Genomic DNA, 72089 nt, shown 5'->3' with positions numbered 1-72089 from the left:
TGAGGCCAAGGGAGCAAGGAGAAGGCTTAAAGGTGGGTGATCCACCGTTGAAATCTTGATCTTTAGGGCCCACTTGTTGTGCGACCCATTTTGATGTATGTATCAATGGAGGGCCCATAGTGGCGGGGTTCCTCCTCTCTATCTCGCCGTATATTTCTCTCTCTCTCTTTCGTTGTGATGGTGTGGATCCCACCAATGTGTTATATCTACCCCATCCATCTACATCAGACGGTGTGGCCCACCCTATTGCAGGTGATGATCCACACCATCCACTATTTGGATGGGCCCAATGCATCTTTATATATATATGTTATATTTTATAATATATATATATATATATATATAATATAATATAATATGTATTATATATATATAATATAATATATATATTATATGTATATATTTGCTTGGCCACGTTCATGTGGGACCCACCACAATGCATGTGTTTATCCACACCGTCCAGCGTCACTGGACGTTGGACAGTGACGGGCGAGCCTGTCATGGAGTGTGTATACTGGCATGGGTGTGTACTTAAAAAAAAGAAGAAGAAGTGGTGGGCCTCTCATGCAAGCCCCACCTTGATGTATAAGTCAAATCCAAGCCGTTCATCCTCTTCCTCAGATCATTTTAGGCGTTGAGCCGGAAGTTGAGATCAATCTGATAATCATACGGGCCATACCATGGGAAACAGTAATGTGTACCGTTAAAACCCGCTTTGATGTTTTTATTCGCCAAAAATATGCTACATATCAGGCTTGTTTGGATGGTCTTGAGATATGGAAGCCAATGAACGGGGTGAATTTTTCTGATGAGGGCCCCACCTGTGAAAAACCGTGAGAAAACGGTATTTAAAAAAAAATAAAATAAAATTTTTGCAGCAGCAGCGCTGCTGCTGTCAGAAGACGCAGGCAGCGCGCCTGCGGCTGCTTGGGCGGGCGGACGGCCTGGCAGGGCCCTCGCGGCCCAACTGTGGGCCCCACCTTGATGCGTTTCGCCCATCAGCACCGTGCATTTGATGGGTCCCCACGGACCAGCCGTCCATCCCAAAAATCAGCCTTATACGGAACTCATGTGGGCCACACCATTTAAAATCATGTGAAGACATGCCAAAACATATAAAATCACTTGGTGGGGCCTACCTGAGTTTTGGATGTTGCTGAAATTTGGTCTGGACCGTCAGCCAGGTGGGACAATATAATGGGTGGGCTGAATTTGTGAACCACGTTTCGGTGGACCCCACATCCACCCCCAGGTCCAGGTGACCTTATAAACAGGTTGGATGTCAAAAAAAATAAAATGTCACGGTGGGCTCCCTGTCCACATGACCTCATCAACAGGTTAGATGAAAAATAAACATTACGGTGGGCCCCTCCCTGACCACGTGGCCCTATGAACGGTTGGGTGCAAATAAACATTCCAGTGGGCCCTTGGTCCACACGACCCTATCAACAGGTTGTATGGAAAATAAACATTTCAGTGGGCCCATTTTGGACGGAAAGTAAATATTATAGTGGGCCCTATCCAGGCCCACGTGACCTTATGAATAGATTGGATGATAAATAAATATTACAGTGGGCCCTACCCTGGTCCACATGACTTATGAACAGTTGGTTGGAAAATAAACATTATGTTGGGCCCTAGGTTGCTTGGAAAATAAACACTACTGTGGGCCCCGGTCTGAATGACCTTATCAATGGGTTGGATGGAAAATAAACATTATGGTAGGCCCCACACGGGACCCACTTATGTATGTATTGTAAACCATACCCTCCATTAGAGTGGGCTCCATCATGATGCATGTGTTTCATCCAACTGTCCAACTATTTTGGAGATAATTTAAAGCCCATTGTTGAGGCCCACCTTGATTTGTATAGGGCCCATATTATAAGGCCCATTGTGAAGTATGTAAGAATCGTGTGTTAAGGCCCAGCTTGATGTATTTGTGGTCTGCCCCCCTCTAAGGCCTACTTGAGATAAATGAACTCATGGTTTGAGGCCCATTTGGAGTATTTGGGCCCTTGGGTCGAGGCCCAACAAGATCTATATAAGACCCATTACAACTTGATTCTACCATGGTTCATGTGTTGACTATTGTAGCGGGCTATGCCTTGGGAACAATGTTAGTTTGACGTCTACATTAAATGGATAATGTTGGTTAAATGTCCGCATTATAACTCTCCCTAAGGCCCACTAATAGGCCCATACTTGTAGAAGTAGGCTGTCTAGGCCCATCCCCGTAATATGCAGAGCCCATCTCTTTATATATGTTTAGCATAGATCCATGATTCATGATCATACGCATCATATGTATGCCTGATATGAGAAGTGACTGATCATAGCATATGCCTTCGGGCAGATCGTTATAGGCTCCCTGATAGGCGGAGTCGCCCCACATGAGCGCTCGGTACGCGCAGAATTGTTGCATGTTTGGTAGGGTGGTTCATACACTTGTATTTGTGTGATCATGATTATTATATGTCCTAGCAACATTAGGACCATAGCCTCCACAGATTCATCGTGGGTGGCTGGGTTGGATACCGAAAATGTTTGGTTCTAGCATACGGGCGCCATAGATGTCCTTGGGTGAAAATTTCTAAACGCGATGGTACCAGAGGATGACTCCAATGTCGAGACCAAGTGGATATATGAGCGCACGAGGGCCGAATACAAGGAGGCTGCGTCTCTTACTGTGTCATGGTCGGTTGGAAAGGGGTGTGGCCTTACTCGCCCGAGGGTAGGGGGCAGTACTAGGCTGAGTTTGACCAGCTCGTGAATGGGTCCGCTATTGACGTGCCGGATAGGTATTAGTAGACTATTAGCCAGGCGTATAATGAGGTTTCTTACGCTCATTTGAACTGTGCGGCCTGGAGAGCGGCAGTGCCTCTTGGAGTGTACTAAACCCCGGTGATTATCCAGAATGAGAACTGTATTGATACATGTTGAGGATTGGCATGCTTGAGTTGCATCTCGCATCGCATGATCGTGTTATGGCCGATGACATTCATATCTTGCACCGCATAGCCTTGGTACAGCTGATTGCATTCATGTACTCATCACCATGATTTCGTATTACTCTAACCTGCACACACTTACACCACCCTCTAAGCTTTCTATAAGCTTATGCACGATTGATGCGTGCAGGTGACGCCAGGACGTAGCCATAACATGGTAGCAGCAGGAGCGTGCAGACGAGCTTTGGAGTTTCTATCTTTTGCATTATCCTGTATTTCTCCTTTCAAGCACATTGTACTCAAAAGTTTTTGATCATAGTGGATTTTGTGATAGTGTTCTTGTGGTTATTGTTCGTGGGTTATGCTTTTGGTTATGCTCATTATGAATCAGACTGATGATTATAAATCCTCCTTTTACTATCCCAAGATCGAAACCTGGTGAATGGGTGCCGGGAGCCGAGAATGGGGTTCTACGGAGACTGTCGGCGCCGGATTCGGCGATCGGGAATTTTGTGAGCCCGGTTTCCAAGTTCGGGGTGTGACACAGGCGATGGAGCCCATTGTGATGTGTATTAAGCTCTTGAGTGAGGCCTATGATGTTGTATATCAGGCCCTTTGTGAGGCCATGGGTCTAATATATGTTAGGCTTTATGTGGGCCACTCCTTGGGGGTAATGTTGGTTAAATGTCCACATTGTTGAGGCCGATTGTCGATGCCGATTGTCGGTGCCAGTTATTGATACCGATTATGAGTGTGTGACAGCATAACATCACAATACATGCCCATACGCATCATCTGCATGTTTGTTATGAGATGTGGTTGACCATTGCATATGACATTAGGCATGTTGTTATGAGACTCCCTGATAGGCAGAGATTATCTCGCATGAGTACACGGTATACGCAGGATTGATGCATGACTGGATGGTATGACTCATGCATCTTGCATTGTGTGTTGTGATACTGTACGCCCTAGCGACATCAGGGTCGTAGCCTCCACAGGTATTTCGTGGATGACCAGATAGGACACCGAAAATCTATTCTACATGGGGTGTTATAGATATCCCTGGGTGAAAGTCCTTAAACACTCTTGGTTCTAGAGGTTGCTCCAACGTCTAAACCGAGTGAATGTATGAGCAAATGGGGGCCGTATACCGTTAGGCCGCGTCTCCCACTGTGTCATGATCAATTGGAAGGGGGTACGACCTTACCCATCCAAGAGGAGGGGGCAATGTTAGGCTGAGTCTGACCAGTTCAAGGAATGGGTCCGCTATTGACGAGCCGGGCCTGATATTGGCAGGTGGATAGTGAGGTCTCTTCCACTCACCTTGTTGCGCACGATGGGGCGACAACCTGGTTTGGAGTGTAATAGACCCCGGTGATTTTCTAGAGAGGAACCGTACTAATATGTGGACTTATTGAGTAGGAGTTGCATACTCATGCATTCATTTCATTCACTATCCACTCGGGCTGGTGGTACGCAACTAATTGTTGTGTACCTTCGCATGGCCAAGATTTCGGTTGGGCGTGTGACTAACCTGAGATCAGGAGTTTATCATATTGAGTCTGGCTATCCAAATTTAAGTATAGGACTGATTTGGATAGAAGTCCATTGTGATGGATCTCGTAGCTTACGATACTACGTATTATTATCCCGACTTCACACTCCAGCTTGGTCATTTCATTCGCATCGTATATTGCATTGCATCATCAGCACATAGTATTTGGCTTATTGTCTTCGCATTGCATAACTGATCCACATTGCTTCCTCAGTAAATGATATTGGCTATTATATTTTTGCATTGCATATCTTGAATAAGGCTGATGGTATTTATGGATCTATCAATATGTTTTCGTATTATTTTGATATTGTATGATTTATGGGCCTGTCAGTATTTCCGCTTACTCTGATTACGTTGATATTGCTTACTTGACACTTATCTTGTGCACACACTTTCACCACCTATTAAGCTTTCTAACGCAGGGATGAACGTGATGAGGACGATCATCGTCTTCCTCAAGGATAACTACTCCGAATCCACGGAGCTTCTCTGGACTCCTCACAGAGACTTCTCGAATCCACAAGGAAAGAAAGCAAGAAAATAGAAATAAATTCTAATAAAATTCGAAATAAATTAATTGATGAATAAAAATGAGTTCACAACCCTTTAAATAGGGGTACCAAGCAATGGGAAAGAAATCTGAATCAAACTACAACTCAAACTCCTAGAATCCGTGACTTACTATAAATAGTAAACTTACTATTTATAGACAGTCGTGATGTCTACTAGTGCGCAAGGTTTTTGGCCAAAAATAGTAAGTGTCCTATTTGGCTTCACCAAACCGTTCTCCTAATTATTCTAAGCTCTTTTCACGTTGGGCGCAACTCCTAAAGCCCGACGGATGAAGAGTTATAATCAAATTAAAACTTACTATTTATAGTAAAAATGAAATTAAAATAGGGAAACGACCGTCGATCTAGGGATTTTTCACAATTCTGGGCTGCGCAACCCTGCGTAGCGGGTTGGTTGGCTTTAGTAGCTCGTTTTACCCCAAAATCATATATTTTACGTCAGATAACCCATTCCAGATTGCAAGATACGTCCGATTTAAGGTCCGATTGTCTGGATCACTTCTGTCATCGACCGGGCCTTTTCCGATCCATCTTGGCCATGTAACTGTCCGCGACCCACTCTACATCACTTTCTATAAGCTTATGCACGATAGATGCATGCAGGTGGCGTTAGGTTGCAGTAGCATTGAGCTTGGAGTGTGCAGCAAACTTGTGAAGCTTTGATTTTTAACATATGTATTTCCCTTTCAGCACTGTATTCAACTATTTATATTAGTGGATATGTGATGACGATGTTGCCTTTAGGATTTGGATATACTTGTGGTTATGCTTATTACGAGATAAATGTACATCGAAAAATCCTCCTTGTAGGATCCCAGGATCGGAATCTGGCGTATAGGTACTAAGAGCCGAGAATGGGGTACTACGGAGGCTGTCGGCACCGGATTCGACGATCGGGGTTTTTGTGAGTCCGATTTCTGGGTTTGGGGCGTGACAGAAGTGACCGTGAAGTGAAGGGAATTGACCGTGGAATACATGGAAATGACCGTGAAATGAAACGGAATTGCCGGAAATGACCGTGAAATGCATGGAAATGACCGTGAAGTGAAGCGAGTTAACTGTGAAATGGATGGAAATGACCGTGAAGTGAAGGGAATTGACCGTGAAATGCATAGAAATGATCGCGAAATGAAACGGAATTGCCGGAAATGATTGTGAAATACATGGAAATGACCATGAAGTGAAGCGAATTGTAACATCTTGGATTTTCACTGTTTTGGATTTCAGAAAATCCTTAAAAATTTTTTAATGTAATTAACTTATATTATCACTTACTGACCATTGACACTCAATGCTAGTTTATACACGGGTGATACCAATAAAGAACCGCACAAGTCCAATTAATCAACCGTAGGAAGCCAACGAATCCGCCCGATCACTTGAACATCAAGTTTAGTCCCATGATTTAATCACGTAGGGCCCAAATCTAACCGACCCATCGCTAACTAATCAAGATAATCATAACTAAATTAAATATCTAATAGAAGCCGAGTCAGATAAGGCCCGAATCTTGACTAATAGATTAAATCAACCTCGTTACTCTTTTAGCCTAAAACCGACGGTTTAGAGTAAACATGACCAAATCTCCACTTTCACTACTTATAAATAGGTCACACTATGAACATAATTAATCTAAACCCTAATCATTGCCTACGAGAAATCTCAATACCCAATTCATTCCAGAAATGCCCCGATTTTTCGAACAAGCTCTAGACCGCTCGTTGTTGGGCCACTAGTTCCAAAACTATAGAATAATGTCTGTCTTACTGGGCTTGACGTCCACCGTGGGAGTCGAATCTGGGTACTGTCCAGAATCACTCAACTTGAGCCAAAGGACGAATGCATGAGAAGTGTAAATACCTTAAAGGAAGAGGCTGAAACTTAAGTGAATTGGGTCGTCCACTCTTATACAAAGTTGAGGATTTCGGATCGTCGGTTTATAACCAAACTTCATACGTGGAGTAAGAATATTTTTCTGCTTATATCCGTATAGCCGCGACCTTGATCGACCATCGGTGACCGTTGAACAAACTTCTAATCATATTTGTCGATCAACGCATCCAAATGGCAGGATGAATATGTCCCTACGTAGATCATCATTAGGGCTAACTATTATATGGTGTATATCAATATGTACACCCCGCAGTGGGCCCTAGAGGCTAGAAAAATCCTCCCATAGGGCTAATATAGTAAAAACTCAATCCTTAGGGCCATTTACACCAAATCTGGCACTATATAAATGTCACGTCCCAAACTTGGAAAACGGGCTTACAAAATTTTCGATCGCCGAATCTGGTGCCGACATCTTCCTTAGTGCCTCATTCTCGGATCCTGGCACTCACGTGCCCAATTCCGATCCTGGGATCCTACAAGGAGGATTTTCAGTATGATTTTTTTTTTGTAATCGAGCATAACCAAGTCACAAGAACAACATCATCACCACATATCTACTAATATAATCATTTGAGTACAATACTGAAAATGAAATACATGCGCATAATAAAATCTCCAGAAGCTCTGCCACACGCTCTTACCCCAGCTCGACTGCGTCTTATCGTCACCTGCACGCATCTATCGTGCATAAGCTTATAAAAGCTTAGAGGGTGGTGTAAGTGTGTGCGCAAGGCAAGCGTCAACTGTACAATATCAGAGTAATGCAGAAATATGTGGTAAGTCCATGAATGCTATCAGCTGTACCAAAGTTATGTGATACAAGACATGAATGCTATCGGCCATACCAAGGCCATGCGATGCGAGGCTTATGTAGCCAAATATCATATGCGAGATGCAAAGCAAGCATGTCAGTCCTCATCAAGTACACATATCAGTACAGTTCCTCTTTGAATATCACTGGGGTCTAATACACTTCACACTGACCGCCTCCTCCCTACCTACACAGCCAAATAAGTGGAAGAGACCACACTATCCGCCTGACCAGTAGTCTGTCAATACCTACCCAACTCGTTGATAGCGGACTCATTTACGAGCTGATCAAACTCAGCCTAGCTTATAGCCCCCTCACTCGGGCGGATAAAGCCACACCCCCTTCCAATCGATCATGACACAGTGGGAGACGCGGCCTATTGGTATTCGGCACTCGGGCGCTCGTGTATCTACTCGGTGTAGACGTTGGAGCATCTCCTGGTACCAAAAAGTTTATGAGATTTTTAGCAAAGGACATCCTAAATGCCCATAATGCTAGAGTCAATATTTTCGGTATCTAATACGACCATCCACGATGTACCCGTGGAGGCCACGACCCTGATGTCGTTAGGGCGTGCAGTGATCACGACACACAATGCGAAATGCATGAGTCACACCGTCAGTCATGCAGCAATCCTGCGCGTACCGCGCGATCATGTGGGTCACTCCGTCTTATAAGGAGTCCCGTAAATATCTCAGCCCAACGGCTTATGCAATGATCAAACATTCCTCATATCAAGTATACATATGATGCGTATGGGCATGAATCATTGAGTTATACTAAGCATATTATAAAGTGATGAGTTATTAACAAGTATGGGCCTATCAATAGGCCCTAAAGAGAGTTACAATGCGGACATTTAACCAACATAGTACTTACAATGTAGACATCAAACCATCATTGCTTTCAAGGTATAACCCGCCATAAAGGTCAACACATAAACCACGGTGGAATCACATTCAATGGGCCTTATGTACATCCCATTGGGCCTTGACCCACGGGCCTCCAATACATAAAACGGGCCCCATAACTTGAGCCTCATATATATCAAGGTGGGCCTCAGCGGATGGGCCATAACTACATCAAGATGGGCCTAATCATATGGGCCTCATATATATACCAAGTGGGCCTCAACAACGGCCATAAATAAATCAAGATGGGCCTAATCATAAATCCCAAAAATCATATTGGAGGATCATTTGGACCATACCACAAATGGCAACGAAGATAATAATTTTCACGGTCAAATAAACCACAGGGCCGACTATAAAGCTTATTTGCCAATCAATCCAATCATAGGGTCATAAAGACCAGGATCAAAAGGGAAAACAAATTCCCCATTGATCCAGAACTTCCGTGACCCAAATGGGTTTCAATGATAGACGTTCAAATCCCACTATTTCTTTACAGTGTAGCCCACCTGATCAAAGGGTTGGTCACATCATGGTGTGGCCCGCCGTGGTGTATTTGAGATCCAACCTATTCATAAGTTAAGATGGAGATAGATGAAGTGAAAACAAAAAAATAAGCTTGATCAGCAACTTATGTGGCCCCTAAGGAATTTGAACGAGTGGATGTCACTGTCCATATGGTGGGGTCCACGTCCAGTGATGGACGATTAGGATATAACACATACTACATGGGGTGGCCCACCGTCTAGCCCTCTGGACGGTGTGGACCAGCACATACATCACGGTGGGGCTTGACCGGTGCAGCACCCGTGTTAGGGGGGCCAGGTATAGATAAAACACATACATCATTATGGGTCCAACGTGGGCCCACCTTAATGTTTATATGCCATCCAACCCGTTGATAAGGTCACACTGACCTGGATGAAAGGAAAAACAAATTTCATACTGATTCCAAAACTTTTGTGATCTAAAAAAGGGTTTCAATGGCAGCCGTTCAATCACACTGCTTCCTGCCATGTGGGCCACCTGAGTTCCGGATAGGGCTGATTTTAGGGGTGACCCACAGCCAGAAGGGGGCCCACCTAATGTAAGGTGTGGATGTACATTACACATCATGGTGGGGCCCACGGCTAGGACTGTGGTCCCTGGCCCGTCCGCCTGACGCAGCAGTGTCCTACTGTAGCGTCAGCAGCAGGCGCTACACCTATTCATTTTTTTAAAAAAAGCGTTTTTCTATGGTTTTCCACAGGTGAGGTCTGCATCAGAAGAATCCACCCCGTCCATTGGTACCCATAACTCAAGGCAAGCCAAATAAGCCCAATATTCGCTATATGTTGGTGTATCAAAACATCAGGGTGAATTTCAATGGTAGAAAACATTGTTTGCTATGCTATGGCCCACCAGAAATTCGGATCAGCTTCATTTTTCGACTCAACACCTAAAATGATCTAAGGAATGGAATGAACGGCTTGGATTAAAAACATACATCAAAGTGGGGCCTGCATGAGTGACCCGCCCAAAAGCTTGTGAATCAAGCTAATACTTGTGTTTTAAATTGACGTCCAGCGTCCCTGAACGCTAGACGGTTTGTGCAAACCACGTACACAAGGTGGGCCCTGCTCAAGTGGGCCACTAAATGATGGATGGTGTGGAGACAACGCATATATAAAGTGAGCCACACTTACAAATGGCTTGGATTAAATACATGCTTCATGGTGGGGTCCATCTGAGTGGGCCACATGGCCATATTATTACATATAAATAAAAAAAGGAAAGAAAGAGGGAGAGAGAGAGAGAAGAGGGACACGTGTAATGGAGGGCTCCGCCATTATGAGCCCTCCCTTGCATTCAATCATACATCAAGTGGGTCCCAATACATGTGGGCCCACCAAATCAAAGATCAACGGTGGAGATTCCTTCTCCACCTAAAATGGACGGTCTAGATGACCTCTTTTCATACAAGGAAAATAAACATCATGATGGGGTCATGGAGAATGGCCCTATCATGGAATGATAATGAAAATTAAGGTGGGACATTGGCCACGTCAAGGGTCCAAAGTGAGATCCATACCATCAATTGGTAGGCCTCACTTGGCTCATCATAAAAATATGAAAATCTAGCCTATAGAAGTACCCACCGTTCGATCTTCTTGGTCCGATGGAAAGCCGAAATCCTTGTGTCTCACTTTGATGGTGGAAGATGAGAAATGAATGGGTATGATGAAGGAATTTGGGATGGGAAAGTGGACTACATAACCCACTTTCTCTCCTTAGAAATGCATGGACGTCCACCACTTCTTTTGGTTGCTAGGAATTTGTGTTTTGAGAAAGAGAGAGAGAGAGAAGGGATGGTTGTAAGAGTGATGGATGTGAGGTGAGTGATGGGGTACTTGACATGTATGGGTGTGTAAGAGAGAGGGTGAGAAAGAGTTGACTTTAGGGTTACTTGACTGGAGAAAGAAAGCATGGGTTACTCTTGTACTTGACATGAGGTAATTGATTGATTGATTTGAGTGATTGATTGATGGGAGATGATGTAGAGATTCTCTTGAGATTGCAAAAGTGCGGCGTTTTCTACGAAATAAACACCGGCCTACATCTCCATGCCAGGGTATCGGATCAGTATGCAAGACGCGGTGTTGGAACTGCGGCAACGGTGCGGTCGCAATGGTACAAGTCTTGGATTAAGCCGACTCAAATCTACAGGATACGACTTAGGGTCGCATGCAAATGTCGATCATAGGTCGCACGTTGCCGTAATTCGACGGGAAGGATCGCGGAAGTCGACGGAACAGTACGGGCTAGGATACGACGAAACAGTATGGGCTCGCAACATGTTTGTTAACTATGTCTGCTCATGCCTGTATGGAACCTGAAACACCCTTCAACCACTGAAGCCCATTAATAACCATCTGAAATCGATCCATGACTTGAGAGCTGGGCATGGTGGAATGAGACACCATGTTTGAGCTGTCGGCCTATACTGGGGTGACGAGCCTCTCTGTAGTGACCGCGAGCCATCCCTCTTCTCAGCACTCCCTATGTGCTTGAATCGGGGATAGGGAACTAGATGGGATCAAGGATCGCGGGGTCCTGGCCTCGCACGTTGAGGGGTCTTGGCCTCGCAACTAGTTGAGGGCAATGATACATGGGGTATACCAGTTTTTTCAATCTTCTGGATGAACGAAATTAACTAAATACTCGGCTAACATTATTCACGCATCGCATTAGCTAAGATTTGGTGACTTGGCAGTTGAGATCGCAATGAGGAAGTGTTAGTCATGCGCGATCATTAGACGAAGTCACTCAAGGGAGTGTTGTTGTGAGGTCATGCATCATATCATAATACATGTACATGCATTAACAAGACTAGTTTGAGATCAGTGAATGTATGTATTTCATTGAATTCATCATATAATTGCTGCTTGTTGTAATTTAAGGCTAATAGTAACCACTGAGTTAGCTACTCACTCCCACTTTAGGACGATGTTTTAAAATACCAACCAGACCCTTTACTAGATGAAGGTGAGGCGGAGCTCGACGAGTCGAGCGAGGTAAACATGGATGGGGTTGAAGAGCTTCCCTACTTCCAGACTTTTGGCGGATCCTTTTAGTTTGAGTTCGGGCTACCGCAAGGTATGGATCAGGGCTCTAGTCACTTTGGGTAATGTGTGGGTGGGACTAGTTCCCTATTTAGATAACTTGAGATTTGTGGTTTAGATACTTTTATATTTAGTAACACTCGATACTGCTTTATGATTTAATTACGCTGTATGCCTTGTTAAACTCTCTATTGTTTATAAGATCATCCAAATGTAATTACAATTTGAAGCCCATTAGGGCACCTATGGCACCTGAGAATTTGGGAGCCGAGTCCCTTCACGGTCCTTGAAAACCCGGGGTGTTACACGAATTGATTGTGAAATGCATGGAAATGACTGTGAAGTGAAACGGAATTGTCCAAAATGACTGTGAAATGCATGGAAATGATCGTGAAGGGAAGCGAATTGACCGTGAAATGCATGGAAATGACCGTGAAATGAAGGGAATTGACCTTGAAATGCATGAAAATGACTGTGAAATGAAACAGATTCGCTAGAATTGACCGTGAAATGCATGGAAATGACCGTGAATTAAAGGGAATTGACCGTGAAATGCATGGAAATGACCATGAAGTGAAGGGAATTGACCGTGAAATGCATGGAAATGACCGTAAAATAAAACAAAATTGCCGGAAATGACCGTGAAGTGAAGGAAATTGACCGTGAAATGCACGGAAATGACCGTGAAGTGAAGGGAATTGACTGTGAAATGCATGGAAATGATCGTGAAGTGAAGCGAATTGACCGTGAAATGCATGGAAATGACGGTGAAGTAAAGGGAATTGACTATGAAATGCATGGAAATGATCGTGAAATGAAACGGAATCAACCGTGAAATGCATGGAAATGACTGTGACGTGGAGCGAATTGACCATGAAATGCATGGAATTGATCGTGAAATGAAGGGAGTTGACCGTGAAATACATAGAATTAACCGTGAAGTGAAGTGGAATTGCTAGAATTGACCGTGAAATGCATGAAAATGACCATGAAGTGAAGGGAATTGACTGTGAAATGCATGGAATTGATCGTGAAATGAAGGGATTGACCATGAAATGAAGGGAATTGACCGTGAAATACATAGAATTGACCGTGAAGTGAAGCGGAATCGCCGGAATTAACCATGAAATGCATGGAAATACCGTGAAGTGAAGGGAATTGACTGTGAAATGCATGGAATTGACCGTGAAGTGAAGGGAATTGATCGTGAAGTGAAGCGGAATCACCGAGATTAACCATGAAATGCATGGAATTGATCGTGAATTAAATGAAATGAATGAAATTGACCGCAAAGTGAATGAAATGGATTTTTGACCATTGACCTAATGGAAACTTGGAAAATAAACAGGTTGGTTGGCTAAAGTAGCTTCTCCTACCCCAAAATGATATAGGGTACATCAAGTAACTAATTATGGTTTAGAAGATATTCTTGTTAAATGAATAAAGGAGAGAGAAAAATCTTATATGCTTATATATACATATTTATATAAATATGTAGTAGAGAAAAATGTAGGTAGAATAAAGTTATCCATGTAAAAAAAAAAACAACAGGGTGCACAGGTGCATGTGGGGCCCACCAAAATCATAAACATTGAGTGTGGGGCATACGATGGGACTCACCCAAAATTTAAAAAAAAACCGGGCGGCACTACCGCATAGGCGTTCAGAGGTCGGCGGTACAGCCGCTCGGATTAAAATTTACATAGTAGCTACGGCTATGGCTACGGCTATAATCCGTAGCAATCGGACACCCAGTCTTCACGCACCAGCCAATCCATTGAAGTAAAAAGCAGGGGCATTTTCAACATTTGGCAAGTCGTCCGTGCAGCTGGGGCTTATTCTGAGGAGGGCAAAAGGAGTGAGCTTCAGCGGGTAAATGGGCCATAAATGGGTCGTACAGTGGTAAATTTCTCTAAAATAAGCTGCCAGTACATACATAAGGTGAGCCCCGCGGTTATGGCCTCACCCACTAGGCTGTTAGCCCTGGTCGGCTGATCCGCACGCCGTACTGGAATACCATACATCGAGACTTTAGCCATTGGGTCGGGTTCTTTTTCGGTAATCCAGACCGTTTAAATGATGGGCCCCACCTTGGATAGAGGATATGCAATAAACTATCAGATTGAAATATTTCAGCTATTTGATGAATCAAAGTCTAATGAGACCGTCCATAATCATAGAAAAAGAGTTTAGTGATCTAAAGATCAAAATATGCCAATATAATAGTTTCTAAATTGTATATATAATCCATCCAATATGAGGCCCATCATATAAACGGTTTAGATCATTACAAAATGATATCAGATACAAATGCTAAAGTCCCAGCGCAATACAATAGGATGTATTCCAACAAGCCACCATATAATTCCTAGTCCACATATATTAAAGTTCTGTTCACCTTCCCCACTGAATAAAAAATATCTCGTGATCGAGGCTGTTGCTTTGGTGGGCCACCAGATAGACTATATGCTGAAAGAAAAGGGGGATTAGATCGTCGTAGTAACCGATGGATGAGATGAAAATGAGTTTTCAAAACAGATGAACGGCTTGGATATAAGGAAAATAAATCACAGTGGGCCCCACGGTCAGGGATCCCACCAACTACACCTGCACACTTGTTTTTTGAAGTAGGATTGTTGGTTTTATATTTTTTATTTTTCATTTTTAACCGATGGATGAGATGAAAATGAGTTTTCAAAACAGATGAACAGCTTGGATCTAAGGAAAATAAATCACAGTGGGCCCCACGGTCAGGGATCCCACCAACTACAGCTGCACACTTGTTTTCTGAAGTAGGATTGTTGGTTTTATATTTTTTAATTTTCATTTTTAACCGATGGATGAGATGAAAATGAGTTTTCAAAACCGATGAACAGCTTGGATATAAGGAAAATAAATCACAGTGGGCCCCACGGTCAGGGATCCCACCAACCACACCTGCACACTTGTTTTTTGAAGTAGGATTGTTGGTTTTATATTTTTTAATTTTCATTTTTAACCGATGGATGAGATGAAAATGATTTTTCAAAACCGATGAACAGCTTGGATATAAGGCAAATAAATCACAGTGGGCCCCACGGTCAGGGATCCCACCAACCACACCTCCACACTTGTTTTTTGAAGTAGGATTGTTGGTTTTTTATTTTTTATTTTTCATTTTTAACCGTCCAATATATAACCACCCATCCTGTAGTCCGAAAATTAAAAAGACAAGTATAATTTACGGTTCATGACACATCTAAACTGGGACCCATAGTTTGGTTAGCTAAGTTTGAATTAGATGCATATTGCATACCTAACTTCTAACTAGTTTCTAAGTGCCCGCGTATCATCCATAACGCTCTGGCGGAGTATCAAAGCTTTTCTTCTTCGTTTGTAATGGTAATGGCATTATCAGCCATATAAAAGGGATGGCTATTATACGGTCCACATTCACCCTGCCCACCTGATTTTTTGAGTTAGGATGCGGACAGCTTTGCATTATGCACACGTGGCATATCTACCCGGGCACCGTAGATGGTTGGAGGTGCGGATTCCGTACTGCACCTGCCTGGACGGACTCGATCCAGATAGGTGCTCTGTGGGGCCCACCTTGATGTTGGGTTTTATCCAAGCCGTCCATTATTTTTTCAGATCATTTTAGGGTACGAGATCAAAAAAATGAGGCACATCTGAGTCTCAAGTGGACCACACGGTCGGGATTGAACGCCCACCATTAAAAACTTACTGGGAGCTGCATAAGTTTTTATCGAGCTGATATTTGTGTTTTCTCTTCGTCCAGGTTTATGTGACCTCATGAACAGGTTGGATGGCAAATAAACAATAGGGTGGGCCCTAGAAAGGTTTCAACGGTGGCATCATTATCACCATTGCTTCCAGTGGTGTGGTCCACTTGAGCCTTGGATTTTCCTCATTTTTGGGCTCATGCCCTATGATGATCTTTCAAAATGGATGAACGGCATGGATAAAACCCATATATCACAGTGGGCCTCACAGAGCCCCTGCCTGGACCTGATCAATGTCCCATGCTTGGTAGAGAAAAATGATAGTATGCTACTCTTTTCTTCTCTTCTTCTTCTGCGAACGCGGATTTCCGTTCAAAACCTAGGTGGGGCCCACCGTGATGTTTTTGAGAAATCTACCCCGTTCATCCTTTTTCTGAGTTCATTTTAGGACTACCAACAAAAAATGAGTAGCATCCAAAGACTCAAGTGGGCCGCACTAAACGAAAAGGTTGGTAGGGAAATTCTTGCCATTCCCTGGGGTCGACAGTGATGTTTACTTTCCATCCATACGGCTCATAACATCATTCCTACTGAGATGAACTGAAAACACCAATATTAACCTGATTCAAAACTTCTGTGGCCCCACGAATATTTCAACTGTATACGTTCAATCCTCACGTTTTCGGCCCACTTGAGTATTGGATCCGGTTCTTTTTTCGTCCCATATTCTAAAATGATCTCAAAAAACGGATGGACGGGGTGGATTTCTCACAAACATCACGGTGGACCCCACCTAGGTTCCGAGTGCAGGAACTTTCTGCGAAAGGCTTTCCCAGGAAATCCGCGTCCTGCAAATGGACAGTTCTGTCGTGGTGTGGTTGCACATTCAACCAGATATTCCACCGGCCCATCGCTAGATTTTCCTATCTAGAGATTTTATTTTTTATTTTTAGGCAGGCCCATCATACGTGTGGAATAAACGTACCAACGGTCCGGATTAGAGAAGCATGGTCCCATTAGTAAAAAAAATGAAAAAACATGTGTAGACTTTGAAAGATGAATTACAGTACAGATGCTTTGGACAGTATATCAGGCTTCAGTAATACAGACCACTGTTCTGTTCAATCTCATCACAGATGGACCATGAATTAAAAATCTACGGCATATGAAGACCCTATTCAACAATGTTTGGACCCTTTTCTGCTAAATGTGGACCGTTGCTGATTTTCACTTAACCAGTAACTAGTTATTTGTAGGCCACAAATCCAAAGGCTAAGATTGTTACAGGAGCATGGGAGACGTGCTTGATTGGTACACATCGCTTGATTACCATCTGGATTAGAACCTAAGAACAAGACGATGGCATGCCATGACCATTAAAATGAAAACGCCCATTGTCGACAAGGAGCCTATCTTAGGTGATTATTCACTCAACGAACTCGAACATATCTAGATATTTAATCTCGTACTTGTATGCCAACTTCACACAACTGATTTGCATAGGGGAATAGATGGAAGTGAAAAAAAATCTCTCTTTGGCCTTACTAGGCTGCCTTGCATGAAAAACCAAATTCGAAAATGTCTAGTGGGCATGGGATTATGTGCAGAGCACACTATCTGGCCCACAATAAGGTCAATAGTACTAACAACAATAACATTAATAACAGCCGCAACAACAGCATCCCAGATGGAATACGCGATACCAGAACCAAAATCAGCAAAGCCGATGTAGCCTAGGAGTTTAGGCGATTCACTCCCTGGGTCCAATCTTATAGTGACATACTAGCCATGCTCATCCCAAAAGCAATTTCTTGCCCCACTATAGCCTAGACCCCTGTCAAACCCATTCCCTTCGAAGTACAAAGAAAATGAGTATCTCGCATTCCATCAAGCCAGGAGTCACATGGTGGTACCCTATTTCTCTTCGAAACAGTCAATACTACATATTGATAATTTCATACTAATTAATTATTTTTAACACAACCTCCATCGATTGCCACATAAACATTTCACCAACTGAGCTCAAGGGGGGTACGATTTTCCTTTACTGCTCTTCATTCATCGTAAGTCTCCATACCCAACAAACATATTACATCAAGTCTTTACATCCTTCTTTTTGCATGACTAATCCAAAGTTGGCATCCCACCTCTTTCAATCTAGCCTATTCTTTAAATGCACCCATGAAAACAATGAAGATTTATAAATATTTCATATACTCATTCAAATATATATTCTAGAAAAAAAAAATTACTAATACAAATATACAATTATCATTTAAAATGTATAAATGATTACTTAGTAATACTATAATGCTTTACTGCTCAAATGCTCAAATGCACTCCAATTGTGTCCTGCAGGATGCAGGGGCACACTTGGGGTGGGCAGCCCGTGTGAGGCAAGTGGCTCGTGTGAGGCGGGCCCCACCCATATGAAGCGGGTGGCTCGTGTGAGTCATAACTCATGGGATGTGGAGCCTGAGCTATGAGATAAATGGATTAACTCTCCCACTCCGATACTAATTTGATGCAAGACAATTAACCACTTGCTATAAAAGCTCGAACTGATAGAGCATGATGAATCAATCCCTTTATCTCATAGCACATGCCCCACATCCTATGGGTTAAGACCTCGACCAAACCCCCCTCGTGGGCCCCACTTTACATGGGTTCCGCTTTACACAAGCCACCCATTTCACACAAGTGGGGCCCGCTTCACACGGGCCGCCCACCCCGAGTGTGCCCCTACATCCCATGGGTCACCCCACTCGAGCCCAGTGTGAAAATACCCTTGCATTAATTTACAATAGCAGCATTACATGTAAGACTCTTTCTAAAAATCATCAACTTTTCACGAGGACTTCCACCATAAACCTCTATACTTTTCTTTTTTTCCCCGGAAAGACACCATAGAGCTCTACTGAAATAAGCAAAGTGGAATCATATCAATTTACATGCATGTTATACACTAACAATGTACCATAACTAGTTGAATATTTAGAACTTACCATATAAAATTTTCTGCTTTGCTTTCCTTCTAATCTTTGACATGGCTCCTCCAACTAATAATCCTTCCGCATTCTTAATCATGTCCATCGGTCAGTCTTAACCTCTTCTCCAGAAATTCGACCCATTCTTTCATTTCCAAGTAGGCACATACCATCTTAATGGAAGCACAAGTTTAAAAAGATAAAAGAAAAAAGAAGTAAAAAAAGCCACCCAGTTATCCTCCAAGTAGGCACATACCATACCATTTTCTTCCTTTGCTTGGCCATCACTTCATCCACATAGCCCATGACCGTCCTTCCATCCAAATCAAATATATAGCCATGGGTGGCCTTCCATCCAAATCCACTTGTACTACAACTCATGAAATACTTGATGAACGCCCAAAAAATATGCATCTGACAGCATGATATTGTGATATTTTAACTGTTCTGATTTCTTTGCAGTATGTATTTGTCATTCTTCAGATCCAAACACTTTCAATTTCGATTGTGCATCATCCAAGAAACAGAGCATGTAACAGCAGAGCTGCAGATCATGTCAATTCTTTCCTCCTAGTGTGCATCTGCATGAGATTTAAAATCAAAGAATGCTTGCTGATATACACAATTATCACCCAGAGCTGTACATGAGCGGAACCAAGTCAAGCTTGGCCTACCTCGGCTCAGCCAACGGGCTACCCCAGCTCAAACTCAGCTTGCTCGGTCCTCGAGCCTGACTGGCCAGCTTGGCTCGGCTCGGTCAGCAGCTCGGGCCAGCTCAAGCCCAATCTTTTGAGCCAAGTTCGAGTTCGAGCCTACAACCTGGGTTCGAGTTTAGGTTTTAGGGTTTTTAATACACACACACACACACACGAAATATTTATATTAAGTAAACCCGATCCGAGTCGAATCGATTCGAACTGAGTCAAGTTCCGAGCGGAGTCAAGTCTAACTTGGACTCGGCTCAAAATTTTTTCGAGCTCAACTCAACTCGAACCCAGTTTCGGGCCTAGTTGAGCGAGTTAACCGAGCTAACTCGGTTCATGTACAGCTCTAATCACCCTTGCCTTTACAACCATGTCGGAGTGAATAGGTAGCATTTCAGTAGCTTTGAAAATAGGATCCAAAAAATGGCATGCACATGTTGAACAATATATTTATTATCTTCTTCATCAAAATTTTCCTGCATCTTCTGCATCTGCAGCTGCACTATCAGTCACCACCTCGACTACACCCATGTCTGCAACTGAATCAAGAAGAAGAAATAAGTTACCTGCATTCTTAAATACTAAGGGGTTGTTTGGTTGTTGGGGAATTCATTCCGTGGATTTTCCGTTCCTAGAGAGCTCCAGAGCAGGCATTAAAAGTTTGTTTGGTGGATATGCTGAAATGAAAGTCTAAAATTCTGTTTTCATTCTCCAGGTTCTCCATTTCCCATGGAATTCCTGGGGAATATAAAAACCAACCCAAAAGTGTGAACCAAACTTGTTTAAAAACCAGTGAATCACGAAGCCTGAGATATGTAAAAACAGCAACCAAAGAACCTCCTAAGTATCCACAGATCTCATATCCTTTTTTTATCATGCACCAATCATTTCTTCAATGGAAAGCTTCTCACAAGATTGAATGTCGATGCATTAGCATAGAAAATCCTAGCCTGAAATGCCTTCTCCCCATCATAATTCTTCCAACACAGTCAGCATCTGTTTTGGTTTCTTAACTGCTTTCATCTTCTCACAAGATCATGGTAACTTCCCGCTTCCCTTTCAAGATGGTGCCCGTGTTATCTTTGGGGTTACTATCTGTTGGGGGACCGCGGAAGCACACAGAGATGAATCAAGCAAAGTACTCTAATCGCAACAACCAAGTCTAATCACAAACAAACCGAATTTAACGTGGAAAAATCCTTTTGGTAAAAAACTACGGCACAAAGTGATAGATATCACTATGAAAGCAGAAATTACAAGAGAGAGAAAATACCCAATTCGAAGAAGCCTCGAATCTCTCCTTGAAAGCCCTTGAAAACCATTCCTTTCTTCTTGAGCACCCATATTGAGTAAGCTGCAGGTAACAAAGAAGACGGCCAAAACAGGCAGTAGGAAAGAACAGTAGCACATCATCCTATTATCCATGAAAACTATTTTTCCTGGAATATTTCTCAACATCGAACTTAGGATTAGAAACCATTGATACTCTGTTTTCATATTCAACCTATCCCTGATACCACTTGTTAGGGGACCGCGGAAGCACACAGAAGTGAATCAAGCAAAGTACTTCAATCACAACAACACTATCTCAGTTAAAGTTTTATGACTCAAGACCAACTTGGTCGGTCCTGAGTCAAGTACCGAACAGGATCGGAGTCAATTGCGTCAGAGTTGACTCAGACAAGTTGCATCTAACTAGGATGAGTAAGAAATCCATGATCTTGGTAATGAAATTTGGGCATCACTGCCTCATAACAAGTTTCATCTCTTTGATTTTTTTATTCTCCTTTTTTCCTACTCAAACACCCTTTTTCGTATACAATATCCAGACATTTTTGTGCATGCTGACACATTCGGATTTCTGTCCAGGCAAGATGATTTTTGACTAGGCAAACACCTCCATAATATCCATTCCCCTAAAGCTTCCCATGTTACATCGACATGTTTAGTCTTAGCCCCGCCCATCTTCCAATCAAGTACCAACCAAGAAAAGAAAAGAATACCACAATGCAATATGGTTAATGGAAGAGAAAAAGGAAAATCCAAAGCCAATTGATTAAAGTTCATAGAAAATCTTGCCAAGATCATTTGTTCCATTGTGGATAAAGAATCCCACCACAAAGGAAGTTGAAACCTTCATCTTCAAACTTTAAAGAATAAAATTTAATAAAATTAATAACAATAGAACTTCTCAAGCTACCTCAAAAGAACCAAAGCTTCCCCAAAAGGATGTTTGTTTCTCTCCTTGAATGTAGAAACACTCCATGAAAGTTAGAAATAAAATTCAGATCCACAGCTATAAAACTTTCTTTGAATCTTCCTCTTGAAGGTTTTAAAAAACCCCTAAAATCCATACCACTCACTCAAAAGTCAGGAGAATAAAATATGGCCTTCAGTCTAAAAGACCTTTAAACAGTCTTTCAATCATCATCATCACATAAGCCTTATCCCAACTAATTAGGGCCAGCTACACAAATCCTATTACACCATCATACTCTATCACAAACCAGATCCTAGGTTAAACTGTAAGTCTCATGTCTTCTCTCACTACCTCCACCCATGTCCTTTTGGGCCATTCCCTTGCCCTTTTGGAGCCTTCAACTTGAACCCACTCACTCTTTAACTAGTGCAATTCTTGCTTTCTGTTGCACATAGCCAAACCATCTAAGTCTACTTCCCCTCTTCTTATTACCTATTGGTGCAACTTTTAGATTCCCACGAATGGATTCATTCCTGACCTTTTGAGCCTTCAACTTGAACCAACCCATGCCTAACTAGTGCAATCATTGGTTGTTGTTGCACATGGCCAAACCATCTATGTCTACTTCCCCTCACCCTGTGCCAAACCATCTATGTCTACTTTCCCTCACCCTGTGACGCAAGACAACTAACCACTTGCTTTAAAAGCTTGAACTGATAGAGCATGGCAAATCCATCCCTTTATCTCATAGCCCAGGCCCCACATCCTACGGGTTAGGTCCTGGGTTGAACCCCGCCCCACATCACATGGGTTCTGCCTCACATGGGCCGCCCACCTCAAGTGTGCCCCTGCATCCCACAGGCCACCCCACTTGAGCCTGGTGTGAAAATGCCCCTGCATTACCCTGTCTTGGCACTCATCCATCTCAACATCCTCATTTGAACTATGCTCATCCTATGAGCACATTGTTCTCTAATTGCCCAACATTTTGTCCCATGAAGCATGGCTAGTCTTATAGCTATCATACAAAATTTCCCCTTCAATTTCATTGGTATGTGACAATCAAATAAAACTCCAAAGGCACATCTCACTTCTTCCAACCAGCTTGAATTCTATGAGCGACATCCTTCACAAGCTCTCCACTCTCATGGATTATTGACCCAAGATATTGGAAATTGAAGAAGTACAATTTTTAAAAAAGCCGCAGACCACATTCATCATCTCTATCTGCTCAACTTCAATTGAATTGTGTGATTCATGATTTGAATCATGCTACTTGAATCCAACGAGAAATTATAGGTTCGCAATGCACCATAACATGGAGTACATACTGATGCACCAGTTGGAGCACGTGGGGCCAAACATTTCATCGGATTGTTCCTATCATCAATGTGGGATACATCTCTAGAGTTGAAAGATACCCAACCCTTTAATCAGTGGCCTAAAAATAGACGGTTAAGAATGTAGTGAAACAACAACCCACCAAAAAGGCCACCTTTTAGTTAAATAATAAAAAAGCCACATATTGACAATTCGAATCAATTTCTGCATGGTTTGACTCAAATCATCTGATGTGATTTGAATTATACATTGTACAATTGATTGCATCTAATAAGATTCAGGTGGCACCATTTTGAATAGTGCATTGGGCAATTGATTGCAATTAATACGATTATTCAGGTGGTACCAAGCATCTGATATGGAAGGAAATGGACATTTAATGCTTGTGCTAGATGCTATAGAGGAATTCAATGTTCTCACAAAATGATGATTGGTATATTTAAATTTTGAAGCTAACACTATGTATCAGCTTGGTGTTGCAACAGGCATCCTAGCACAAGTCTAGCCCTATATATCAGCTGGTGTTGCGACAGGCATCCTAGCCTAAGGCTAGCTCCATCCTCTACAGCCTCTACATTTCCTTTCGCCAGTCTATGTAAACTGTTGAAGTATACAAAAGGATGATGTAAAAAAAGGGTAGGGAGGTGCAATTGACTTTAGACAAAGAACTTGCAACCTTTACAACTCTTTATCGTTGCCTTACTAGTCCTTAGAGCCTCTCCCCATGGCTCCTGCCCTCCCATTTTGGTTTTCTTATTATCCTTCCCTCTCCGTCCTCATCCCAGCCCAAGTCCTCCTTCCCACCCTTTATGGGTTGTGTTATAGTATGTTACAAGAAAAATGACGCAGGGCAACTAACCACTTGCTCGAAAAGCTCAAATTGATAGAGCGTGGTGAATCAATCTCTTAATTTCATAGCCCAAGCCCCACATCCCATGGTTTAGGTCCTCGGCCGAACACCCCTCCTGGTCCCCACTTCACATGGGCTTTGCCTCACACGAGCGAACCGCCTCACACGGGCCGCCCACCCTGAGTGTGCCTCTGCATCTTACAGGCCATCCCACTCGAGGCTGGATGCCCCTGCATTAATAAAAATAATTGCAGGTTATACAATGATATGAGCTTCTAGGAGAAGTCGTTATCTCTACGGATGGAGAAAGCCAATGTAAAGAGTGAAAAAATTGCTTTCTGTACTTCAAAAAGAAGAAGAAGAAGAAGAAAAGAAAAGTGCAGAAGCTAATTACATCTTAGAAGACCTTTCATGAAAGAGTTCCTATGCATCTAGATCTCTAGACCTAGATTTCAAGGATGATATTTCCATTGTCTAAACACCCAAGGAGGCATAGAAAGGGTTTATGGAGAAACTTACCCTTGCTATAACACAGAAATTTGAAAGGAACTTTGATAATGCATTATACATCACTAAAAGTGTTTTTCTTTTTCTTCTTCTTCTTCTTCTTCTTCTTCTTTTTTAATGAGTTTTTGATAAGCTAGGACTGAGCTAGAGATCTCAGTGTTGAAACACAGCCTGTCTACCACCGAGTACGGCCTCAATCCCATCCTCCAAAGAGACATAGGGAAGAATTCACAATTAGTTGGGCTGCAGTGAAGAGGAAGGGGATGATTGAAGGGAATGAGAGGTTGAGAACACCCTAAGTAGACACAACCAACTTCGAGAACATGTGAAATAAATATCAACAATAGCTCCCCTGCAAATCCATGTTTATCCATAATCGAGTTGTCACACATGTTAAGGAGAAATCTAGATGGTGCTTTTTCTGGACCAAATGGTTTGGAGGGCTCTAACAAGGCAGGCATCTAGGTGACAGGACTAATACCAATTTTCCAAAGAACAGTTTTCCAAGCTTCTTATGGTAGAAGAAGATTTTTTTTAAAAAAAAGTGATTTGTCTTGTGGACTTCATCACAAGACCCAGAACAGTGGAGATTAGTTTTCTTGTAAAGGAGATGGAGATTCTGTATCCGGCATGCATGCATGCATCCTTTAATCATGTTTTGATTCTTGAGGGAAGCTGCTATGACTTCGCTGGACAAGAAAGGTGGATCAAGATCAAGATCCACTTTTATGTACTAGACTCACCCTCTACCATGATATAACACTTGAACTCTTTTCATTGTATAAATAATTCCTGTGATGATTTACCAAATCAGTTAATGGGCTGCACATAAAACAAAAGAGTTTCAAACTCTAAGGGAGTTCTACCGTACATACGTTACTAATGAAGTATATTATAAACAAAATTTGCACTCACGCACGCACACATATAAAGAACTCCATTTATAAAATATATCTAGATACAAAGATATACAGATTTATCAATCCTGCAGTCCGAAGTCCAAACATAGACCTATTTTGGCTTCCGGAGAACTGACTTATTCTGTTTCAAATCCCCATGAATATTTCTTGATGGAGTCTCTTCGTACATGAATATGGTTAACAGAAACAGATTTCTGCAACAAAAGATTAACCATAACTTAAACATGACAAGTAAGTGCTTGATTATTGATATATGAAAACTAAAGGGCACCTAAAAGCCATGTCTTTGGATACATCTTCTCTTTTTTTTTCCCAGAAAGGTTCTTGGGATACATTGTAGGGATCCCAGTGCAGATTCAGCTAAATTATACATCTGTAAGGGGGGAAAAGGGTATTCTCTTAATAAGATCTATATAAATCAGCCACCAGCTAGCTTCAATAGAACTAGATTCAACAGACAAAGCAAACTACTTCAATTGATGAGCTGTAAGAATGCTGAAAGTGGAAAAGGAGACAATGAGGAACATGAGCTATCTAAGGATAAATACTGCTTAGGTGATAATCAAAACAAAGATAGCGATCAATAGATCTCCATAGCTAGTGCCTGTCAGCAACACAATTTGCTATCCCTGAAAGCAGTAAATCCACACCTCCTCAATCTGAGAAACTCCTTGTCAAACTAGTGAATCTTCTCCTGAAGGTATCAACTAACCACTGACCCAACAGATGATATTAGAAAGCTCAACCTCCCCAATATAAATAAAAAATCCCAAATGGTGCACCTTGGGCCAGAGCTTCTGCCTCATCTAAAATTATCTTGGCAAGGATGTTGCAGTAACCACATCACCTAACTGACCATGAAAAAGACCTCTTCAACCATTGAGATAATTTTCTTTTATGGGTAATCTACAAATTTTATTACAGCAAAGAGGAGAATAAGAAAATACAAATAGAGCACAAGAGTAACCCACTACAGATACTCAGCTAAGAAGGAAAAAACAGCCGGATCCAAGATAGATATAAACAGCAGCCAATCCCAAAAAAACACAAAAGCAGCAGGATGAATCCAGACCACAGTTCTAGCTTCAATGATATTCCTTTATTGTGGAATGGCAAAACAGGATTCATGCAGCTGACCCCAATTAGTTGGGACAAGGCTTAGATGAAGATGATGATGACTGATGAGTCCTAATGCCAGTGATATGAAGGCAAGAGCTAGTGGTTCCCATCTTGGCAAGAAGGTCAGCCTCTTCATACTCCTCTCTAGAAATTAATTTAATTGACCAGATTGCCCCTACTGACATCCCAAACTTCCCCCAACTCAGCAAGCCTCCATGGGCAGGATTCAGTGGTAGCCTTGGAGAAAACATTGTTGAGAGCACAAGAATCGCCATGAAAAGGTGTCATCCATTGCTCGCAAGCAAAAGAAGTTTGGAGCTGTTTCCTTGGCCTCTTTGATACTCCTTGGGTCATGCCAAAGTCGGTTGGAGAGTTGTTTTTGCCGTGGCATGGATTTCGGCTACAAAGGAAGGTTAGAGCAATTTGGAGGTTGACCTAATTGGCTTCTTTATGGTCTGGGGGAAAAGGTTCGGAAGTTGCTTCCGAAATGAGTCCATCAAGGCAGAAGAAGTCGTCTCCAAAATCAAGCTTCTTGTGGTGGAATGGGCTTCTTGTATCAAATCTTACTCACAACTCAAATCGGGTAATTCTCAAAGAGCTTGAAGGGAAATCCTTGGAAGATTGTAATTTCTCCTTTTTGCTTCGGTTGTAATTGATTCTTCTGCCATCTCAATGCTCTCTTAATAAAATGTCCGTTACTCTTGAAAAAAAGAAAAAAATATATATATTTAGGGAAAAAACGAACATTTAACATCCAATAGATTCTATATGGAACGTATAATACAATACATAATATACCCACACCCACATTTAGCCCAACCATGTAAGATGACCCATCCCAAAAATCAGAGGAGTCTATGTTGAATGGGAACTGTTCCACTTGTCTTTTCATAGAGGTGTGGTCCACCTGATGCATTAACCAGCCTGATTCTTTGCCAGGGCATATACACAGTAAGGCAACCTGATGCATGGCTCAGAAATCCTCTAGGCGTGCCTAATTAACTGTAACGTCCTGGATTTTTCAATACTCGAGTATTAGATGTACTCGGGTGTCACTAGGAATTTTTCTGATTAATTAGGTAAACATATGTGCACGCACCCAAATTAAAACTCAAAACGCTTAGAAAGTATGTGTGGAACCTCATTTCTGAAAATTCAAACTCAATTAAACTCAGGCCATGGATCACCAAATCCACTGTCCATCAGGTACGTGATGCTAGTTTGACGGTTTATCATCTAAACACCCAGCTCAGGCCATGGATCACCAGATCCACTGTTCGTCGGACACACCACTTTTTAGAATTGGAGGTTTGAAATGAATCCTACCTTTCAATTTCAAAACCCTTTAGCACCAAATTCCATGAATCTTACACTATCCCTTTCGATTTGATTTAGGAGTTGGCTTTTCCCTAAAACTGTAAAACCCTAGGTACCCGAAGATTGATAAATTTCTCTACTAAGGAGCGGACTACTCTTCTAAGTTTCATTTTATCAATCCTTGATGGTGTTAGATAATGATTTTTTGTTGTCTATAAGATTTCATATGCTATTTGTGCTTGAATTGCTTTATAATTACAACCCTAATGTTACCTGTAATTGGTAGGCAACATGTTTGATGAAATGCTTAATCAATATGAAATTCCTACTGTTAGAACCATTTTAGGCCATTTGATAAGCGTTATTGATGGACATTGGTTTGTATTAATACACAATGGATTGTAATGGTTCATATATGTGTTCTATTGATATACCCTAGTGGGGTATTAATCTGAGTTATTGATATACCCTGGTGGGGTATTAATATGAGTTATTGATATATGTGGGACTCTATTGATATACCGGGTGGGGTATGAATATGTGATTATTGATATATACGTGGGATTGTGTCAATATACATTGGATTGTGCTGATTCGTATAGGTATTAAATTGATATACTCTGTTGTGATATTAAATTGTTTTGTGATTATTATCGTGTATTGTTAAGCTAAATTGTTATTGTGATGGGTCAAGTCCTGCAAATCGTGTAAGTGAATAGTCTGCTTTGGGTCGGCTATCCCAAACTTAAACGGTCGACCAAAGTCAAACATGGACGATCGACAATAGTTGGAACTACATGAGATGCTTTGCACCCAATGCTGGTCTTGCCCAGAGTTCTTCATAGTCAATCGGATCAGTCCAATGCAGAGGACCCAATCATTCTTAGGGCCTGTTGGGAGCGTGGATTTGGAACCCCCAGGATTTGAAACCCCTTAGATTTGAAATCCTCCCAGTGTGTTTGGCACCTTGGAGTGTGAATCAACTTTAATCCAAAAGTAGCTATGCATGGTATATTTACAGGGGTTTGAATTTACTTACCAAATCAACTTTAATATCTCTAATTAGTGAGATATGTAATTTTTGACACAATGGTTGTGATAAGCCCGCTGAAATATATACTTTGCCAGAAAATGATGAAATTCCAAGTCTCGGATGGGCCACAAGCACAAGATCGTGCTTGAGTGACTAACCAACGATTTGTAATCGTTGATTTACATGGACAATGTTTGGACGGTGCTGGAAAATGTTTGGACAGTGCTAATTTACATGGACAATGTTTGGACGATGCTGATCATCATTAGTGGGTCATGTGCCCAACAAAATGGAAGTATAGTGACACACATGTTACACCTGCAACTATTGAAATGATTACCAAACAACTAGGGGATTTGAAACCCCCCTCAAATCCCCTTGAATCCACAGTGTCAAACGACCCCTTATGCTTAGTAATTATATAACATTCGAAGAAATCTGGGATACCATTGTTACTAGTGAATTTATTCTATTCATTACCGTTAGTGCGTTACGATCCTACAAAGACTAATGAGTCGGACATGGTGGTATGGGACACTGTCTCCTAACTGTTGGCCTATACTGGGGTGACGAGCCTCCCCATAATGTCCTTTGAGCACCAATGGAGATAACGTGCTAAATCGCATTAGGATATTTGGTTGTTGGTGAAATCGGTGACGGCCTACCATGCTATTATAAGAATTTGGTGACAAGCCCTTTTCGCCTTGATATGTGTTGGTTGGTTAGCCCTTACCTTAATTGTGATTGTCCTTAGGTGATGAGTCATTATCACTATTTGATTGTGTAATTTCAAACCATTAGATGACGAATTCTAAATTGGATCAAAGGACACTGGTGAGGAGCCGATACATGCCACAACGAGCCACATAATCTTGTTTAGCAACTCGTGATATAATTGCAGTATCCTGGCTTCGCCAAATTACTATTTAAATTTGGATTAACAAATACTCGGCTAATCATGCATATCATGGCACTTGTGGGTAATGTTGGTGAAGAGCCACATTACATTTGGATAGGCACTTTGTAGATGATTGTGGGTGCCTAGTTGCTTGAGGGTTGCGCCAATGCTGCCGTCTTATAGATACTTAGATGGAATTAGGTGCCTAGTTGCCCGAGGGTTGCGCTAGTGCTACCGTCTTATGGATACTTGGATGATTGTGGGTGCCTGTGGGTTACGTCAGTGCTACCGTTCAAGCTCCTTATGTTATTCCCGGGACACGCTTTGTATAACATGGAATACATGCATCTAATCAACTAGCTTAGAAAATTGATTGTTTTGTTGTATTAAGATTACTTACTCTTGATTATATTGATAATATGTGTAACTTAAAAAATGGTACCAATGAATTAGCTACTCGCTCCCACCTAGAACGGTGTTTTAAAACACCAACCAAATGATATTATTGATGTAGGTACCACCGGGATCTCAAAAGGGCAGGCTTAGACCGGCGTGTACCACTGTCACGATGTTTTTGGAGCATTGGGCGAAAATAAAAAACTATACACTTTTTTTTTTCCATTTTGGACATGTATATATTGGAGTTCCCGGCTGAGTGGATTCCATTGACTGGATGTATGTATTTATGTTTTGGAGATTTTTTGGATTACACTTATATTTGGACTCTTATGCACTGTTTAGTTTAGCTCTTATGATTGTTTTGATGCCTTTGTAACCGTGTTGAGAAATCGCGCTAGCGCAAAGCAAAAGTTCATACCCGGAATATCGGGGATTGAGTGTGTGCTCGACCCCTAAAATTCGGGGCGTGACATTAACACTATGTCAAGATGTGATTGTGCTCTTAGCAAAGCTCAAAATATAACTACTAAAACATATAGCATTCAAGTTACATTGAATCAGCGAAATTCCAAGTATTCTATACTTATGCTTGTAAAACTTAACCTTTTGACTCCATCCACATCATAGCTCAACCTGCACATCTATCGAAATTACCATTCGTACCTCGTCTCATGAAGAGTGTCAGTAGTTGAAACCTTTAGCTCCTCCTTCAGTCATGAGAGCTGTAAAAACAAATTGGAAGGAAAGCATACTATGGTTTGCTGTCCTCGGCAACAGCAGCAGCAGCACTCTCTTCCTTCCCCAAAGCAACCACAGCTTTCTTCAGAATGGCCTCTACTGGCTGGTGAGAGTTCTCCACTGCCTTGGAGATTGCTGTCCATCTCTCACCATGCTTAGGCTCTGCAGAAACACATCTCTTCAAGACATCCTTCTGCTGCTCCTCACTCCCGTGCTGGAGCTCAAACTTGTAGTACCAAGCCCAGAAATCCCCAATGTCTGGAGCAAGAGCCACCGCCCTGTTAAACCAGCTCCTCGCCTTGTCCACCTTCCGGTCATGCCAGAAAAGTCTTGCCACAGCAGCAACGACATGCGGATCATGATCGCTCCGCTTGAGTGCATCCATGCTCTTGGTTTTCCGTTGGGGACGTGGGACCATCTCGATAGATGCTGCCCACAGAATCCCGCTCGTAGGGCACTCCTGCAACGCCTTTGCCATCAATATATCAGCTTCTTTCTTGTTCCCATGCCTTGATTCAGCCCGAACTGCGGCTAGCCAGAGTTCTGGGTTTTGAGGGTTCTTCTTTCGGGCCATGGTGAGGATTGCTCGAGCTTTACTCAGCCCGTTCATCTTCTCCTCCAATTTTGCAAGTGATAGCCAAAGGGGAATGCAGGCCGGGCAATGCTTCAGACCAGATTCATATGCTTCTTTAGCTTTCTCTAAGTGATCCAGCCGGTCCTCTAGCTGCCCAAGCATCAGCCAGAGCTTGAAAAATGAAGGGAAGCGCTTCAGCCCCTCCTCAAGCAATCTCCTCTCTTCCGGGGTGTTCCCCAACTCTCTCTCAACGCTTGTTGATTTCATCCACACCCTCTCCGTGCCCCCCCTCTCACGGGCTTTTGCAAGAAGCATCCGCGCTCTCTCAGGCTCGTGGTTCTCGAATTCAAGCTTGAATGCAGCGAGCCAAATCTCCTCTGAATTGGGTATAGCGGCATATGCTTCCTGCAAGATCGCACGGGCCGCCGGCACATCCCCTGCAAGCCATTTCTCTTTTGCGCCCATCAGCCAAAGGACCTCAGCCTGCGGCCTGTAAGTGACAGCCTTCCGTAGCAATGCATCGAGTGACTCTCGGGTTCCATGGCTCTTCTCAAGCTGCGCCGCCTTGAGCCATATGCTCTTCTTGGTTAGGAACACAGTAAGCGCATGAGCATAGATAGCTCTGGCAGTCTCGATTGAACCTCTCTTCTTGCACTCCTCTGCATCAGCGACCCATGTCCTCTTCCTATCTTCTTCTTCCACCCCAATGCCAATAGTGTTGCGGATAATCGCCTGGCACGTCGCGACAGACCCAGCCCTCTCAGCAGCCTCTGCCTCTTTCATCCAAGCTTCTCTATCAATCGTCAATCCTTCCCTCTGTAAGGACCGAATACCCCTCTCAATTATCTTCCCAACCATTGATGTATTACCATTTGCCTCCTCGAGCTTGGCAGCCGTAATCCAAATCGCAGGCTCCTTTGATAGCTTCTCCCTCGCTCTGTTAAGGACACGCTTCGCCTGATCGTACGTCTCCAGCCTTGCAAGCGCGAGCCACAGCTCAACATGCAATGGGCAGCACTCCACAGCCCGAGAAAGCAGCAGCCTTGCATCCTCCTCATTTGCCAGCTCCACAACTGCCTTCCAAAGCCTCACAGAATCTGGTATATGCTCAAGCCCTTTCCTCAACACCCGGCTCTTGTTCACATCATCATGCTCAAGCTTGGCAGCCTGCATCCACAGCTTCACCGAGTTGGGTATTGCCTTCACACCCTGTGCAATCACAGCCTTAGCCTCTTCTGGATTTGATAGCCGGCATGCCTCCAACCACACGTCCTCATTCTTCGGGCACTCCTCACACCCCTTCTGTATCAGCTGCCGGGCTGCCTGGATCTTACCTGCAACCTCCTCCAGCCGGGCTGCCGCAATCCAACCTGGTGGGTGTTTCGGGTTTGTCTGCGTGACTGATTTAAGCAGCAACCTCGCCTTCTTAATATCCGAAATCTCCGCATCGCTTGTGATCTTCATGCTCTTAAGATCAGTCAGGTATCCCTTCGGATCAACAACTGTCAGCCCAGAAACTGAATCCGACAATCGATCAAGCTTCAATGACAAAACAGTGCCTCTCCCTTCACCAACAGCCGTTAGATCTGTAACAGGCGTCTGGGCCCATGGAGTCTCAGTCCCACCAGCAGCCCGGCTCTTGGGATCCAATGCTGTGACATGCTCCTGTTCCTGGCGGGCCTTCTCCAGCAATGTGTCTGGAACAGGAACGAAGCTCTCGAACCGCTTCTTCTTGTTCCGCAGCGAATTGACACCGATCTCTGGAATGCTATCCCACTCATCTGCCGACAGTGTGTACAACTTGCGCTTCAAATCTGCAAACTGCTCTGTAATCTTGGGGTTCGAAGCACGGTACTTCTCAATCTCCTGTTTTAGCCGTGCTTCCCGACGGTCCTTGCGTCTCGAATCCATTCTCTTGTCAATGCTCTCCCACACTGCATCTGCTTCCCTATCGTCCTCATCGTACTCAGCTGAAGCAAAGAGGCCGACGTCATTGCCTTCAAACTCATCAAATTTCTGGTTTTCATCATAGCCCTTTTCATCGGGTTCATCATCCTCTTCGTTGTCGTCAGCACCGCCAGGCCCGCCCCTGCCGCGGCCACGGCCAGCAGGGGCGGCAGCACCACCGATGGTGGTTGCGGAGCGGTCTGGGAGATCAGGGGCAGCGCGGGCAGGGCCGATGTCGGAACGAGTGGTGAAGCCGGTGGCACCTCGGCCGAGGCCGGCAACGTAGTTGGGAGGGGGTTTGGTGTTGAGGAATTCGAGGCGGGGGGGTTTGGAAACAGGGGCCTGCATGCCGCCGAGGAGGGGGATGTGGAGAGTGAGGGTAGAATTGGTATTTACGCCGAGGGCGGCAATAGCGGTGGAATCGTTGTGGGAGAAAAGGGGTTTGGAGGAGAAGAAGAAGCGTTGGAGGGGGATTGGGATGTTGAAATGGTTTTGGATGGAGAGTTTGAGGGAGAAAAGGGATGTGGTTTTGGGGGGGAGATCAACGAATAGGGTTTCGTTGTGGAAGGATCTTATGAAAACCATCTTGCTTTCGTTATGGTTGTTGTTGATTTCGTTGTGGTTGTTGTTGTATGCGGAATTGAAAGAGGAAGAAAGAGGGGATTTTCAAGGGTACCTGTGGCGGTGTGGATGGGCGTCTAGAGGAAGAGCGAGAGACGAGAATAATCATACCGTATACGCGGCCTGCGTACGCGGGTTTTTTTATATATAGTCTGACTAGTGGAGCCCACGTACGGTGATCTGGCTCATTGGCCAGTTCGGTTCCACCTTCGATGTACTATGATCCGAAATTCTTCTCCACAGTGCGGTTTTTGATATTTCGAGTTCGTGGCCTACGGAGTGAGAAGTGGATTGGCTGGTGTGTTGATGTCACCAAGTTCTATAGCGTATGTGGTATATCCAAAAACCGTTTGTTCATTTGGCGAGATCTTCACGATGATTCTTCCTCTAAAGTAAAGCACACTGTAAAAAGCAGCGGGGGATTGAATATCTACAGTTGAAACCCTTATAAGGTTGTATGAGTTTTGGATCAATATGATATTTGTTTTTCCTCTTCATCCAAGTATGCCTAAACTAATGAACAGATTCGATGAAAAATAAATGGTTAGGTAGGCCGTATGAATATTTTAACAATGAAAATCATAATGGCCGCTACTCAGGGTGGAGTACATTTAAGCTTTAGATATTATTTATTCATGGGCCCATGCTCTAAAATGATCTTGGGAATAAACGGTGTGAATATAATAAAACATTATTTTGGGGCCATGTAACTTTGATCTCCTTTCTGTACAGTTGGTACAACACGAAGCTCCAGTAACATCAGCACTCGTGACACACGTACCCACACCGGTTAGATCAATGGTGTACCACACCACACACCTGGCTTTTTTGTGGCTTTTTATTTTATTTTTATTTTTTATTTTTAACATTAGCTTGTTAGTACAAGCATGTCAGTTCACGCTGTTAATTAGACCTGTGTCCAAATCCGTGTCATGATTTAATATTAAACATTCACAACTACACTTAATCAATCTCATTACAATAACAACGTTCATCAAATATAACCTTTAACTATTACAGCCTAAACTCACTTCTAAATTCTTATTATACATTTTTTTTTCCATCGGTACAAATAAAAGATAAGTAAATTGATGATTGGATCTTCACTCCACTTTGCCCTTGACTAAACTCTGATGCCCTGAAACACTGTTATTTTGGGTATGAGCACAACCGCTCGTGGGATCTTATCCAACCAAATCTGAAATTTCTAGATTTATATTAAACAAATAAATAATAAAATTACTTTCTTGAAATTCAAAACATGAATCAAAATATTGAATATTAAATATGACATGAATGCGATGTTGGAATCATAAAGACGTATTGAATAAAACACTATAATGAATTCAATAATAAAATTAAATAATCATCACATCTTACAACACCGTACTTAGGTGTATGGTTACGTTACATTAACGCCACACACCGGTACCTCATGGTGAGGGACCCTTTTAAACGTTAGCTGGTCAAACTATTACTCTAGTTGTACCTCTGATGTATATCCGTGCACACAATTGTACTCATACACCGTATATAAAGGAGACTCTAAAGTATCTAACGGGTTTAGATCTTTCACTCAAGGGATATGATTGCCCTACTTGCTAGCTTTAGGGTCTTTCACCCAAGGGACACGATTGCCCTACTTGCTGGCTTTAGGGTCTTTCACCCAAGGGACATGATTGCCCTACTTGATAATACCACATCATTTTCTCATTTTTCTTTCTTTTCCATAATTCCATAATCGGTAGAGATGAATGCATGTCATGAATTATTCCAAAATCAGTAGCGAAATAATTTAATTATTTGAATCCCGATACAATAGTGCAAGTTCCATACAAATGTGCAGAAATTCGATGCCGTAAAAATTCAATTTCTGAAATTTACTGAAACATCAAGCTATTTTCTTTGCCCTTTTTTTTAAAAAAAATCAAAATTTAGAATCAAATTAATTAATATTATTTTAAACCAATTAATTTAAATCAATTACTTTAATACAGATTTAAGGTCTAAATCCTAACACCAAATTTCATAAATAAAAGTTAGATTAAAATCTAACTTTACAAGTTAATCAGATTCAGTACATGTTAAAATTTAGAAAAGTAGATATTAGGTATAAAGGAATTTGACAATATTAATTTGAAGTCATTATGTCAAATAAATAAATATTCTAAAATACATAAAATCAGAAAGTTTATAAATGGAGGAGAATCACCCACCGGATATTTGGACCGTCGATTTCTGGACTAAACCATTCGCCTACGACCTACTTAGCGTCGCATGCTGGACCTGACCCACTCTTACGCTCTCAACGAGTTTCTCCCACTGACACAACACATAGCATTAACTTGTTGTCTACACTCGCTGGATGCGTGAGAAGTTGAGTTTTAGGACACCATCTACCAAAAGAAAATAACACCTAAGTGTATTTAATGAATGGTTTGGATTTCAGGTTAGTCTATTTAATCATGGCTGTTTCCAATTAAGGTTTTCTACTGTTCGTGTTGTTGGGCTGATATGGTATATAATATGAATCACTGTTTTACAATCGAAAATATCAACAATATAAATTTTTATTTCAAATTAATAATTCTAGATATCATTTTGTTAAAACTTTAATAATTCAAATACTTAAATAAAATATTATTTTTACTATTATTTAATTTAGGAATTACAATGAAATAATGTACAATAAATTTTATTTAAATTCTAACTTTAACATAAAAATATTTATTATTTTTATTCACTAAATTCTCAAAGTAAAATTTTTATTTTATTTATCACATAATTTAACAAATACACACACACACACATATTGAAATAACTTGATTATTTTATAACAAATTTTAATTTCTTTTTGATAATTCATTGAGAATGTATATTTAGGTTTAATCGATAAATTATTTAAATTTTAATTTAAACAAAAATTTTGAACTATAAGGAAAACATTTTTTTGTTTAAGTTAAAAATCTAATATTATATTTTATTAAAATTTTAATTTAATAAAGTTTTAAATATACATTAATCACTAGAATTCCAAAATATAGAAATCTAATCAATTTAGTTTCATTTCCAAAATTTTAAAAATTTTCTTAAACTTAAGTTCATTTAAATTTAATTTAATTAACTCTTCAAATTTTAGAATTAAAATTTGGATTTTAATCTTTACAGAACAAAAATTATCACACTGATTTCTATAATATAACATTAATAATGTAATTAAATTATTATTTGATAATTTAATTTTTTTTTTTTTATTATTATTCTTATCTAACTATTTAAATCTAAATTCATAATTTTATTATTATTTATTTTTAAATCTAAATTGAATTAGGTTAAGGAAGATATTAATTTGGACTTTGGATACTATTATTATTATATAAATTATTTGTTACAACATTATGTCAGTATGATTAACCTTGTTTTATAATTAACTATCTAAATTAATAAATTTACTTTTATTTGATACATTTAATATAATTATTATATTACTTTTATGTTAAATTGTTAATATCATCATTTACATATATTTTTTTAAAAAATAATAAATTATATTTATTACAACTTTTATATATTATCAAATAAAAATTTTCTATTTTGTTACTTATAATATAATCATATAAATAATATTAAATACTTATGTATTAATTATGTAATATAATGTTATCTTACACATGTTTACTTTAATTATGTTATATATTTTGTCATTATTTTTTTTTTGTAACCTACAATTATATTGTATTACTACTATATTATTATGAAACATAATATTTATATTTTACTATACCTTAATGATCTTATAAACCTTTTTATTTTATTTTATTTTATTATATATCATATTAATACTGATTACATATTACAATTATATAATTTATAATTTGTTATTATTATTATATATTTTTATTTTATTTTCATAATCATATTTGCTTATATATACTTATCAATCTTACATCACTTATATTCACAATTCTGCATAATGAATCATCAATACTTTAAATAATTAATTATATATTCTGTTTGTACTGTAAAATATTGTAGGATATTATAATTTATTTGAAATTTAATTTAATAAATTTTTTTCTTAACAAAACAGTTAAGAATTAATAAAATAATCTTAAATAAACTATTTATTTTATTTTATTTATATATAAATTATTTCAGTATTAAATATTTTTAAAAAAATAAAATAGAAATTCCTAAATGAGTAGATTCCCTACATAAAAAAATTTCAACTGACAATAATATTTCTACGAAATTTAGATTAAATAAACATAATAATAACTGAAAGTGATAAATTTCAGGTTGAGATCACCTACCTTAAAGTCTGATGATCCGGCCCCGCTTTAATCTCTCTCTCTCTTGATTTACAGAGCTCTTTCTCTCCTTCACTCAATTTTTTTTTAATTGATTGATTCCTTCGATTCTTTCTCTTTTTTTTTTCTTTTTATAAATGGATGCGTAATGGAATGGAGGAGTGAGAATTATGGGACGGTTTCATTTAGTGGGAGGTTCGGCGGCCATTACCGTACAAAAAGGAAGGAAAGTGGAGAAAGTGGTTTAGTCGTGCAGAAGATATAACTTTTAATTTTTTATTTTATTTTTATTTTTTAAGATATGGTGGGTCCCACTAACAATAATTTAAATCTACTCTGTCCATCATCTCGGCTTGGCCAAGAGAAGATATAAGGCAAAAAAATGAGGCTGATCCGAAACTCAGGTAAGCCACAAACAAGCGGACGGTGGGGTTGGTTCCCATAAAAAATGGGTTATTCTCGATTTTTATTTTATTTTTTAACAACAATCTAGTGGTTAAGATCAGATGAATCTCAGTGCACAGTCAATAGTTGATGTTAGTTAGATTTGGATTAGTTAATAATTAAACACGTGGTCTTAAGTATATGAGTTGAGAGAATACAGTATAAATAAACTTATATATATTCTACCAAAATCATGTAATCATTAATGACATTAATTAATAGTTCACACTAAGCAAAATGATCACACATCAACGGTCACAATTTACATGAGCCGATAAATGCATGTGTGCATGGGTGCGTGGATGTATGCATGGGTCTATGTGTGTATACTCCAATGAAGGCAATTGTACATACATATATGTGTACGCATGTGCACCAAAATCCTTGTTAGTACAAGCATGTCAGTTCACGCTGCACTGTTAGCCACCCCATCTAAGGAATTGGTACAGGACCTCAGCGTTGAAACATGGTATATTTTGCTCAGCCTACCACTTTAGCTATGGATTGAGTGTGGCTTTTGTGTGTATGTGTCATGTGAGCGATTCTCCGATGATGTTTTTATTATATCTACACTTTGCGTCCATTTGGCCCTATCATTTTAGAGCTCGAATTAAAGTAAACCAAAGCTCAAGCAGATAACCATAAATAGCGGTGGAGAGAATGATTCTTTGCATACTGAGTTACTCAGGAGGCTTTTACCGTACTGTGTAAACTCAGTTGGGCTTATTATGAATGTATGTTGGCTATCCACGCGGTCCATCCGTTTTTCTAAGTCATTTTAGTAGTTGAGTACCCAAAGGTCAACTGACCACACGGAAGGAAACAGTGGGAATAATGATTCCACCGTTGAAACCTTGCTAGGGCCATGGTGATGTTTATTTGTCATCTGACCTGTTCATAAGATCTAACAGACATAGATGAAGGGAAAACACAAATATCAGCTTGATCCAAAAATTCTGTGGGCCCAAGAAATTTTCAATGGTAGAATTTAAATTTACACTGCTTCCCGTGGTGAGGTCCACTTGAGATTTGGACATATTTCAATTTTGCGCTCAAGCTATAAAATTATCTTTTAAAATAGATGAACGGAGTAGATAAAATATGTAAATCACAGTAGACCCCACGGAATTTACTCAGTGCGCTCGTCTTATCATACTGAGTTACTCAGTCCTCAATCCGCTTCCATGATTCTCGCCGGCACAACATTTGTACGGCCCATCGTAATGCTTATTTTCCATTCAATCCGTTCATGAGGTCGCATAGACCAGGAAAAACAAATATTATATTGATCCAAAACTTTATGTAACCCTTGGGAGGCATTTAATGGTAGACAATCAATCTCCCACTACGTTTTGCAATGTAGCCCACTTGATCTTTGGATCTATTTTATTTTTTCTACTCAAGCTTTATTACAAGCTGGGCGGTTTATATATAACACATACCTCAAGATGGGACCCACAAAACTAAGTGATGTCAAACACAACAGTTAGTTTTGTGATGTGTGGTACACAGCCAATCCATTTCCCAGACTGGAGGCCACTGTGCTAAGTCACAGTTTCACTAATTGGGAGGTGTACCACACACCAACGACCTGGTTGGTGTGTTATAGTCACTAACTTCCATGGTCCGTATCATGAGGTATGAGTTATATATACACCGTCCGTCCACTTAAGCTCGTTGTAAGGCTTGAGGCCAAAATTAAGACAGATCAAAAGAATAAGTGAGAGCGGGGGATTGAATAGCCTGCCATTGAAATCTTTTTGGGTTAATGAAATTTTGAATTAATATGATATTTGTTTTTACTCTTCATCCCGTCTGTGTGACCTTATGAACATATTGGATGGAAAATAAACATTATTGTAAGCCTTATAAATGTTTTAATGGTAGAATCGTTGTCCCACTGCTATTTGTGGTGTGGTCCATTTGAGCTTTGAATATAACTCATTTTTTTATCAACATCCAAAATGATCTCACTAAATGGATTAACTGTGTGGATATTATAAATATTAAATACATCATTGTGAGACCCATGTAACTTTGATCTCCTTTGAACAACCCGGAGTTCGAGGAGTATTTGCATGATACGTACCCACACACCAGCTAGGTTGGTGATGTGTAGTACACCAGCCAATCAGCTTCGGATGAATAATCGGAACCTCTGATTGTGAAAACTTGTTTATTGAAGTAGGACCGTTGGCTTTTTATTGTTTCATTTTTAACTGTCCAGTATTTACCCTCCCATCATCCTCTAGTCTGATAGATTCTCCGTGGGGCCCACCGTATTGGGTTTTATCCATGCCATCCATCATTTTGCCAGATCATTTTAGGGTATTAACTCAAAAAAATGAAGCTGATCCAAGGCTGAAGTAGACTACACAGTCGGGATTGAACGCTCACCGTTAAATAACTTCTTTGGAGACGCAGAAGTTTTGATCAAGCTGATATTTGTGTTTTCTCTTTGTCCAGGTTTGTGCGACCTCATGAACAGGTTAGATGGCAAATAAGCATTAGTGTAGGCCCTAGAAAGATTTCAACGGTGGCATCATTATCACCACTGCTTCCAATGGGGTGGTCCACTTGAGCCTTGGATCTGCCTCATTTTTGGTCTAATGTCCAATGATGATCTGCCGACATGGATGAACGGCATGGATAAAATCCATATATCACGGTGGGCCTCACAGAGCCCCTGCCGGGACCTGATAAATGTCCGATGCTTGGAAGAGAAAAATGCTAGCATGCTACTCTTTCTTCTCTTTGCTTTTGCCCCCCACACACGGAATGGCCCACATCTCCTTCGACGATTTAACGTGGCTTGCAAATGGACAGTTCTGTCGTGGTGTGGTTCCACATTCAACCAGATATTCCACCGGCCCATCGCTGGATTTTCCTATCTGGAGATTTTTTTAAAAAAAAAAAATTTAGGCAGGCCCATCTGCCGTGTGTAATAAACCTGCCAACGGTCCGGATTAGAGAGACATGGTCCCATTATTATTATTTATTTAAAAAAAAAAAAATTTGAAAACCATGTGTACGCTTTGAAAGATGAAGTACAGTACAGATGCTTTGGACAGTGTATACAAGGCTTTTAATTCTGGGAAGCACACCAGCCTTCGGGAATCCAGATCACCGTTCTGTTGCATCTAATCAACGATGGACCATGAACCAAAAATCTACTGCATATGAATATCCTATCTAAATGTGGACCGTTGCTGAATTTCACTTCACCATCTTTTTTCTTTTTTTTTTTAAAGCAACGAGATTATATTAAAAAACGGAAGGGAACAAGGGGGGCTGCTGAGATTGCAGAGCCAAAACCACAAAAGCAGCACCACAAGCCTAAAAAGATGAAGTTAAAATCTGAAAGAAGCACATTAGAAGCCCATTCTATTAGAAGTTTTTTTGCTCTGGATCCCACTATTTGAGCCGAAGCTTGCCCATTGTTGAACATCTGTCGTTTCTCTCCTTCCAGACCGACCACCAGATAGCCATGATTGCCATTTTCCAAACCTTAGACCTGATTTTTCCAAGTTTGAAGCCATGCCAGTAAGCCAAAAAAGAGGAGGCAAAAGCTGGTACGCAGCCGCCACCGTTGAAGCTTGAAAAAAAATCCTGCCGGATCTGAGAGATGAACAGGCAGTGCAAGAGGAGGTGATCGACGGATTCATCACAGCCTATTCAACATAGACAAATGTTGGCGAGCTGCATACCTTTCTTCATGAAGTTGTCCAAGGTAAGGATCCGATTCCTAGAGGCCAGCCAAGCAAAGCAGATATATTTTGGAGGAACGGGATATTTCCAGATAAACGGAGAAGCCAATGATGCAGGGGGGAGGAGGAGAGAAGAACAGCGTACAGGGACTTCACCGAGAAGTGGGAGGATTTTTCTTTGGGCCACAAATCCAAAGGCTCAGATTGTTCCATCAATGAGAATTTTCAGGCATTGGTCCATCCATGGTAGAATGCATCATAATAACGATCTTTTTATTACCAGGGGGACCCACCTGAGCGCTTCACACATATCTTGCATGAGACCGCAGTACAAAAATAAAAAATTGCCCACAATAAATAACCATTTTACCCTTTTTCACCATGGATCTTACACTTATACACATTTACCCTTTTTCCTTGTTGTTGGATCATCCCAAGCATAACTGTTGAGCCTCCATCCTCAACTCATATATATCTTAAAAATTCCTTTTGAAACTCCTCACTGTATTAAGCCATTTGGGTGTAGAAAAAGAATACTAGTGACCGTTGCAACTCTATCAGATACCATTCAGTGCTGGCCTCAGCCCCAGCCCTGACATCTTCTATTTTGCCTTAATAAGGGTTCATTGCCTTTGGAAGACTAAATTAGATGAAACAAGGAAGCTGCAGGTCATCGAGAAACTCCCAAATGCCGACTCGGTCGGGGTCAGGGTTGGTGTCCTCCCAACTGTCCTCCCGGTGTTGTTAGTCCCAGAGCTGGTGGTTGGAACTTCTCACTAACATTTCTTTTGAACCATCTTGTGTTATTCGAGCTAGTTTTTTTCGCACTTTTATGAACAGCGTTCTAATATTGTGGTCTGAGTTCATAGCCACATTGGACGGTAGAGATTTTAACTCCCTGCCAATTTTAACTGAGATCGACTCTTTTGAATGCAATTCGGGCCTATTAATAAGAAGATTGATCATCCTTGGTTGGCCTGCACTCAATGGTGGGACATCCAGAAAATCCTCGATATCACATAACCAACGGTATCCCATGTGTACAGAGAAGCAAACCAGGAGGTGGACAAAACCTTCCTCATCCACAGATTAAAGCATATCTATATACCTAATGGGGATACCGCTCTGGCCCAGAAAAGAACAGGTCAGATTGAGAAAGTTCTTTATCTCACTGACAAGAACTTGTTTGGATGTACTTCCTCAAAAGGGTTTCAAGCTTTTTTGGTTCACTTGGCAACAACTTCGGCATTTTAGTGCCTACTTTGTCAAGCTGGAGATGAAACAGGGTTTGCAAAGTGCACCCAAACACAGCATCGAGTGTCGTTTGGATCAAAACAGCACTTGGGTGCCCCTCCAGAGGGTGTGTCCAAACGGGTCCTAAGTGCGTTGCCAGTTTCGCTTGTGGTTAGGGGTTTGAATCCCACTCCCACCAACTCTATTTTTTAATAAAAATTTCCTCCTGAGTGACTTGGTTCAAGTCATGCCGAGTCATGTTGATCTGACTGAGCCATCAAGTAGATTCGATGAGTCTATCCGAGTTCAGGCTAATTCAGGCCAACCGTTTCCCAGCAACTCAGCTCAAAATCGTGCCAAGTCAAGTTGACTTGGACAAGTTTCGAGTAGAGTCAGGGTTTTGGAACCGTGCTTTATTCAAGAGGCAATTGTAACATAGGGATACTTCACAAAAATCCATGATATGCAAATGCATCATTCTGACACCAATACAAATCTAATCGATTTAGGCCATGAAATCAAAAGATGAAACACGTACCCACCAGAATCCAAGATGATGGAAATCTTCTGGTGATCCATTTTCGTCATCATTCTTTCGCAACGGCCTCTTGAGCCTCAGGAAAGTAATCCTGCCTGAAAGAGAGAAAACAATAGAAAAAGCATAAACATTGCTTCCTGCATCCATTTGAAAATGATTATGAAAAACAAAAATGATTAAGAAAAAAAAAAGCGCATGAAAGCATGTCTTGAATCTCATCGATGGGGACATAAGTAAAACCTTTTCTAACGATAATGCAATCTTATTGAGAGATGCTCCAATGTTATAAGAGCTCTGTAAGTTATAATGCTCCTACTTGTATCGGTTTACTTGGACACTCCAATCAATCTATTGGAACTATCCATTCAGTCCAGAACACATTTAACGGGCTACCATGCAAAAATCAGGCTTAGATGATCCAACCCATCCTAGATTTGGCCTTATTTTCTATTGTTATCCTTTTTCCAAGCCATGGGTGGGGTGCTGCCATTGCCTTGAAAAAAAATATGATTCCTTTCAATTATAAGCAATCCATGATGGTCCTCAACAAACAGCTGGATCAAATTTTTTATTGGACCTAATTGTTTGTGGAAATAATCTTGACTGTCCATATTCAAGGACATTGCTCAAATGGTTAACATGTATCTGATAGGTGTGACATGTGCATGGTAGCCTAAGGAAATATGTGTTGGACCTAATGAACAGTCTGGATCAATGGATTGGACTGGCCAAGTGTCCCAATGCAACTAGGAGAACTATTACTTGTAGTGCTCTGAGTGCATTGGAGCATTTCTCAATCTTATTAAACCCAAACCAGAAAAGATACAAGAAAGGAATAAGAGCAGGAAATAGACAGTGAGGGATCGGGAATCAGGATAAAGGGCAGCATGGGCAGCATGGCATAAACAGTAATAAGCAACTATTTCGTTAAATAAGCAAACAAAATGATGCAGTCCAGAGTCCAAAAGCACGCCAAACAACTATCCAGCAAAGCAGATTGTGGTAGTTCGAGCTTCGAGGAGGTGGCATTGGTCATGTGGTCTCCACAGACGTCTACCGCAGAAGGCACACCATTGTGCCTGATGCGTAATGGTGCTCAGCGTTACGGCATATGGACCCATTTATTTCATATATTTTTTCCCACTTTTTAACCTCTTTCCCCCTAAAAAAGCAACTGCAGTTGGGAGTTAGATTTGACCACATTGTTGCCTCACAACAACATCAAAAGAGGGGATTCGAGTGTGAATAGAAGCCCGGAGTGATTTTGGTCCATCTTGGGGAAAATCAAAAAAATCAGTAAACCAGCTCTTTTATTTCCTTCTTTGGTGATAGATTCAAACATAATAGGCCTCAATCTGGTCATGCTGCTCTTTTCCGGCTTCTTGAGTCTTTATGGTTTTGGGGGCTTTTGGCCTTTCTGTCGTCTCTGGTCAACTATTGCTGTATTGTATTTTTTGCTTTTTGGTTGTTTTGTTCTTAGGTTAGTTTTCTGGTTGTTGTTTTTGTTGTCTAATTTTCTTTTTTGCTTTGTTGTTCTGTGGCTCTTAGGTTAGTTTCCCTTCCTGTTATCCTTTTCTTGTTTTCCATTGGCCTTGGGCTTGCAACTTTATATATATATATATATTAAAAGGCCTCAATCTACCAAATCATGCTTGATTTGTGTTCATTTGGGGCCTATTTCCTTGATTTTCACAAAACAAGGCTCTGAAAAAGATGAATATTAACTGTTTACTTCCTCTAATTTCTTGAGGAAAATTGTTGATCTAGCTCAGAAACATTTGTGGATGAATCCCACAAAAGAAATCGTGTATATAGATTAGAGATATGCATTAGAACATTACATTTGTGGGAAGAAACATTTGTAGGATGAAATCCCACGGGAGAAATGGTGAATCCGACAAAGAAACATTTGTGGGATGTGTCATATTAGAATGTTAGGGGCAACCAGCTAATTACTACTAAGCTCATGAAAATTTATTTGTAAACATTTGTTTAGGGCTAGTTACCAATCATGCATACTCAGGAACACCATTATAGCTTATTCATTGCCGGCAAGACATGTATAAGGCTAAGGAGAATTAATTTGCGGGGTTTTCCCATGTATTAGCAAGTTGGAGATGAGATGGAGACGGTTCTCTCCATGTGTTTCTTCTCATGTTTGCAAGGCGAAACATGAAGATGAAATAATCCAAACCAAATATCTAGGAAAAGGCTGGTATGACGACGAGGACGACGATGACGACAGCGATGTCTACTGCTTCTTAATAAACATAAATGTTACACGCACATCTTTCTGTTACATAAGCTGAAATTTTATTTTTATTTTTTTTAATTTTTTTAAAGTTGAAAAGACAACAATTAATTTCTAACTGCATTACATTACAGAATCGATATTCAAAAACTCGCACTTGGAGATTATAGTTTATTTTCTAATATTGGCAATAAAATGGTATAAATTTGTATTATGTTTTACCAAAACTAGAAAGGAAGCATGCACTAGCATTGATATAGAAAGAAAAAAAAAATGAAGCATATAGTGGGTGGGACGATGTTGGCACACAAGTGCGTCAATGTGAGCCTCTGCCATGGCTGGTTCTAGAGCCAGGGTAAAAGAGGAAGGCTGATGCTAGGTGGGCAGCTGGTCATAAAACTTCTGCCAAATTACATTTAAAGGCCGACCCAAATTTCAAGTAGAAAGGCTACCGTGTTTGGTAGATGCATAAAAATCAGTTCATCTCATTTTAGTTAATAGTAGTTATGCATTAGATCAAGATCTTTAATGCATAACGAGTCCATGTTAACAGTAATTATGTATTACAAATCGAGATCTCTAATACGTTGTTACCATCAGTGTTCGAAATATCGGTATCGTGTTACGTATCGCATTCTTGGGATATAGATACGTATCAGTTATTGCATGGGATATATCGGTTGTATCGTGTAATGTATCGCTATTGTTGGAAACATAGGGAAACATTGTGAAATTGGTTGAATTTTTCAATGAAACTTCGGTGATTGTTCAAAAAGACATCAATACACACTTATAAATCAAAACATTCAAAAAAAAGTATACATAATAGCTTTTCTTTATATGGAGTCCTAATCTATGCGTTGTCTAACTGAATTGATGCAAGTATATTCAACGTCTATTCATGTAACTTATAAATGTAAGAAGACGTGTGAAAACATTAGCAATACATTCAAAAGCAAAAGAAGAATCACTAGATTAGGTTACATGCATGTTTGATTTGATGTTTGGATACAAATTGCAAACTATTTGCAAGAAATTGGGAAATTTTGATTTTGATTTTTTTTCTTTCTTTCAATTTTCCGCAACTGTGCTCATTTCCTCCGAATCTCAAAATCGAAGCTCTCAATCCATGATTTTTCATACAAAACATGAAAAATCATGGATTCGTAACAATTTGACACTAATTTAACATGATTTACAAAAAATAAAAGGATCGAGATTCGAAAATGCTCACCAGATCAAACATGTGGGATATATCGCACTACTTGTGCGTTTCATATCGCACTGCTGGGATACAAGATATATCGGTCAATATCGTCGATATTGAAAACATTAGTTATCATTAACTAAAATGAGGTGAACTCATTTTTAGGCATCTACCAAACAGGGCCTAACAGGACCTACGATGATGAACAGAAGGAAGCATGTAGAAAAAACTAGATGGAAATAGTTGTTCCCATTTTGCATACGGAATGGATTAGTAAGTCATGCAGATGCAATCGTTTTGGTTATAATAATAATAAAACATTATTTGGACATAACACTGCTAGTGGCCTATTAAAGCAGTAACACAAGCTTTTCCTACACTCCAGACCAAAGATTAATAATGCCTTTGCCACCAGTCTTTCCACATAAAGCAAATAAATATTAAAACCAAACCGTAGCATACCGAATTTTACGCGTAAGCTGATAAATGCCAGTCCCTGCCATTGCAACATTTACACTGAAAAGGTTCCAGTTCTTCTGCACCTCGACATGATACGACCAAGAAATTAGAATCTAAGCTGGACAACATTACAGACTCCAAAATAATGCAAAATAACAAATGAAACAATTATTATTTTTTTTCTTCTTTTTTTCTTTTAGAGATAACCAAAAAAAAAATGCTTTTCCTTTCAAACTCAAAGGGTACTCAATAACGTAAACATTCGAGAAAGGAATCACATCCGAAGTAAATTATTTTTGTCGTAGACTAATGCTTCTAAGGTAAATGGCTGAACCAAGTTGGGTTCCACCACAACACACTCACAGTCTTCCCAAAACATCATTTGAGTTAGCAAAACTCTAATTAATCAATGATTTACTCTAGAGCCCAATCAGATAATCCCAAATAACTCAAGGCAACCAGATGCTTTATCAACCCAATCAATGGTTATAAAATTTCAGGCCAGACATGAAGAACAAGGAACAACAATTGGGTTGGAAATGGAAGATGGATCCTGTATAGTGTGGTTTACATTATGCATTCTCAACTTTACCATATTGTAGATATTTCTGAATCATGGGCTCTTGTTTCTTTTATTATTTTTCTCTTTTGCCCTTGGTTCCAAGGATATTTTATGTAATTTGGGACATCACTTAATATAAATAAGAAAGGGGATGGACTCTAGCTTAGTTAAGAGTTTTTTCTCTCCCCAAGGTTTTTCTCTTTGACATGGCATCAGAGCAAAAAAAGCACCTAGGATTTTCTTCTCGTCCTCCCTTCTTGACCTCCCTTTCTCCTCTCTTTTTGTTCTTCATTTCTTTCTTTTTCTTAGATTTTTCTTACGGTTTGAAAGCCGTTGCAGCCTAATTCGCAAATGAAAGTGACTGAGGAAGGATCTTGCGGCAATTTTTTATTTTCTTTAAAAGTTGTTGGACAATCAATTTTGATCAGGTTTTTAAGGCCTTTTTCTTCCAGTTTATTCTTTTCTAGAAATTGGCCTGTGGCAGCTAGGGTTTGCTCGATATTTTCGTTTGAACAGTTTTTTGGGTTCTGTGTCTCAATTTACAATGATTCTTTTGTAGCCGACAATCAGGTATTTGAGGTTTGCTTTTATTTTTTAAGATCATCAAGATTTGTTGATATCTGGTGAATTTAGCCGTATGATCCCATTCCTCTCTTTGGTGGTTTAATTTGAAGCTACAAGGATTGGTGCCCTTTCGAATTTTTTACGACTTTTCTTAGACTCCCCAATCAATAGTCAGTTATAAAAAGTTATGATTATTATTATTATTAAAAATTTTAATTTTTAAATTTTTTTTTTTATTATTATTTTTGTTTTGGGGGGGGGGGGAGAGATTTTCCAGTATAACCACCTGATTTTTAGGCTATTCCCGAATAAACGCATGCTTTCAAAATATTTAAAGCAAAACGCTCAAATTTTGCAAATATGGAGAAAAAACAGCCTCTTTTACCCTGCCTAACAGTCAACAACGGAATTGTGCCATTAACTTGTCTAAATGACGAATTTGCTACTAAACCTTTACTTTGTTACTGTTGTACTCAGTGCAAGGGGCAAGTGTGCGGAGGATTCTACCGGACCTACTTTTTATGTATGTGTTTGATCGACGCTGTCCATCTATTTTGTGATCTCATTTTAAGCAATGAGCCAGATCTGAAGCATAGGTAGACCCTGCCACAGGAAACGCTGGTGATGGAATGCCTACTAATAAAAACATGTTGGGGCCATGAAAGTTCGGATCAATTTGATTTTGTGTCTTCCTGTTGTCCATGTCTCCATGGCCTTACCAACAGGTTGGATGGCCCTGATAAACATCAGGTTGGTATAAAAACATGAGACGCAGCTTGCGTATTGGATCTGGGGATCCACCAAGGTGGGTGGGATCCCTGACTGTGGGGCCCACCTTGATGTATATGACTTATATCCATGCCATCCAGCTGTTTTGAAAACTCATTTTAGGGCATGATCCCAAAAATGAACCATATCCAAATCTCAGGTGGAGCATAGGACACGAAACAATGGTAATAAACCATTAAAAAATTCTATGTGAACAAAAGTTTTGGATCAAGCTGATATTTGTGTGGTCTCTTCATCCAGGTCTTAGTGACCTTAGCAACAGGTTGGATGGAAAATAAACAATTTGGTGGCCTGCATGAAGTTTTAATCATGAGGATTCAATAACGACTGTGTTTTTTGTGGTGTGGTCCACATAAGATTTGGATCTGCTTCATTTTTTGGATCATTCCCCAAAATGAGGTGTCAAAGTAGATGGATGGTGTGGATGTAAAGCACATACATCATAGTGGCCCACAGTTATTGATCCACCGACCTGGTGGATCCAGGGATCATAAAAACCGCACCTCGGATTGCGGGATGTGGATTTCCCACCAAAGCCTTTTTGAGGAACTTCCTGTGCTGGATGCTTGGTGGGACCCACCGTGATGTTTGTGGGAAATCCACCCTGTCCATCCGTTTTGTGAGCTCATTTTAGGACACGAAACTAAAAATGAGGCGGATCCAAAACTCAAGTAGGCCACACAAGAAGAAAAATTGGGGAAAGAAATGCCTACAGTTGAAACCTTCCTAGGCTCCACCATAATGTTGTCATGCCATCCAAACCATTTGTAAGGTCGTTCCCACTGGGATGAAGTGAAAACACAAAATTAGCCCAATACAAAACTTTTGTGGCCATACGAATGTTTCTACGATGGTCATTGAATCCCCACTGTTTCCTCTCATGCAGCATATTTGAGTTTTGGATCTGCCTCATTTTTGGTTTCGTGTCCTAAAATGAGCTCACAAAAAGGATGAACCGGTGGATTTCCACAAACATCACGATAGGCCCCACCTAGCATTCTAGTGCAAAAAGTTCCTATGAAAGCCTATGGCATGAAATCCGCATTCCGGATTGCATATGAAACTACCAGAAGTGGAAGCGGGTTGCATGGTGTGCCACACACCACCGACCTGACATTACCAAGTTATGTGGACCCCATTACAATGTATGTGTTATATGAAAACCATCCATCCATGTTGCGAGATCATTTTGGTAAATGGGACCAAAAAGCAGTGGGGAGTGAACGCCGACCACACCTACCCAAAGAGGTGGATCCAAACCTCAAGTGGACCACACCACAAAAAGCAATGGGGAGTAAACACCTACCCTTGAAAACTTCTTGGAGGCCACAGAAGTCTTAGATCAAACAGGTATTTGTTTTTTTTTCCATTCATCTGGGACTTCTTGACCTTATAAAGAGATTAGATGGCAAATAAACATCATAGTGGGCCCTAGGAAGGTTTAACGGTAGGCATCATCGTCCATACTGCTTTTTGTAGTGTGGTCCCCTTGAGGTTTCTATCAGGCTCATTTTTAGGGGTGTCCTAAAATAATCTTGCAAAATGATTGAATGGCCTGGATATAACACATACATCAATGTAGGGGCACATAACTTGGTAAACTCAACACACCACGGTGGTCGGTGGTGTGTGGTACACCACGCAATCTGCTTCCTCCAGTAGCCACGTCGCCAGTGGGCGGTGCTATGAGTGCCCCTCCATGATGTATATTTTTATCCACACCATCCATCCTTTTCAAGATCATTTTAGGGCATGAGCCAAGATCAAAGTCTCTGTTGGAACACACCGCAGGAAAACAATGGCAATTGGTGGGTAGTTTTGTCATTTTAAAAAATACAATTCATAAACTAGAGGGTATATAACAGCAAGCGGTTGAATGTCTAACGGTGCAAACCGTAGGTGTTTTACTTTAATTTTTTTGAAGGCATGCAGTTATTTGGAATAGCCTAAAAGGTAAGCGGCTATATGGGAAAATCCTTTTATTTTTTGTATTGATTGGTGTGAAGTCTTGATATTTTAGTACTCTTTTAATCGTTTAAGATAAGATATGGATTCATCATCACCTATGGTTGAGAAATCTGTCATGATAACAGGAATTAGTGACATTTGCATGTCGCTATCATAAAAGCCAAATACAGTGTACTTCTTTTCTTACAGAACATTTTGTTTCTTACCATTCTGTCTCCAATTCACAAGTCCTTTATTTATGCTCTTGAATGTTCTTCCTCCACAGTTCCGCTATTCCTAAAAATCTTAAAGAGACTCTTAATTCTCCCCTATGTCGAGAAGCTATGAAGGAGGAGATGGCAGCTCTTGAGCATAATCATATATGCGAGAAGATTGATTTATCAATTGAGAAGAATCCAGTGGCTTGTTATAGGATATATGCTCTTAAGTACAATCCTGAGGGTAGCATGGCTCAATATGAAGCTCGTCTTGTGGCTAAAGGATTTACACAAACATATAGTGAGGATTATTCCAAGACTTTTTCTTTTGTTGCTAAGATGAATTCGGTATGGTAATAATTTTTCTTGCTACTGATTTGAATTGGTCGTTGCACCAATTAGATGTTAAGAATGTCTTTTTGAATGGTAATTTAACCGAGGAGATTCATATGCTTCGTCCTAGTTATGCTATTAATAAAAATTGAAGGAAAGAAAGGTATCTTGTCCTAATAAAGCTATATATGGTTCAAAGCAAGCTCCTCAAGCCTGGTTTGAGAAGCTTAGTCGGGCTCTAATCCGTATTGGATTTACTCGCATTCACTTGTGAGTGTAATGTAGATGATATCATTATTACAGTTGATGGTGTTGGTGGAATTTCTGAGTTAAAACTCTATTTGAACAAGGTTTTCGAATCAAAGTTTTAGGACCGCTAAAATACATTCTTATAATTGAAGTCTCTCATTCTAAGAAAGGCATCGTTTTCTCTCAACGAAAATATGCCCTTGATTTCTTAACTTCAATTGGTTTTTTTTATCAAATCGATTGATTCACCATTAGAGATTAATAGAAAGCATTAGGCTGATGATGGGGAACTTCTTGATGATCCTCGCATGTAACAGCATTTGGTTGGTCGGTTGATATATTTGATCGTTACTCGCCTAGATCTATCTCATGCAGTTAGTTTGATAACCAGTTCATACATGCTTCTTAGTCCAATCACCTCGAGGTAGTTCGTCGCATCTTACACTACATTAAGTCTTCTCCGGAAAGTAACATCTTGTTTAGCTGTGAAATAATATTAATAATGAAGGCTGTTCTGATGCAAATTGGACAGGCCCATCAGATGATCAATTCCCTACAACAAGATATTATACTTTTTACAGAGGTAATCTCGTTACCTAAAAGGGTAAAAAGTAGACAGTTGTGCACAATCCAGTGTTGAGGCTGAATACTGAGCCATAGCAAATACCATATGTAGAATTCTGTGGTCAAAAATTTTTGTTATTGAATTGGAATTTTCAGTGAAGACTCTTGCGCTTATGTATAGTAACAATCAAACTACAATTCTTATTGCTTCTAATCCTTTTTTTTAGGAGAGGACGGGACACCTTGAAGTTGTTGTCACTTTATTCGTGGGAAGGTTGTTGTTGTCACTTTATTCGTGGGAAGGTTGTTGTTGTCAATAGTTCTACTCCCTTTGTTTTGCCTACTGCTCAACTTGCGAATCTCCATTGAAGTTGGACGACGTATTCTTGGCAAGTTGGGCATGATTGATATCTATGTATGAACTTAAGGGAGACTGTAGCTATTTATTGATCGTGGGCTCTCTCTCTCTCTCTCTCGGCCCTAAACCATACGACCAAACAGACCAAACCCCTAGACCGTACGTCCGTATGGGTATGATCGTACAGCCAGCCCTCCCTATCTTTCCCTCTTAATCCTTGCTCATTTTCCCCTTTAAGATCCCTAGCCCTAAGCCTAAAACCCTAACCCAATATCCTAGCTCTCAAAACCCTATTTCTCCACAAACACAAATTCTCCACAGCCCTAATTTTCAAATCCCCAAATTTCCTAACCCTAGAATTGCACCAAAACTGCCCATTGAATTAGAACCATGCCTATGCTAATATAAGAGTTCCAATCTCTCATTGGGCCTTAGGTTCCATGCTTACGTGATTCGTGCTGTTGTGAGATTATGAATTTAACATAATTCTGAATGTTATTGCATTTTTGGTACTCTTTTAATCATGGTAGGATAGCATGTTATCATATTTGCCAAAACTGCCCATTGAATTAGAACCATGCCTATGCTAATATAAGAGTTCCAATCTCTCATTGGGCCTTAGGTTCCATGCTTACGTCATTCGTGCTGGTGTGAGATTATGAATTTAACATAATTCTGAATGTTATTGCATTTTTGGTACTCTTTTAATCATGGTAGGATAGCATGTTATCATATTTGATTTACTTTGATTCATCTATTAATAATCTCCACAGCCAAATGGATCACATGTTTGCATCATGGGCTCTAGAAAGATATTAACTTTCAACGGTTAAGGTCCATTATATCCATTGTTTCATGTGGTGTAGTCTATTTGAGTTGTGGATTGGCCTCATTTTTTACACATGCCCTAAAATGAGCTTGTGGAACGGATGTAATGGCATGGATATCACATATTCATCACGGTGGGCCCGACATTCTTGTGCGTGTAGAAATACATGAATTCAATTAAAATTCTCATGATTTTGAAGGTAGTAATTTCTCAAAAAAGCAAACAATTGTAAAAAGTAATAATGACCCATTTACAGGGCATTTACCAGTAATTAAGAAAATCAAACGAGCCCTAAGTATTTCCAAAACAAACACTATTTTTTAGGAATAATCTTGTTTCAAAAATTTACCATTTCTATCTTTAACAAATAAGAAGCTCAAAATGATACCAAGTATAGCATGAATTAATCACTACCAAGGATATGGTGGAGAGTGCAAAGACAAATGGAGAGACTCAAAGGGAAAGATCATGGCTACACACTACACACACATAAAGAGGAATACTTTCGCACTGGGCTACTCATCTCCACTCTTTCTGATGTTGTGACCCACTAGAATTTCATATTTGTCTCATTTTTTTAGCTAACATCCTAGAATGAGAGAGTGCAATAGATGTTTGGAGTGGATTTCATACAATCATCATGGTGACCCCACAGCATTTGTTGCACGAGTCCCTAGTAGTACAGTGAAGGCAGGCTACACATAGAAGAGAGCAAGCTACCTGCATTTAAGTCAGTTGCTTTTTGCAGGTAAACTCTAAGCCGTTTAAAGGCTTAGTGCGGTGAGATCAGAACCATCTATGCCAAGCATCTAGATTTTTATGACAGTTTTACCCTCTAATAATAAAAGTTCCTACAACTAATTGCGGAGGAAAAAATGTCCAAAAGCTGCTCATATTACGCATAGTATAGATGTTAGGTACTACCAAATGGAAAGGAGGAATCAAAACTCCAATAATTATAAATATAGTGTTGGTGAGAATCTCAAACTTAGTGCTTTAAGTAATGGGTTGAAATTTCCCTAAAGCTGGTGAAATCAACCGTACCGGAGTAATGACTGTGCTGTAGCGCGACCAGATAACTCCAGTGCATGTAACAGCTGAAGGTCATCAGATAAAGATGAAAAATAAGTTCAAATCAATAATCTGGAACGCAAAACATTAGGAAAAAAAAAAAAAAATTTCCTTCTCAGGCACGGACCTATTTGCTGAGGATAGGAGATCTTTTCAGGTGGCTTTGAGAAGTCTGCGACATTGGCTATGCTGATACCCCATTTAAATGTAGGAGCCCAAAAATGAACTGCAGTTAACAGAAAGTTATAGTGGCGCATGTAAAAGAGCAGAAGTAATTTATGACATGAGTATCCAACAATATTAAACAGAATAGCAGACAACAGGAAAAGTATGTGGAACATCCATTTTCTTTTTTTCTTTTGAATAGCAGCAGAAATTATATTGAATCAGGAGAGGAACAAAACAACTCCAAGAGAGAAAGATGATGAGGAATGATACTGAAACAAAAACAAACCAAAAACCATCTTCGCAAAACTCTAAGAGACACATACAAGAGCTGGCTCTGTATTCTTGGCAAGAAGAGACATTTATATGGAAATGTTGTTTTGTTGATACTGAATGCTTTATTGTTTTAATTTGAGATGTTGTTTGGTTGTCAGTGTCCGAAAGAAAACATTTTACATTTTTATAAAAAAAAAGCAGTATGATGCAAAGTACCAATGGAACTGCATACATTTAGTCCTAGAAAGATGAGAGTTTGCACAGATCATTGTAATCAGGTACTGCTCCCACTTCAAATTAAGCTCCCACTCCTGCTTCCCAGCTGGTTTTTTTTTTTTTTTTTTGAAAGATGAGAATTTTATTGAAAAAACAGGAAACTACAAGCCGAAACAAAAGGGAAAGACAGGATAGCAACAAGAAAAGAAAAGATACAACTAGCTACACACGCACGCACACACAAACAAAAACACCAACTGAAATTAGGGTGCCCAATCCCTGAAAAGTACTAAGACTCTGGAGAAAACCCCTGCTACAGAAACACTAACATTCCAAAAGCACCTATTATTTCTTTCCGCCTGCATAGCCATGAGGAGGATTCGCAACTTATTTTTTCCCACAGCTCCTCCCGAGTCCGCATTCCAGCAACAAAACAAATCATCCAACGCTTTTGGCATAACCCACGAAATACCGCAAGCCTAAAAACACTCCACCAAGTATCGGCAGAGAAGGGACAATGGATGAAAAGATGATCTACAGATTCCTCTGCCTGAAGACAAAGAAGACAGACATTTGGGATCTGCATGCCCCTTTTCCTCAGGTTATCGACAGTTAGGACTCAATTCCGACCCAGCAGCCATCTGAATACTGCTACCTTCGGAGGAACTCCATAGAACCACACAGATCCTGTGTGGCAGCGAGAGTAGAACGTTGAAGCCAAGAGAGATCAGCTACCTTCCCTGCTGGTTATACTTTCTAATATTTTGGAATAGACACTCCCCCGCACCTGCACCCCGAATTTGTTGCTGCTTAATGCTTCATGCAACTATAGGTGGGACGACAAGACATGATGAACTGTCCAGATCAATGCTTGATCTTCACAATATAATCAATATGGACAGTCCATTCCATAGACAGTGATTGGATGGTTAGGATCATCCAATCAGAGTGATAACATGATGGATGGTCCATCACTAATTGAACCTCTGTTACAATCAATGTGGACTGCGCATTTCATATCATCATTGTCATCATTCCTACAGAGCCAAGAAGCAGCAAACAAGATTTAAACCAAAATAAAGGGTATTAAGGTATCTAGCTATAGAAACTCTAAAGTCAAGCACAGTATGATTCTTTCTTGTCATGGAAGTAGTATATAATGTTCTACAGTCAGGTTTTCAGTTTGTACAGGTGGGGCCCATGGCCTTGGTTAATTGATCCATGCTATTGGTATGATGGGACCCACTGTGGATGCCCCAGGCATTACAAAACTTCCCATATTGGAATATCATGGCTAGGGATTCTACCACCCATCCAGTTCAATATGTACATCTTTTGCATTATCTTTTTCTTTCTTTCTTTCTTTCTTTCTTTCTTTCTTTTTTTTGAAGGGTAACGTGGGATTTTATTAAAAGGCATAGGAACGGGATCAAAAAGGTTGATTAAAAGTCATCCAGCTGATACAAATAAGAGAATTCCCCCCCAATTGCACTGAAAAGCCTCTAAAGGACACCCCACGAAAGATTTATCTGCCCTAGTTCCATGGCCATCCATTAAGCCTTGTAAACCACTTGGATTGGGGGTGAAATTTTATCAAGAAAGGTTTTGGCATTGTGATGCAGGACAATTAACCAGTTGCTCTAAAAGCTCGAACTGTTAAAGTATGGCGAATTAATCCCTTTATCTCATAGCCCAGGCCCCACATCGCATGGGTTAGGACCTCGGCCGAACCCCCTTCGCGGGCCCCAAATCACATGGGCCGCCCACCCCGAGTATGTCCCCGCATCCCACGGGCTACCCTACTCGAGCCTGGTGTGAAATGCGCATTAATCACCCCCGGTGAGGAGTCTCGAACACGAGACCTCCTCCGTGGGCCGCACCCACCCCGAATGTGCCCCTGCATCCCACAAGCGACCCCACTCAAGCCCGGTGTGAAAATGCCCCCGTATTAATCACCCCCAGTGAGGAGTCTCGAACACGAGACCTCCTGCTCTGATACCAATTTGATGCAGGACAATTAACCAGTTGCTCTAAAAGCTCGAACTGTTAAAGTATGGCGAATTAATCCATTTATCTCATAGCCCAGGCCCCACATTGCATGGGTTAGGACCTCGGCCGAACCCCCTTCGCGGGCCCCAAATCACATGGGCCGCTCACCCCGAGTGTGTCCCCGCATCCCACGGGCTACCCTACTCAAGCCCGGTGTGAAATGCGCATTAATCACCCCCGGTGAGGATTTATCTGCCCTAGTTCCATGGCCATCCATTAAGCCTTGTAAAGCACTTGGATTGGGGGTGAAATTTTATCTAGAAAGGTTCTGGCATTGCGTTCTAGCCAGATTGGCCATCATAGTATTATCTTCCTAACCACATATTTATTGGCAACCAATTGAAGAGTTAGGATTTTTCCCATTACATATTGACATGCCAAGCACTGAATTTTGTTTAGTCCATTTACAGCTACGACACTAGTGGCATCCGATCAGATGCCTAAGAAAAGACTGACAGAAAAGAAAGAGATAATTGTATTCAGCCAATGGCAAAAATTATAGGTCTAGGATGGTGGCCCACCAAATTAATAACTCCTACTGACCTAGGCATTTGCCATATATTCAGTCCAGATGCTGGAGAAGAGCAGCCCTCAGCTTCCAAAGTGGCCCACAAACCAATGCATTAGAGCTTTCATCCTCTTACGGATCCATAAGAAAATGCTAATATACAGGTCATTCATTGCGTAGAAGTTCTAAACAGTTCCCTACTCACATCAAATGACATAACTAGTAATCAGAACAACAGATCCGATTGGCCACTTTGGATATAACCCATGGCCCAAGATGCAAAGGGATTAGACTGTGGCAGCTACCAGAACAGTGGCCTACATAAGCAACAGTTAGAGCAGTGTTCCATATTCAACCAGAAAGCTCAAAATAACTGGATGGTCAGACTTCCACAGTCACATAATTATTGGCCTATAGCCAACCCATATGGTAGGATGAGCGTAACTAAAATAAGGATGTTTGGATGGATGAATGTTTGGATGGATGAGTGGCAAGATGAGGAAGGATAGAAGTGGAAATGAATGCATTTGAGAGAACTTAAGAGTAGCCCCAAATCCAATAGGCAAGAAGGTGAGGGAAAGTAGACTTAGATGGTTTGTCCATATGCAACGGAGACCAAGAACTACACTGGTTGGGAGTAAGTTGGTTCAAGTTGAGGGCTCTAAATGGGCAAAGGGACGGTCCAATAGGACGGGGGTGGATGTAGTAAGAGAAGACCCAAGGAACTATGGTTCAACCGAGGATATGGTTTGAGATAGTGGAATGGAGAAACAGGATTCATGTAGCTCACCCCAGTTAATTGGGATAAAGCTTAGATGATGATGGAGCCAATCCATATGGTGTCCCACCAGCTCAAAAGTATTGTCACCAGACATTAATGCGGGGACATTTTCACACTAGGCTCAAGTAGGGTGGCCTATAGGATGCAGGGGCACACTCGAGGTGGGTGGCCCGTAGAATCCATGGATTTGGGGCCCATGTGAGGCGGGTGGCTCGTTTTAAGCGAAACCCATGAATTTGGGGCCCACAAGGGGGCGGAACCAATGGATTTGGAGCTCATGAGGAGGGTTCAGCCGAGGACCTAACCTATGGACTTGGGGCCTGGGCTATAAGATAAAGGGATTAATTCGTCATGCTCTAACAGTTCAAGCTTTTAGAGCAAGTGGTTAATTGTCCTGCATCAAATTGGCATCAAAGCAGGAGATCTCGTGTTCGAGACTCCTCACCGAGGGTGATTAATACGGAGGCATTTTCACACCAGGTTCAAGTAGGGTGGCTTGTGGGATGTAGGGGCACTCGAGGTGGGTGGCCCGCAGAACCCATGAATTTAGAGCCCGTGTGAGGCAAGTGGCTAATGTTAAGCGGAACCTATGGATTTGGGGCCCACGAGGGGGCGGAACCCATGGATTTGGGGCTCACGAGGAGGGTTTGGCCGAGGACCTAACCCATGGACTTGGGGCCTAGGCTATGAGATAAAGTGATTAATTCATCATGCCCTAACAGTTCGAGCTTTTAGAGCAAGTGGTTAATTGTCCTGCATCAGACATGCTTGCCATGTGTATGGTAACTGGTGAGGAGGGAACTCCATAGAACTTCTAAGCAGTCAGTGACACACATAGTAGCATCCTCTAAAGTTTAAATCCCATTAGAGAGATATTATTTTGGGAGAGAATCTCGTTAGAGATACAGAGGGTCAAAAATCCTTTTTCCCCCTGAAGTGTCAGTATTAAGCATTGAATTGCATTCCGGAAAAATGTTTTGTTTTGAAGTGGCAACAAAAGGTGCCAATAGCGCTTGTTAGTTCCGCGGAGATGTGCAGAAATTGCTGGGGGGGGGGGGTGGCAACTAAGCAGGCCCTTAGGGTGCTTTTGTATGGAGAGGGTTTTGGGAATCGAGAAAGTTGTATCGCACTTTTTATGATCTTTTCATGATTGTGGAAATTTCAATTCGAAGTAGAAAGTTCTAAAAGGTATCAAATGAGGTAGGATTGAAACCTTTACTGAATACTTTGTCCAAAAAGCACACCCTCCTCAAATGCCACCTCTTCGAATTTGCAAAAGTTGTAGTTAAAAAATCCAGATTCAGTGAGCAACAATAAACTTCCTTGGTAGAAAAATCTAATTTCATCAAATACTTTTGCAAGACTCGCTAAAAAGATCCTAAAATGAATTCTTCCAACTTTCATTTCGTAGCACCATCAAAGACGAGTTCCCAGATGGCCCTCCTTAACACATCCAGCAAAACCTTGATTTTGGTAAACAGGTTTGACATACCAAATTGATCTTGCCATCTCAGAATGAGGACAACTAAGCCCCATTTCAAAGAAGACAACTCCTAGTATTCCTTTATATTGCATACCTTATTTGGTATGTAGAGAATTAAGTTATCCAGCTGTTCCAAGGAGAAAGATTTCTAAGGCTTGTTCGTTATATTCATTGAACTTCATGATATATCTAAGGCTCGTGCTTTGTATTCATTGAACTTCATGATATATCCTCGGTATGTCATCCAACACTTTTAAATGGCTGTGGTACCCATGTTTGTTGCTTCAATTTTAAGCAAAAATGTCATACCCATGATGTCCACGTGCCTTGCCAAGCAGAGTATATATTCTATGAAAATGGGATCTTCAAGCAAAGATCAGCTTTCCTTCAACATCGACCGGCATAACCCTATACCAACAATTTTGGCTGTTAAAAAACAGGAAGAGAGAAAGCACCAAGGGGCTGATGCCAGAAAACCTCTGATATAGCATCTGTACTCTGAATTCAAGACTACTGATAAAACCAAAAGGTCGGGCAAGCTGCAAGCTGGCCTATTAAAGATTTGACCATCCCATATTGTCTTGATTGATGATATAGACCAAATTCTTGGTCCAGTAATAAATATGAGAAGACTATCAGATTACATTCTTGAGCCCATGGGAGGAATCAAATATGATCCTCAAGTTCATCTTTATTTATTTCCATTAGTTGTTAGGGTTGATGTGAGTTATTAAGTTTCTCTTTGTATTTTCGTCACAGTTTGGTGAGCCACTCTTGGGGCATTAGACGATGTCAAAACAGCATGAAATTGGTCACCACGCACACGCACGAACTGTCTGGTGAGCCACTCATGGGGCATGGGCATCAAACGATGTCAGAATAGCATGAAATTGGTCGACACACACACGCACGCATGTGCAATTGATCACTAGTTTCAACCAATGAATCATTAGGAATCATTCCAGAGTCTTGGCTTCATCTAATATGATTATTTTACAGCACTTTCAGATCTGGATTTAAATAACGTCCTGACTCATATCAGCCCGTCGTTTACCTGTTTCCATTAATTAGTAGAGCAAGTTATGATCTTGGGTATTAAATTTTCTTCTACTCTCTTCTCCTTCCTCAATTGTATTGTTTTCTTGCCCACAGCCCTAAACCTCTAAAGCCCCAGCTGCTACCCTTTACCCCATAAGTCATAACCTTCCATTTCCAAAACCTTTAGATCTAAGCTCTTACCTCAAATTTGTACATGTTCTCAACCACGCATCCCCTCAATCCTAAATCTACCTAGCCATTCAACCCAAACATCTTAGATCCACAATCCCAAATAAATTCCATCCCTTGAAATTTCAATTGCAGACCCTCGATACCCTTAAATTTGTTTATCCAAACATAAATCAGCCCTTAGATCTCAACCATACAACCTTTGCACAACAAACTCACACCTACAATCAAATCCATCCTAACCAATAGACCCCAAATCTGTCCTTATCAGCTCATGTATTACTGGCGAGATGTCGAAAAGAGCAAGATATTTGAACTATTCATAAACGAGTATTCCTATCTGAACATCCATTATTACCATGACCACCCTATGCTCAATTTATTATCCAAATTATGACGATCCCTGCTATTATCCTCCTTTATTGCCCAAATCCGTACCTTTATGGGGTTTTATAGTGATCCACACTCATAACCATCCCCTCGCTATGAAAAAATGCCACCGTGTGTTAATCAAAAGTACCCCGTTGACAGATGTTGTTATAGGCAATGTTTTAAATATCGACGATATCGACCGATATATCCCACGATATATCTTGTATCCCAACAGTGCGATATGAAACGCACAAGTAGTGCAATATATCCCACATGTTCGATCCAGTGAGCATTTTCGAATCTCGATAGTGTCAAATTGTTACGAATCCATGATTTTTCATGTTTTGCATGAAAAATCATGGATTGAGAGCTTCGATTTCGAGATTCGGAGGAAATGAGCACAGTTGCGGAAAATTGAAAGAAAAAAAAATCGAAATTTCCCAATTTCTCGCAAATAATTTGCAATTTGTATCCAAGCATCAAATCAAACATGCATGTAACCTAATCTAGTGATTCTTCTTTTGCTTTTGAATGTATTGCTAGTGTTTTCACACGTCTTCTTACATTTATAAATTACATGAATAGACATTGAATATACTTGCATCAATTTAGTTAGACAACGCATAGATTAGGACTTCATATAAAGAAAAGCTATTATGTGTACTTTTTTTTAATGTTTTGATTTATAAGTGTGTATTGATGTCTTTTTGAACAAACACCGAAGTTTCATTGAAAAATTCAACCAATTTCACAATGTTTCCCCATATTTCCAACAACAACGATACATTACACGATACAATCGATATTCCCATGCAATAACCGATACGTATCTGTATCCCAAGAATGCGATACGTAATGCAATACTGATATTTCGAACACTGGTTGTAAGCACCCCGCACAGGGCTGACAAGTTGATCAGAGCACAATAAGAACCATCTCAGTCAACCCAATCAAGTCGGTCAAACCCAATTAGCACAACTTCAAGCCCAAGTCCAAGCCCAATTCAAGCCCAAACCTAGGCCCATTAGTGCTTGGGACCACGATAAGGCAAAACCTGGTGGACCAGGGGGAAAGTGCCAACCCAAGAGACCCCCTGCAAAAAAATGGGGGCCATCCACATGGCGGGCCGCACGGTGTGCCACCTACCACATGGACACCTTCCATCTTCCATAGAGAGGTTAGGTGGGGTGATGACATCAACCAGCTTCCTTAGCAAACGCACTAAAGTGAAAAAGACCTTGATGCCCTTACCTTTAGCCAAAACTGCGTCTTTGCCCCTCGATCCAACCACCCTGATTGCACCACGTGGCAGTAGTCAATCCCAAACCCTAGGAACCACTTTTACCCCTGTACTTCCAAAGTATAACCAAAATGCCAAAACCCTATAAATATCACATTCCCTTTCATTTCAACCCATCTTTTAACTTCCAAGTCTCTTAGCGTCTCAGGTTCTTAACTTTCCATCTTCATATCCCATCCATCCACCGAGGGGAAGAAAGAGTAGAAGGAGAGGAGTTCCAGCCCAGGTCAACTTAGCCAAACCTAGTCCCCAGGCACCTGAGCCATCAAAAACACCAATCCAAACCACTCAAGCCAATCCTTGCAACCAGCCCATCCACACATCACCCATTTCAAGGCTCTGATCAACTTCATCCATATTGGCATTATAGGCTGTAAATGGTAAATGAAATCTGCTTTATAGGCTTTCATTCAAAAAAATAGAGCCGTTGCCATCTCCTCATTTACTAGTAAATGAAAACTCCCCTTTTTGCTGGTAAATGAGAAGGGGGCTTTGCTAGTAAATCATTTACAAGTAGTAAATGATTTACAAGCAAATTAGAGCATCCAAACAAGTAGTAAATGATTTGTTTGTAAATCATTTACTAATTGCCCCATTCCACCATCCAAACGACCCCTTATGGACGGATTGTATCATCCATCACTGTGATTTTCACGTTTCAGCCCATGAAATGTATGATGAAGCGAACGTACGGTCTGGATTGATCGATTGGGCTGTCCGATCCATCCTACAGCTAACCAAATCCATCTCTCTAACCATCTACCAATATTTCAATATGCTAATCGAATCGGATCGGATCTTGATTACTACCTATCAAATTAGGAATCAAAACAGAGATAGTGGAATTCTTTCTAAGAGGACTTTTATCGAATACGTAAGCTACAAAAGATTATCTAATCAAGCAAAACAACACATATAAGAAAGAAAGAGAGAGAGAATGAGAGATTGAAAAGGGGATGCGACGAACTGGTTTTCGGTCCGGCAGGATGGTTCCAGAGCGCTTGAATCTTGGAGGCAGCCATGGAAAGACTCTCTCTCTCTCTCTCTCTCTCTCTCTCTCTCTCCGCGATCGGAGAAGAAGGTCAAGTGAGGTAGATATGAGAAGAACTTTGATACTCTGGCAGAGTATGATAGATGATACGCAGGCACTTAGAAATGGCATACTTAGCATACAAGTAGTTAATTTTAACTGTCAAAATTCAGCCCTCGGTGTGAATGTATCGGAAACGGATCGGCTACTCACGCTGCCACTAGCCAATGGCTAGTGGTCGGTGCTCCCTGGGCCCCACCATGATGTGTGTGTTTCATCCATGCCGTCCACCCATTCTTCCCTATCATTCTATGGTATGAGCCCAAAAATGAGGTTGATCCAAATCTAAGTGGACCGCATAGTGTTGATTGAAGGGTCACTATTAAAAACTTCTTGGGGCCACAAAAGTTTTGGATCAAGCTAATATATACTTTTGCCCTTCATCTAAGTCTTTATAACCTAATCAACAGATTAGATGTCAAATAACCATTACAGTGGGCCACAGGAGGTTTTTAATGGTGGACTTTCAATCACAATTGTTTTCACATGGTGTGGTGCACCTGATATTTAGATCTAACTCATTTTTGGCATCAAGCCCTAAAATTATCTTTAAAAATGGATGGACGGCATGGATAAAAGACATACATCATGGCGGAGTTGGAATTTGGATTTTTCTGGCTATTTTAATGCATATGCAGCACACATGCAACGTAGGGCTGTATACGAACCGAGTTAGCTAGTTTAGCTTACTCAACTCGAAAAAGCTCAATTCAACTCGGTTTCAAACTGAGCTCGAGTTGAGTTGAGCTAATTTTTTAAATTCGAGCTTGCCTGAGTTCGACTCAACTATGATCAAACCCTAACTCAAATCAAATTCAAATCGAACCAGTTCAATGACTCCGTTAATGTTGCTCACCAAGTGCTTGATGAAATGACTTAATAAGGAAGTTATGAATATAAAACAAATACCCTTATACCTTAATTTTGATGCTACCTACTGAGTGTTTGATGAAATATTTGTAAACGACTGCTGTTATTTTACATACAGTAGATATTGAAAGTGAACTCCATGTACTCAAGAAAATGCCGCAAGGCTTGATCTTGGCTCGAATTGCCCGAGCTGTTAACTGAACCGAGCCGAGCCAGCCACTTTAGCTTAAGAATCAAGCCGAGTTCAAGCTGGGTCAGCTAGTGGCTGAGCCAAGTTGAGCTAATTCGACTTGTATGCAACTCCAATGCCAAAGATGCAGGAGCACTCAAAGAAGAGAATAAGAAAAGTAAAAGGTTATGATTGCCGAGAGAATATAGAAGGGAATAAATGGCCCACTTATCTACGCTTGGACAGATCATCGAATCCTTAGCTTTTGCACCCCGCATGGGCTGTTATAAAATTCCCTCCTGAACCATAATGGATACGTGTTTTCAATGCTTATAAAAGGGGCTCGCGTTCCAGTGATCCAGACCATTGATCTCTTATTACCAGCAGTAGACGGACTCTGCTTCACACGTGTTATCATTAGGAGAGAGATTTTAATTGTTTGATTCGTGTAATGTGTTGTATAGATAGCTTCTTGTTAAGATGAATACAACGGTCCACAATCTTCCAATCCTACAGATTTTTTGGGTGCTTCATTCAAGGTGGGGCTCCACATGCCATTGGTCTTGATTAACGAACCATGGACCCCACTTGTCAAAACAGGAAATGAAAAAATCCAATGGTCCCATTTCGACAACTCAAAGGTTATGCTGTCCAATTCAACCAATATTACCTTCGGAATTTTTTCATTGGTTACAGTGGGCCGCACAATCTAGACGGTTTTATTTGGTTAATACATGCCACGTGTGCAATTTCTGAGTGCATGTGTATCAAGCATCATTCGCAGCTGAGTATCTTATAACTGCTACGAGCGAATGTCGGTTGAGAATATGGAAGTTGTTGCGACATCTACGCTTTCCGTTCGAAAACAGTAGTTAGATTTTGTTGATAACATTAAAAGACAGTAAGAGACAAAAAAAGATGCATTTTTACTGCTCATGGGTCCAGGGTAAGTGGTAAACTGGCCGTTATAACAGTGTATTCTAGCCTTTCCTTTTTTTTATTATTTATATTGTGCCCCATCAAAGGTTTCTAATGGCCTGAAATCTAAACAGGGTAGAGGGCCTGATGGACAGCTTGGATAATTAAACTTGTTTGAGTACGTTAGGGTAGGTTTCCTGTAAGTTGATGGGCAGATCCTGAGACTTGAAATAGCCAGTTTTTTTGTCTAAATAGTTATGTGGACCAAAATAAAGTTTTTTTTAGCACTACGAGCGAAGCTGGACACGAACTGAATTATCTCGGTTAGCTTGGAATTTTTTGAATTGACTCAGTTCAAAACTAGGTTTGAGCTTAATCGAGTTGTTCTATGAGAGCTCAAAAAAAAAATCAAGTTGATTTTGAGCTGACCTGAGTTTAACTCGGCTCAGCTTAGTCCATGACTCGAACCTGGCTTGATTCCTTCAATCCACACTCATATTTCAGCCGTTGGTTTTAAAAACCCACATCTGACGCCCAGCATGCTACCACCACTCAACCTTACAAAATGTTACAGTAAGATCGAGCGTATAGTTCTATTTCCCTATATATATATAAACAATACCCTTAACTAACTCGGACCTCGCCGGCCGTTTTCCATGACAGGGCAGCCCGGCTCGATGAGTCAACAGGCAATGGACAGCGAACCAAAAGCCAACTATTATAATATATAATATTATATACATATATATATATATATAATATTTTAAACCCTTACCCCTGAACTCCTTAATAATTTTAAAATATATTTTATATATTATATATTATTATATAGATTATGTATTTTAAACTTTTAACTCTTAAACCCCTAAATAATTTTAAACTATATTATATATTATATATTTTAAACCCTAAAACCCTACCACCTAAGACCCTAAACCCTAAAATCCTAAAACCATAAACTATTGACATTAAAGTTAAATTATTGTTATGGTTAATTATGTGATTCTTAATGTTGTTGTTAACTATATTATTGTTAGTTATGCTTTTATTAGACAGTTATATGATTGTTATATGTTGGTAATATTAAATGTTAAATTGTTGTTACTATTCAATTAGTTATATTATTTTCTGATTTTATTATTATAGTATAGGATAATCGGTTGTGCGTTTAAAGATTTATATGTTGTCATGCATAGATACAATGTGTTTTTTTGAGGTATAGAAATGATTAAATTGTCCCATTTTTTACAGTTCAAGATTGAATAAATTGTTATGTTTTAATTTATTTCAATTTAAATACATATGCTTATTCCAGTTTGTCTATCATTTTCTCCTTGATTATATTTATTGCATTTATTTTCATCGTCATATATTCACACTTTGTGTAGATACTTAACGTGAGAATCAAATGTAGGATCAATATATCCAAAGAGATAAGAAGAAATATCGGCGGAATTTCTGTATGTCATTTAAATTGAAAAATGAAGACATTACATCCCATCTAATCTTGAATAGGTGACTGATCTAGATAGTTAGCCAAGTCTAGCCGTTTAGAAAAGTAATACAACTTACAATGTATAAAGTGGTGTGGTGTGCATTTTTTCAGGCATGGAAATCCTCAAATTATCTAATTTTATAGGATTTATAATTTATAAAGTGGTATGATGAAGATTATAATCGGTTAAAACTCGGTCTTATATATGACTAGTAAGGAAGTTCCAACTGCCCACAGTACCAGTGCATTAGACACCTCCTTTTATTATAGAAGAATAAGTATCTTAAGCTTCAACTAAATGAAAGAAAATATAAACAATGTGAGATGACCTTGAAGAAGTCATGGGTAATGGTCCAGTGAATATAAAATGTATTCAAAGGGACCAAAAATCACATCTCTAAGCTAACAGTTGTTGTATTTTATCAAATCCGAAGGAGACGACTCTCAATGATAAGTTTCCACTCATATGATTTAAAAAGATATACCAAATAGTGGTATACAAAATTAGTGATCGTGGAAAAAAAACTCTAAGAATAATTATGGGCAAACTTTTCGTATATTTACGTAAATTCCTTATCCCTTAAGTTGAGAAGGTCTTCCCGCATCACTGTAGAGAACGAGTGCATAAATATGTACACAAACGAGAATATAAAACTAAAAGAAGTTTTGGCATCAATCTCCGGAATAAGTTTGACTTCTGATTTATGGATAACATCTAATCAAATAAAGGGATATATTTTATTAACCGTGCACTACATAAATGAATATTATAAAATCTAGAAGAAAAATTTAAACTTTCACCATCTTCATCCTCCTCACATTGGTTTGATTATTTCAGACCGCATATATAGTTGTCTACAAGACTGGGGCATTGAAAATAAAATCCGCAATAACTTTAAATAATGTTTACGCTAATAACAATGTAATTTCATGCCTACATACCAGTTCAAGGAAACCGAAAATTTAATTTTTTATAGAAAAATATTCCAAGCTAGGTGTTGTGCCCATATATTTAACTTGATTATACAGGAAGGGCTAAAAACAGTTATAGTGTTATGAAGAACATAAGAAAGAGTGTGAAATACATAAGGGGTTGCATTCAAGATTGAGTATATGAGGTGATATCATCTAATGTTTAAAATATACATCTCATAAAATGTTAAAGTTAGATGTATGTACACGTTGAAAATCGACTTATAAAATGTTTGATACGTTCATTGAATTTGAGCTCGTGTTTCTTGGATATGCGGTATGCAATAAAGCGCATTATTGGTTGCCAAGTGAAGATAATTGAAGTAAGGTAAAAGAAATTCACACGTTTCTCAGAGTTTTTTATGACCGTACGAATATTTAAAAAAAAAAACGAGTATCTAACCACAAATCTATTTTTTGTCTCTTTGAAAATTTAAAGATGCCTTGAAAAATGCTACAGATGATATAGATTCTTTTATGGTAAATGACAATTGGTATACAAGTGAATTTTGATAAATACTAAGATGAATGCCATTTGTTGACAGCCACAACAATTGTTCTTAATCCTCGTTGCAATATGAGTTTGGTTTGGTTCATTTTTTATAAATATTTATTATGTTGAAATGGTAGTAACGAAAACCTCTAAGATTTGTGACGCAATCAAATAATTGTATAATTCATATGTTTTTACTTTACCAACAAAATGTGTTAAAAAAATTAGAGCTCCATATATTTTTATAAGCGATAACAACGTGTTCAACAAATACATATATTTCTTAACACAAAAGGAAATATGAGATCATACGAATGAGTAAGAGCTAGCTTTGTATCTGAAAGAACCAATCATAAAACACTCAGACTGATACTTTTATGTTTTGTGATGGTAGAAGATGAGAATCAGTAAATCAAAATTCCATACACTATTGGTGATGGCATGGGACATACTGTCAATACTAATTTCAACAGTGGCATTAAAAGCCCCTTTAAGCATAAGGAGTAGAGTTGTAGGCAAGCATCGAATCTCACTTTCACCAAAAAGCAGTTGAAGCGTTAACTTATACACAAGATTAGTTGCATCCAATTTGGGGAGGTAATATTTTTCATATTAAGGATAAGGAAGATGAAGAGATTGAGTCTAAAGACGAGACTACACCTACTGTTACAACAGCTACATGAAAGGTAGTTATAAATTATTTATATTATATTGAAATTTGAAAGTGGCGTGTAATGCGTACTTGAGTTGAATGTATTAGACATTTATATAAATGGAATGATTTTTATTCAAATTTCTTTATATTATACCCGTATATTTCATTATTGTTTATTTTCTTTTGTTTATCATTATTCATATTGCTTATGTTTAGCACTTACGTCAAGTTGTTCATTTCTAATATTTACTTTATTTTTAGAAATCTTCAACGTATTTTTTTTCCAAAAAATGGAGTTTAGATATGTTGTCATATGACTCATTGACCAACATTTGGGACTACAATTCCCTAGACAAATCCCCAAAATCTGAAAAAATGAAGATTGTGTTTGATTTATGCGGGACAAAGTTTATTAATAAAACTAATCAACTTCGGTTACACCTGGCATGTCAGGGCAGTAATGCAAAATTGTATCCTAAAACCTAAATGAGGTTCAAAATCTTTTTTAGACCCATTTAGATTCAAATAAAAAACATTTCACTCCATCCAAACTTTTAAGAAGAGTTGTAATTAGCAAAATTTTGGCACACAAATAAACTAATAGGAAAGAAGAGTAGGAGGAAGTCATATTAAGAGCACTGGAATGAGAAAAACTGCAACTCGCCTTAAAATGTAGTATGGAAGAGACTTATAAGTATCAACAATATCCTCCAAAACAATATGATACTGAAGCATGATCGAGCATGAACCAAAAAAAGAAGAGTAACAAATTTAAATTTTTTGCCCGTCTAAGTTACTTGGGTACTACGTATAGATCTTTCTACAAAGAAAGTTTAACAAATGTAGTTCAAACTATACAAGAACACGATGGAAAACTCTGTCCACATTCTAATTTAAAAGAGGTGAACCAATACACATATAAAAAATTAGATAGCAGCTCGAATGGATAAGACGGCAAATGTAATGCCCGTGAAAATTTCAAATTTAATAATAATATAATATTTTTTATCTTATCTTATATCTATCTTACTATATGTTATCTCAATCTTATCATATTTTATCTCTATCTCATCCTTATCTTATCCTTATTTTATCTCTATCTCTAAGCTTTCTTCCTTATATATACCCTTAACCCTTCCCGTATCTCTCAAGTCTCAGTTTCTCGAATAAGTTTTCCTTTTATGGATTGTGTCGTAAGAGGAGTTTTACTCAAATTTAGATATTTGTGTCGTAAGA

At 40.0% G+C, this 72089-nt stretch overlaps 2 protein-coding genes and 1 long non-coding RNA gene across 6 annotated transcripts; all 3 read right to left on the bottom strand.

The window, feature by feature from the left end:
- Positions 1 to 18436: 18436 nt before the first annotated feature.
- On the bottom strand, positions 18437 to 29250 carry LOC131228622 (uncharacterized). Of its 3 annotated transcripts, none has more exons than XR_009163026.1 (3): positions 26186 to 29250; positions 19032 to 20455; positions 18437 to 18943 (listed from the first exon to the last, which is right to left on the bottom strand). It is a non-coding gene; the product is annotated as an uncharacterized LOC131228622 (long non-coding RNA). The 3 variants fall into 3 exon arrangements; XR_009163025.1 differs by having other exon boundaries at positions 18437 to 18940; XR_009163027.1 differs by having other exon boundaries at positions 18437 to 19594; positions 20284 to 20455.
- A 1542-nt stretch (positions 29251 to 30792) lies between these two features.
- On the bottom strand, positions 30793 to 34307 carry LOC131228617 (protein STABILIZED1). The gene has a single exon (XM_058224396.1). The coding sequence runs from the start codon at positions 34143 to 34145 to the stop codon at positions 31053 to 31055; it is 3093 nt and encodes a 1030-aa protein (XP_058080379.1). The 5' UTR covers positions 34146 to 34307; the 3' UTR covers positions 30793 to 31052.
- A 9996-nt stretch (positions 34308 to 44303) lies between these two features.
- Positions 44304 to 65287, bottom strand: LOC131228621 (mitochondrial pyruvate carrier 4). 2 transcript variants are annotated; one of them, XM_058224401.1, is made up of 5 exons: positions 65159 to 65287; positions 55942 to 56040; positions 55788 to 55840; positions 48334 to 48407; positions 44304 to 44508 (listed from the first exon to the last, which is right to left on the bottom strand). In XM_058224401.1, exons 1-5 carry the CDS (start codon positions 65211 to 65213, stop codon positions 44463 to 44465), a joined length of 327 nt encoding a protein of 108 aa, XP_058080384.1. In that variant the 5' UTR covers positions 65214 to 65287; the 3' UTR covers positions 44304 to 44462. The 2 variants fall into 2 exon arrangements, with proteins under 2 accessions (XP_058080384.1, XP_058080385.1); XM_058224402.1 differs by lacking the exon at positions 65159 to 65287 and adding an exon at positions 56488 to 56539.
- Between the last annotated feature and the right edge of the window lie 6802 nt (positions 65288 to 72089).

This window comes from Magnolia sinica, chromosome 16 (assembly GCF_029962835.1).
Source record: "Magnolia sinica isolate HGM2019 chromosome 16, MsV1, whole genome shotgun sequence".
Lineage (NCBI taxonomy): Eukaryota > Viridiplantae > Streptophyta > Magnoliopsida > Magnoliales > Magnoliaceae > Magnolia > Magnolia sinica.
Note: the sequence above shows the minus strand (reverse complement) of the source record. Positions and strands in the feature narration are given on the sequence as shown.

Excerpts from the sequence above, each read along its gene's own strand:
- LOC131228617 (XM_058224396.1), bottom strand. The coding sequence starts at position 34,145 with ATGGTTTTCATAAGATCCTTCCACAACGAAACCCTATTCGTTGATCTC.
- LOC131228621 (XM_058224401.1), bottom strand. The coding sequence starts at position 65,213 with ATGGCTGCCTCCAAGATTCAAGCGCTCTGGAACCATCCTGCCGGACCG. Across the intron at positions 55,841-55,941 it reads CTCCTATCCTCAGCAAATAG|CTGTTACATGCACTGGAGTT; the intron begins GTCCGTGCCTGA and ends GATGACCTTCAG. Across the intron at positions 44,509-48,333 it reads CAGCTTACGCGTAAAATTCG|GCAGGATTACTTTCCTGAGG; the intron begins GTATGCTACGGT and ends TCTCTCTTTCAG.